Source organism: Solanum lycopersicum, chromosome 12 (assembly GCF_036512215.1).
Source record: "Solanum lycopersicum chromosome 12, SLM_r2.1".
In the NCBI taxonomy this organism is placed as follows: Eukaryota; Viridiplantae; Streptophyta; class Magnoliopsida; order Solanales; family Solanaceae; genus Solanum; species Solanum lycopersicum.
Genome location: NC_090811.1, coordinates 60,413,180 through 60,485,268, shown reverse-complemented (window position 1 = coordinate 60,485,268; position 72,089 = coordinate 60,413,180). Strand labels below are relative to the sequence as shown.

At 32.2% G+C, this 72,089-nt stretch overlaps 4 protein-coding genes across 4 annotated transcripts; 1 reads left to right on the top strand and 3 right to left on the bottom strand.

Annotated features, from left to right (window-relative positions):
• Positions 1 to 1,024: 1,024 nt before the first annotated feature.
• Positions 1,025 to 1,966, bottom strand: LOC104645115 (agamous-like MADS-box protein AGL80). Its single transcript, XM_019211402.2, has one exon. The coding sequence runs from the start codon at positions 1,964 to 1,966 to the stop codon at positions 1,025 to 1,027; it is 942 nt and encodes a 313-aa protein (XP_019066947.2).
• Positions 1,967 to 3,444: 1,478 nt separating this feature from the next.
• On the bottom strand, positions 3,445 to 4,122 carry LOC101251162 (agamous-like MADS-box protein AGL80). Its single transcript, XM_004252441.3, has one exon. The coding sequence runs from the start codon at positions 4,120 to 4,122 to the stop codon at positions 3,445 to 3,447; it is 678 nt and encodes a 225-aa protein (XP_004252489.3).
• Positions 4,123 to 57,352: 53,230 nt separating this feature from the next.
• Positions 57,353 to 58,629, top strand: LOC138340670 (uncharacterized). The gene has a single exon (XM_069292595.1). The coding sequence runs from the start codon at positions 57,453 to 57,455 to the stop codon at positions 58,434 to 58,436; it is 984 nt and encodes a 327-aa protein (XP_069148696.1). The 5' UTR covers positions 57,353 to 57,452; the 3' UTR covers positions 58,437 to 58,629.
• A 3,717-nt stretch (positions 58,630 to 62,346) lies between these two features.
• Positions 62,347 to 66,525, bottom strand: LOC101263496 (plastidic ATP/ADP-transporter). Its single transcript, XM_004252278.5, has 5 exons — positions 65,005 to 66,525; positions 64,200 to 64,454; positions 63,770 to 63,913; positions 63,313 to 63,660; positions 62,347 to 63,025 (listed from the first exon to the last, which is right to left on the bottom strand). The coding sequence occupies exons 1-5, from the start codon at positions 65,779 to 65,781 to the stop codon at positions 62,660 to 62,662; spliced, it is 1,890 nt and encodes a 629-aa protein (XP_004252326.1). The 5' UTR covers positions 65,782 to 66,525; the 3' UTR covers positions 62,347 to 62,659.
• Positions 66,526 to 72,089: the final 5,564 nt, after the last annotated feature.

Here is a 72,089-nt window from a genome sequence, read left to right as displayed (position 1 = left end):
CCAAGTTTGATGTTATGGTTTGAAAATATATGTAATTGATATATTTGGTCTTATCTTGATCAAGCTTTATGCGTCAAACTTTTACAGGAGAATAATTTAGTGTGGCTTAAATTTTCAGTAAGTAGAATCCACCAAATATGGTCATAGAGTAATGAAAATGCATTTGCTTACTCATTTATGTTATAAGTTTTTAAAAATTTGTATTTTAATTTTGATATTTGTACAAAGTGATATTTAAAACAATCATACATTTAAATGACTGAGAACTTTGCAATACTAATTTCAATAATATTTTAACGTGCAAAAAAATGACAAAGTTATTTATTATATCAAAAAGAAATTCAAACATTTATTAAATTTTAAATTGTGATTTGTAAAAAATTAGGGTTATTGTAACTATTCTATAACACATTATAAATTTCTCTATTTAGCAAAAATGCATATTTAATAGAAATATAACATTGCTTTTCAATATATTAAAATTTATTTTTTTCTTAAATTTGATTTTCTTTTCAGTACGATACTCATCGAGAAGTCACTCAACTTCTTATTAAAAAAATCTAAATTATTTTTAGGCAAATCATACTAACAATACAAATATTTTTAATAACCACATTATCAATAATAAAAGTAAGCAAGACAAACCAATATTCATATAAAAATTAATTGCATACATATTATAAGTGAATGTAATAACAAACTATGAAGGAATAAAACATAATAGAAAAACACTTAAAAATAAGAACAAAAAGTAAAGACATATGAGGAATCCTATGAGACTACTTATGCGTTTAAATATTAAAAGACACAGATTATCTATTGGACAACATAGACATACCAATCTCTACTAGCTAAAACAGACAGATATTTGGTCCAACTTCCTTAGAAGTTATTTTTTTTGGTTTGGATCTTGAACATCAATGTTTTTGAGATATGAATCATCAAAAAAAGAAATAATACTATTATTATCCTAGTCGATTGATTATGACGAAGCTGACCTTTGTGGAAATCCAACAGACTTGTTCTAATAGTTTGCAAAGTTGTTCATCGAAGAGTCTTGTGGTAATAACGAAGCAGCGGTTGAAGACTCCAATATTGGTGAATTCGTTGAAAAAGTCGTTATTGAAGGTAGTGGCGGATCCATTATAGGGGTCCTTCTAAGATCTATTTGTTGATGTGTACAAGAATGCATCTGCGAAACCAACGGAGGAAATAATTCTGCTGAAAATAACGAATAAGAAGAAATCCATGAGGGGTCCACAAAAGGAACCATTTGAGGAGGATTCACTGGATGAAATAATTGTTGGATCATTTCAGTAGAAGGAGATGAAGGAATTATTAGTGGAGCCCCTTTATCTTCTATTACTTGAGCCACTTCAGGGACCATTAGAGGAGATCTTGGACCTTCGCGGTCGGTTCCACTAGAAACAATCGATGGAGAAGCCAAAGGAACAGTCGATACTGGAGAATCACTAGAAATTGGTTGAGAGGCATACAAAGTAGAACCCTCTTCATCAACTTTAATTTTCAGTTTGCGAAACATTTCCAAGTTTCTTTTCATGGCATACATTAGATCATTACCATTTATGTCCTTGGAAATCTTTTTTCCTCTTGCCACTTCATGCATCATATTTGTCTTTTCTTTGAGATCGTTTTCTCTCTGTAACTTGTATAATTGGTCTTTCTTCTTATCTATAATTTTCTTAATAAACTCTTCTGTCATCATCATGTGTTTTAACTGAGCGGATGATGAAAGTTCCTTAAACTTATTATAAGTGTCTAGTGCAACTTGATAATTTGGATATACCACTGGTTCTGTGTGGTACTCACTATATCTGATGCTAGCTACTTTACAATCACAAAGAATACTAAGTTCTTGAGCCTTTTTATAGGCAACTTTTTGTCTCTTCTTATATGTGGCTCTCCTTTGAGTATCATTTTCAATCTTAACTTTTATTCTTGGCATTGCTAATGGGGAAGAAGAGAAGAAAAATTATGTTTGTTTGTATGTGTATCAAAAACTTTTGTTGTTTGTTTTCTCGCTTCGGATAGACTCCATTTTATACAGAAAATTCAGATTCTATGTATCTTTGAATATTTTGACTAAAAGAATTACTAGTTGTTTCTAATAATTATTTTTGACTAAAACTAAATGAGGATGTATTATATACAAAGTTTGATGTTATGGTTTGAAAATATATGTTAATTTATATATCTGTTCTTATCTTGACTAAGCTCTATGCGTCAAACTTTTACAAGAGGATAATTTAGTGTGGCTTAAATTTTCAGTAAGTAGAATCCACCAAATATGGTCATAGAGTAATGAAAATGCATTTGCTTACTCATTTATGTTATAAGTTATTAAAAATATGTATTTTAATTTTGATATTTGTACAAAGTTAAATACTAAAACAATCATACATTTAAATGACTGAGAACTTTTTAATACCAATTTCAATAATATTTTAGCGTGCAAAAAAATGATAAAGTTAATTGTTATATCAAAAAGAAATTCAAACATTTAATAAATTTTAAATTGTGATTTGTGTAAGATTAGAGTTATTGTAACTATTCTATAACATATTATAATTTTCTCTATTTAGCAAAAATGCATATTCAATATATTAAATTTTAATTTTTTCTTCAATTTGGTTTTCTTTTCAGTACGATACTCATCGAGAAGTCACTCAACTTCTTATTAAAAAAATTTATATTATTTTGAGGCAAATCATACTAACAATACAAATATTTTTAATAACCACATTATCAATAATAAAAGTAAGCAAGACAAACCAATATTCATATAAAAATTAATTGCATACATATTATAAGTGAATCTAATAACAAACTAAAAAGGAATAAAACATAATAGAAAAACACTTAAAAATAAGAACAAAAAGTAAAGACATATGAGGAATCATATGAGACTACTTATGCATTTAAATATTAAAAGACATAGATTATCCATTGGACAACATAGACATACCAATCTCTACTAGCTAAAACAGACAGATATTTGGTCCAACATCCTTAGAAGTTATTTTTTTGGTTTGGATCTTGAACATCAATGTTTTTGAGATAAGAATCATAAAAAAAAGACTTAATACAATTATTATCCCAATTGATTGATTATGACGAAGCTGACCTTTGTGGAAATCCAACAGACTTGTTCTGATAGTTTGCAGAGTTGTTCATCGAAGAGTCTTGTGGTAGTAACGAAGCAGCGGTTGAAGACTTCAATATTGGTGAATTCGTTGAAAAAGTCGTTATTGAAGGTATAGGAGGATCCATTATAGGGGTCCTTCTAAGATCCATTTGTTGATGTGTAGAAGAATGCATCTGCGGAACCAACGGAGGAAATAATTCTGCTGAAAATAACGAATAAGGAGAAATCCATGAGGAGTCCACAAAAGGAACCATTTGAGGAGGATTCACTGGATGAAATTATTGTTGGATCATTTCAGTAGAAGGAGATGAAGGAATTATTAGTGGAGCCCCTTTATCTTCTATTATTTGAGCCACTTCAGGGACCATTAGAGGAGATCTTTGACCCTCGCAGTCAGTTCCACTAGAAACTATCGATGGAGAAGCCAAAGGAACAGTCGCTACTGGAGAATCACTAGAAATTGGTTGAGAGGCATACAAAGTAGAACCCTCTTCATCAGCTTTAATTTTCAGTTTGCGAAACATTTCCAAATTTCTTTTTATGGCATACATTAGATCATTAAGATCATTACCATTTATGTCCTTGGAAATATTTTTTCCTCTTGCCACTTCATGCATCATATTTGTCTTTTCTTTGAGATCGTTTTCTCTTTGTAACTTGTATAATTGGTCTTTCTTCTTATCTATAATTTTCTTAATAAACTCTTCTGTCGTCATCATGTGTTTTGACTGAGCGGATGATGAAAGTGCCTTAAACTTATTATAAGTGTCTAGTGCAGCTTGATAATTTGGATATACCACAGGTTCTGTGTGGTACTCACTATATCTGACGCTAGCTACTTCACAATCACAAAGAATACTAAGTTCTTGAGCCTTTTTAAAGGCTACTTTTTGTCTCTTCTTATATGTGGCTCTCCTTTGTGTATCATTTTCAATCTTAACTTTTCTTCTTGGCATTGCTAATGGGGAAGAAGAGAAGAAAAATTATGTTTGTTTGAATGTGTATCAAAAACTTTTGTTGTTAGTTTTGTTTCTTAGGATAGACTCTATTTTATACAGAAAATTCAGATTCTATGATTCTTTGAATATTTTGACTAAAAGAATTGCTAGTTGTTTGTAATAATTATTTTTGACTAAAACTAAATAAGATGTATTACATACCAAGTTTGATGTTATGGTTTGAAAATACATGTAATTAATATATCTGGTCTTATCTTGACCAAACTTTATGCGTCAAACTTTTACAGGAGAATAATTTAGTGTGGCTTAAATTTTCAGTAAGTAGAATCCACCAAATATGGTCATAGAGTAATGAAAATGCATTTGCTTACTCATTTATGTTATAAGTTTTTAAAAATTTGTATTTTAATTTTGATATTTGTACAAAGTTAAATACTAAAACAATCATACATTTAAATGACTGAGAACTTTGCAATACCAATTTCATTAATATTTTAGCTTGCAAAAAAAGGATAAGGTTAATTGTTATATCAAAAAGAAATTCAAACATTTAATAAATTTTAAATTGTGATTTGTGTAAGATTAGAGTTATTGTAACTATTCTATAACACATTATAATTTTCTCTATTTAGCAAAATTGCATATTTAATAGAAATATAACATTGCTTTTCAATATATTAAAATTTAATTTTTTCTTAAATTTGGTTTTCTTTTCGATACAATACTCATCGAGAAGTCACTCAACTTCTTATTCAAAAAATCTAAATTATTTTGAGGCAAATCATACTAACAAAAAAAATATTTTAAATAACCACATTATCAATAATAATAGTAAGCAAGACAAACCAATATTCATATAAATATTAATTGCATAGATATTATAAGTGAATGTAATAACAAACTAAAAAGGAATAAAAATTAATAGAAAAACACTTAAAATAAGGACAAAAAGTAAAGATATATGAAAAATCCTATGAGACTACATATGCATTTAAATATTAAAAGACATAGATTATCCATTGGACAACATAGACATACCAATCTCTACTAGTTAAAATAGACAGATATTTGGTCCAACATCCTTAGAAGTTATTTTTTTTAATTGAATCTTGAACATCAATGTTGTTGAGATATGAATCATCAAAAAAAGACATAATACTATTATTATCCCAGTCGATTGATTATGACAAAGCTGACCTTTGTGGAAATCCAACAGACTTGTTTTGATAGTTTGCAGAGTTGTTCATCGAAGAGTCTTATGGTAGTAATGAAGCAGCGGTTGAAGACTCCAATATTGGTGAATTCGTTGAAAAAGTCGTTATTGAAGGTATTGGAGGATCCATTTTAGGGGTCCTTCTAAGATCCATTTGTTGATGTGTAGAAGAATGCATCTGCGGAACCAAATGAGGAAATAATTCTGCTGAAAATAACGAATAAGGAGAAATCCATGAGGAGTCCATAAAAGGAACCATTTGAGGAGGATTCACTGGATGAAATAATTTTTGGATCATTTCAGCAGAAGGAGATGAAAGAATTATTAGTGGAGCCCCTTTATCCTCTATTATTTGAGTCACTTCAGGGACCATTAGAGGAGATCTTGGACCCTCGCGGTCGATTCCAATAGAAACTATCGATGGAGAAGCCAAAGGAACAGTTGATACAGGAGAATCAGTAGAAATTGGTTGAGAGGCATACAAAGTAGAACCCTCTTCATCAGCTTTAATTTTCAGTTTGCGAAATATTTCCAAGTTTCTTTTCATGGCATACATTAGATCATTAAGATCATTACCATTTATGTCCTTGGAAATCTTTTTTCCTCTTACCACTTCATGCATCATATTTGTCTTTTCTTTGAGATCGTTTTCTCTGTGTAACTTGTCTAATTTGTCTTTCTTCTTATCTATAATTTTCTTAATAAACTCTTTGATAGAAAATAGCATACACAGCGGAAGTATTTCAGAATCATACATCTTTCATGAATATAAACAACAATCACAAATAGTCATCACATACAAAGTGTGCTGAAAATTAACTCAGGATTACCTCTTGCAGCGCGTGCAGATATATTGAAGTAATTCCAACTCCAGCTCTATAGTCTTCTACAGTGATCCCTATCAACAATTGAACTCTCTCAATACTTGGGTGGGCAAGTATTGTATAGAATACTGAATTAAATCTCTTTTTTAGGTTAGAATAATCCCTATTTATAGATATGTCTTCCTAGTCCAAAGAGAATTCTTTTTCTTTCAAGAAAAACAGGAAACACACGTTTCTTTTCTTTTTAGAGAAGAACACATTTTTTCTTCCCTTTTTTCTAGAAAATAAGATTCTTAGTTCTAGTTAAATTGGGCACTGGAGGGACCACAGAATTTATTACTGAGGCTTCCTATTATTAAAATAATTCTAAATAATTTATTTGAATTATTCTTACCATAAAAAATTACAAATCATTCCACTAAAAATCCGTAATTGAACTCCTCTATTTATTTCAAAATTTACCACTAAACACTTATTTGATTCCCCATGTTATGATTATAAATACTAATCAATAAATTAAATTACTGACGAATTTAATTCAATGATTAATTTCTTTTAGAGCAATACTTAACTTATTTCATGTGCCAGATTCATAAATCTACCGGCCGGGTTTACACATGAAAACTTATATGCTTCTCATAAAAGGTGTATCATCAATCTCTGTACTGAGACATGGATTCCATCAACTAACTAATTATTTCACCAATATATATTATTGTCATTTAATCTACCAGACATATTGACTTATCTCAGAATATCACCATTTAATAAATCAAAATGATAGTTAATATATACATATCATAATCGTCATATCAAGATTAAGAATATAAGTACATTTAATAGTTTAGAGAATATATTTTTATCAGTCAGTCTAAAACAACTATCTCTGCTTGGTCCCGTTTAATACATACCAAATGCACTAGCACGAGATGTTAGAACTATGTCATTCTCATAATCAAGATAAATTACATTTAATCTCGTGCGACAATATTTCTAATGGTTTTGTCCAAATTTCCATCTATGATTGTGAACTATAAATTTTAACTTATAAGAACCAATGATTTAATCTTCTGTGTATAAGCTTAAACTCTATATACCAAATCATCTACTATATAAGTTAAGGACACATATATGACAATTGATCTCTTTAATGTAACACTTTATTGAATTGAATAAATGAATAAATAATTGTTCAGTATTAATACTATATCAAACGCATGGTTAATAGTATATCCTAACAATCTTCCACTTAGACTCATAGCCATTCACCTACAACTCTAACACCCATTCCTTCAACATGTCTATAAAAAGACTTTTGCGGTAAAGCTTTTGTGAAAGGGTCTGCAAGGTTGTTCTCTGATGCAATATTCGCCACCATCACATCCCCTCTCTATAATATGTCTCAAATCAAATGGTATTTTCACTCAATGTGTTTTGCCTTCTTATGACTTCGTGGTTCTTTTGAATTTGCAACCGCTCCACTATTATCACAAAACATTGTAAGTGGCTTTTGTATTGCAGGAACAACCGCCAAGTCTTTAAGAAAGTTTCTGAGCCACACTGCCTCCTTAGCTGCTACATATTCGGCTTCCATGGTAGAATCAGAAACACAGGTTTGCTTGATGCTTCTCCAAACAATGGCTCCACCTCCCAAAGTAAACACATTTCCTGAGGTCGAATTTCTAGAGTCCATATCTGGCTGGAAATCTGAGTCTGTGTACATTATGGGAAACAACTCATCCGAATGATAGACTAGCATGTAATCCCTAGTCCTTTTCAGGTACTTGATTATATGCTTAAATGTTGTCCAATGTTCTCATCCAGGATTAGACTGATATCTGCTAACCATGCCTACGGCAAAACAAATATCAGGTCTAGTGCATAACATGGAATACATGAGACTTCCTACCGCTGATGCATAAGGAACTGTCTTCATGCTTTTTGTTTCCTCATCTATCTTAGGACATTGATCCTTAGATAAAGAAATTCCATGTCTAAAAGGAAGAAAACCTTTCTTGGAATTGTGCATGCTAAACCTGGTAAGAATTGTATCAATATAAAGAGCTTGAGATAAACCTAACATCCTTTTCTTGCGATCACGTAAAACGTTGATCCCAACTCCCAAGGATGTGAGCAACTTCTCCCAAATCCTTCATATCAAAGTTTGTGGACAACCATTTCTTAACTGAATTCATCAAGCCCACATTATTTCCTATGAGCAAGATATCATCTACATATAATACCAAAAACACCACTTTATCCCCATTCCACTTTTTGTACACACAAGACTCATCAAGACATTGCTCAAAACCAAAAGACTTGACTGCATTGTCGAAGCAAGTGTTCCATGCCCTAGAAGCTTGCTTTAATCCATAAATAGATCTTTTAAGCTTGCACAACATGTGTTCTTTTCCTTTTTCTATGAAACCATCTGGTTGTCGCATAAATATGCTTTCATCAAGACTTCCATTAAGGAAAGTTGTCTTGACATCCATTTGCCAAATTTCATAATCATAATGAGCAGAAATGGATAAGAGAACTTTAATAGACTTAAGCATGACTACTAACGAAAAATTTTCCTCATAGTCAATCCTTTCTTTCTGAGTAAACCCTTTTGCAATAAGTCTAGCTTTTTAAGTTTGCACTTGTCCATCTACTCCTCTCTTTTTCTTATATATCCACTTGCATCCAATGGGTTTGACTCCATCTACAGATGGTTCTACAGGATCCCAGACTTTGTTAGAGTACATAGACTCCATTTCTGATTTCTTAGCAACAATCCATTTTTGTGCATCTTTATCTTGTAGTGCTTCGTCGTAATTCACAGGTTCGGTATTCGACTCTTCAGGGATTCTTTCAAAAGACTCTCCCAAGAGTGCACACCGAAGTGGTTTTCTTATCACTCTCCCACTACGACGAGATACAACAGTTGCAGGGGCAAGTTCAGAGAGATTTGCATTATTATGATTTTGTGGTGGAACCACATCATTTTTGGGATCTTGAGTTTTCATGTTATCTTCAGTATCTTGAGGCGCAGAGATATCAGCAACTTCTTCCTCTAATACAATCTGCTCACTATTACTCCCACTACCTTGATGTAATGAATTTTCAAGATCTTGTACTTGCAGAATTTTATGTTTGTTAACATCTCTCCCACTATTATAATGCAATGGTATGTTAACTCTAACATGTGGGGTCTGAATTTGGTTTTCATTATTTTTGGTAGATTGATTTGTTTTCTTTTTGCTCAGTTCCTGTAAAACTAGTTTACTTCTAGGAATATGGTTTGTTAAAAAATCCGTTTCCAGAAACTTGGCATTGGTAGTCACAATGACCTTCTTTTCTTTAGGATTATAAAACATACCACCTTTCGTTCCTTTAGGGTATCCAATAAAAACACATACTTCTGTTTTAGGTTCCAATTTTTCTGCCTTCCCTTTTAATACATGTGTTGGACATCCCCAAACCCGAATATGTCTCAAACTAGGTTTGTGCCCATTCCACAGTTCAATGGGTGTCAAAGGAACAGATTTAGAAAGATCTAAATGTAATTTGTTGTTTCTATGGCATATCCCCAAAACGAATACGGCAAATCAGAGTAACTCATCATTGATCTAACCATTTCTAAAAGAGTTCTATTTCTTCTTTCTGCTACACCATTTTGTTGTGGCGTTCTAGGTGCAAACATTTGAGATGTAATTCCTTGTTCTCATAAGTAACTAATAAAATCATTAGAGAGGTATTCTCCACCACGATCAGATCGCAATGGCTTGATATATATTCCATGTCGTTTCTCTGTTTCAGCCTTAAACTCTTTGAATTTATCAAAGCATTCAGACATACGGTGGAACAAATATATATATCCATATTTTGAGTAGTCATCAATGAAGGTGACGAAGTACTCATACTCACCTTTTGCTTGAATGTTCATTGGACCACACAAATCAGAATGAATTAACTCTAGTTTATCATTGACTCTATTTCCTTTTGAGGGAAAGGTCTCTTAGTCATTTTTCCTTCTAAATAAGATTCACATGTTGGTAGTGACTCCACTTTTAATGAACCTAAAGGTCCATCTCGAACCAACCTTGAAATCCTATCTAGATTTATATGACATAGACGCAAGTGTCATAGATAAGTCTCATTAAAATCAGAAGAACGTTTTCTTTTACTTGAAAGGTTAACATTATTCAATTCTACGATTTGTTGCAGTTCTGGAGAGATATTAATAATAAAAAGACTATCAATCAATGTACCAGCAAAACAAGATGTTTATTATAACTAATAACACAACCGTTATCAGAAAAACTAACATCTTAACCATCTCTCAAAACTTTAGAAACTGAAATCAAATATCTTCTAACAGTAGGTGCATATAGAACGTCTTTTAAAATTAAAACTCTACCACTATCAAACGAAAAAATAATATTTCCTAATGCTAAAACTGGAATTGCAGAGCCATCTGCTTGAAAAACGCTAACTTCACCTCTAATCAGCTTGCGCGTTTCTTGAAACCCCTGCATAGTAGTGGAGATATGATCAGTGGCTCCTGAATCTACACACCATGAAGTGGTAGAAACATCCGCTAAAAATGTTTCAAAGACAAGTGAAAGTGAGTTACCTGGTTTGTTTTACTTCTTGGCTAAGAAATCTGGACAATGTGCCTTCCAATGACCTGACATCTTGCAATGAAAACACTTACCCTTAGACTTTTTCACTCCCCCAGTTGGAGGTGCAGTTGCCTTAGCTTTGTGAGCCTTTTTCTTCTTCTGTCCACCTTGCGGTTTAGAAGTAGAACCTTTCTCAACATTAAGTGTCATTGATGGTGCATGTTTTTTTGACGAGGGTCTCTGCCGCCTGCAGCTCATTCAACAATTAAGCTAATGATAAACTTATCTTATTCATATTATAATTTAGGCAAAATTGTTGAAAATTATGAGGCAGAGACTGCAATATCATCTCAACTTGGGATTCATTGTCAATTTTAGCCCCCAAAACCTCTAGTTCATTCAGAAGACCTATCATCTTCAGAACATGGTCTCTTACAGGGGTGCCTTCAACCATCTTAGTGTTCATGAGAGTTCTCATGGCAGTCTGCTTAGCTGATCGACCCTGGTCTGTTTGAGATTCTCCAGAATTTCAAAAGCAAACAACATAGCTTGATCTTGATGTTGCAAAACATTTGACATTGAAGCCATAATGTAACATCGCACCATCTCATCAGCTTTGCGCCATTTCTGATAAGCTAACTTTTCCTCATCACTAGACTGATCATTTGGTTTCAATGGACATTCCTCATTAAGCACAAACTTATATTCTTCAGCAGTTAACACAATGTCAATATTTCTCCTCGAGTCAACATAGTTAGAACCCTCTAGTTTGTTTTGACCCAAAATAGTACTAATGGGATTAAAAGGAGACATGTTGAATCTGAGATTGAAGAAATAGTTACAATAGACCAATAACATAGTCATATAACATTGAATATTTACATTCAAACTCATGGTATACATATACATTATGCATCTTAAATAGTCAATCGTTGGGATTGGAGAACTATTCATACAATATACATATATAATGACCGATTATTCATTGCATAAACTTATACAGACCTAACTCAGTTGGAGAGTCTACTGTTAGTTTAAGTCAAGTGAAAATCCTCTAGTTACATTGATCCAATTATATATTACTCAGTTTGGGAGAGTCAATACAAATTATCAAACTAGCGATTAAATACGTAGTGACTTTTATTAAATTCATCCGATGGGAAGGAAGGTCTAAGCCAACACATAAACTTAATACTTCACTACTATTTAATCATAGTGAATATTGAATAGAACATTTTATCACCTTTTTTATGTTCTCTTAAATTTTATACAAAAATTTTCCACAGAGAAAAATTTGCAACAAAAATTAAGTTCATAAAGCATATGGTCTCGTACTCATATTGTCAAACATATTACTCCAAAAATATTACACATTAACTTCGCAAAACATTTTCAATGATTCACAAATAATTGGTTCATATATAAACCCAAAAAGAAATTATTATTATTTTTACTCGTATCTATTTCCAATACAAAGATAAGTGAAAATTTTTGTTTCTTTTAATATGAAAAAACAACCAACATATATGCATGTGAAATTATAAGAAAACTACACCCAACATATATTTGAAAAACAACAAGTAGCCACCATAATGAGAAAATAAATTTCCAGCCGACATATTATGAGAAAAATTGTGATCAATCTCCCAAAAATGCCGGCTCAAAAAAAACCGACATGAACAACCATTAAATTTCTTCTTAAAATTAATTATTCATCATACAAAAGGAACAATGTGCAATATCTCATGAAAATACCATCCAATCTTAGTGATTGATTTTCATAGGTCATTTTTACCGTATGCATTCAACAAAACAAATCAATTCAAGTTTTTATCCGTTTTATTGTTTTCGTGATAAACAAAAATTTCTAACCACGAATCATACAGTCACTTGCACATATACACATATACATATTTTAGATTCGATAAAAAGATGCAAGTATGGCTCCTGATACCAATTGATAGAAAATAGCATACACAGCGGAAGCATTCAAGAATCATACATCTTGCATGAATATAAACAACAATCACAAATAGTCATCACATACAAAGTATGCTGAAAATTAACTCAGGATTACCTCTTGAAGCGTGTGCAGAGATCTTGAAGTAATTCCAACTCCAGCTCTATAGTCTTCTACAGTGATCCCAATCAACAATTGAACTCTCTCAATACTTGGGTGGGCAAGTATTGTATAGAATACTCAATTCAATCTCTTTTTTAGGTTAGAATTATCCCTATTTATAGAGATGTCTTCCTAGTCCAAAGAGAATTCTTTTTCTTTCAAGAAAAATAGGAAACACACGTTTCTTTTCTTTTTAGAGAAGAACACGTTTTTTCTTCCCTTTTTTCTAGAAAATAGGATTCTTAGTTCTAGTTAAATTGGGCACTGGAGAGACCACAAAATTTATTACTGAGGCTTCCTATTATGGAAATAATTCTATATAATTTATTTGAATTATTCTTACCATAAAAAATTACAAATCATTCCACTAAAAATTCGTAATTGAACTCCTCTATTTATTTCGAAATTCACCACTAAACACTTATTTGATTCCCCATGTTAAGATTACCAATACTAATCAATCAATTAAATTAGTAACGAATTTAATTCAATGATTAACTTCTTTTAGAGCAATACTTAACTTATTTCATGTGCCAGATTCATAAATCTACCGGTCGGGTTTACACATGAAAACTTATATGCTTCTCATAAAAGGTGTATCATCAATCTCTATACTGAGACATGGATTCCATCAACTAACTAATTATTTCACCAATATATATTATTGTCATCCAATCTACCAGGCATATTGACCTATCTCAGAATCTCACCTTTTAATAAATCAAAATGATAATTAATATATACAGATCATAATCGTTATATCAAGATTAAGAATATAAGTACATTTTATAGTTTAGAGAATATATTTTTATCAGTCAGTCTAAAACAACTATCTCTGCTTGGTCCCGTTTAATACATACCAAATGCACTAGCACGAGAAGTTAGAACTATGTCATTCTCATAATCAAGATAAATTACATTTAATCTCGTGCTACAATCTTTCTGATGGTTTTGTCCAAATTTCCATCTATGATTATGAACTATAAATTTTAACTTATAAGAACCAATGATTTAATCTTCTGTGTATAAGCTTAAACTCTATACACCAAATAATCTACTATATAAGTTAAGGACACATATATGACAATTGATCTATTTAATGTAACCCTTTATCGAATTGAATAAATGAATAAACAATTGTTCAATATTAATACTATATCAAAACGCATGGTTAATAGTATATCCTAACACTCTTCTGTCGTCATCATGTGTTTTGACTGCGCGGATGATGAAAGTGCCTTAAACTTATTATAAGTATCTAGTGCAGCTTGATAATTTGGATATACCACAGGTTCTGTGTGGTACTCACTATATCTGACGCTAGCTACTTCACAATCACAAAGAGTACTAAGTTCCCTACTTCACAATCACAAAGAGTACTAAGTTCTTGAGTCTTTTTAAAGGCTACTTTTTGTCTCTTCTTATATGTGTCTCTCCTTTGAGTATCATTGTCAATCTTAACTTTTCTTCTTGGCATTGCTAATGGGGAAGAAGAGAAGATAACTTATGTTTGTTTGGATGTGTATCAAAAACTTTTGTTGTTTGTTTTCTTGCTTAGGATAGACTCCATTTTATACGAACAATTTAGATTCTATGTATCTTTGAATATTTTGACTTAGAGAATTACTAGTTGTTTGTAAGAATTATTTTTGACTAAAACTAAATAAGGATGTATTACATACCAAGTTTGATGTTATAGTTTGAAAATATATGTAATTTATGTATCTGGTCTTATCTTGACCAAGCTTTATGCGTCAAACTTTTACAGGAGAATAATTTAGTGTGGCTTAAATTTTCAGTTAGTAGAATCCACCAAATATGGTCATAGAGTAATGAAAATGCATTTGCTTACTCATTTATGTTATAAGTTATTAAAAATATGTATTTTAATTTTGATATTTGTACAAAGTTAAATATTAAAAAAATCATAAATTTAAATGGCTGAGAACTTTTTAATACCAATTTCAGTAATATTTTAACGGGCAAAAAAAATGACAAAGTTAATTGTTATATCAAAACGAAATTCAAACATTTAATAAATTTTAAGTTGTGATTTGTGTAAAATTAGAGTTATTTTAATTATCATATAACACATCATAATTTTCTCTATTTAGGAAAAATGCACATTTAATAGAAATATAACATTGCTTTTCAATATATTAAAATTTAAATTTTTCTTAAATTTACTTTTTGGTTCGGTAGAATACTCATCGAGAAGTCACTCAACTTCTTATTAAAAAAATCTAAATTATTTTGAGGCAAATCAATATAAATTGATTGCACAAAAAACTAATCAAAATGATATGTTTAGGCCTAGTGGAAAGGATTTTTTTATTCATTTAAGGAATGTACTCAAAACAAGAATTGTTAGTTGCATATTGACTTAATAAATCTTTATCAAATAAATATAGATATTTTACTGTGATGAGACTTGTTCATTAAGGTAAGTTAAACTATAACAATCTAGAGATTCATATTTAACTTTCATCTGATTTTTTTATCTAATGCATATCTGTAAAGGTAAAAAAAAAAGATATAATATATTGATTTAGTTTTTATTATAGTTTTGGCACATCAAATTTAACGAAAAATGGACAAGTACCCTCGTCCCCCAAACTTATGTCTGAAATTTCAAAGGCAGACTTATATTATACTAAGGTCCTATTACCCCATGAACTTATTTTATAAAAAAATTCTACCCCTTTTCATCCTACGGGGCACTAGCTTGAAAAATAATATCACCACGTGCTAGGCTCAAGAGATAGTGTCACGTAGGTTGAAAAGGGGTAGAACAATTATTTATAAAATAATATCAGGGGTTTAGGACCTTAGTATTGTATAAGTGTGTCTCTGAGATTTCAGACATAGGTTGGAGGTTACTTGTGCATTATCCCCTGAATTTAATGTTAAAAGGTCACAATTTGAACTCACTTAGTGAATGTTGTTTTTCGAAATAACTTTTAGTGTCAATCATTTAAGTTTCCTCTGTCAAAAATTATTTTGACTTTTAGTTAACGCTATATTGTGTTCATCATCTCGTTTTTTGCTTTTCAACATAACTAGTTTTATAACTAGTTTTGGAAGCATGTCTTGCACGTTTGACCTCTATTACAATGTAATATTTATATAGGCTTAATTCATATATAGAAAAAAATTTAATATCAACTTAATTAACTTGAAAAATAACATGTCATCATATGGATACAAAATGAAAACAGTTTAATTAAGAAATATATTAATTAGAATAAGAGAAGAATAATCATAAAATAAAAGTTGCATAAGGATTTTAAGATGATAAAATACAAAAGGATAGTGGAATAAAATTTTATATCCAGTTTATTAAGGAAGAAATTGTGTACATCAAAAGCTGTGAGTGAATGCAAAAGTGATGGAGCCAAAAGATAATTTTAGCTGATTTTGTAGATGGATATGGTTTGCTGACGAAATGGAATAAAAAAAATTGTGATAAATGTACCTCCTATTTTTTTCTAAAAGATGAAGAATGAAAAATAAATGAGGATGAACATAAGAATTATTATAGAAATTATTGGAAAACATAAAATAAAAGAGGAAATCAAAGTCAAATGAATATAAAAGGGGAAACGTAGAAATACCTCCTAGACTATGATCCAAATCTCGAAGAGACAATTTAACTAAACTAAGGTCCTATTACCCCCTTGAACTCATGTTTTTAATAATTTTGTGCACCTTTTGGCTTACGTAACACCCAAATATCTCTAACGCGTCTCAATTGCATAGAGTCACGGAGTGTGCCACGTAGGCCAAAAGATACACAAAATTATATATAAAATGAGTCTATGATGGTAATAGGACCTTAGTTTAGTTAAAGTGTATCTGTGGGGTTTCGGTCATAGCATAGGAATACTTGTGCCTTATCCCATATAAAAGAATGATTTGCATATTCATCTACTATGGCTATACAACTCCCATTTTTCTATTGGTTTGTATTTCCTGTTTTGTATTTATCATGTTTATCATATATTATTATAAGTGGGAAGCTCCTAATTTTAAAGTTGAATTATCATTTTGTCCTTTTTTGATCCCTAAACTAAATTAAATATTAATATATAATTAATTTAATATTAAATAATCATATTTAAATACATGCATCTAGACAAATAGTTTAAATTCTAATTATTTACATACTAAGTAATAATTATATTTTATTATACTAAATACTAAAACTAAGAGAGTGTAAAGTCAAACTTCGAAAGACAAAAATATTTTATAGAAAATTGTTAGAAATTATTTCATAGGAAATTGTTAGGAATTACTTTTTTTTAAAAAATACAAGTTATCTATTCTTTCTCTATAATTAATGTGGTTAAATGATCAAATTTGTTATCCTCACTCTGTAGTTAGTATAATTAAATGTATTGAATTATTAGTAAAAACAATCACCTTTCTTCTACCCCATGTCTAAGATCATTTGACTTCTGAAAATTAACTTAAACAACTTTTCACCTTTTCATCTTATCCAATGAATCTTTAGTTATATGTATGTATCATGAAAAAATAATTTTTCTTTACCACTTGCCTCGTGTTGATGTGAATCATTAGGCAATTTTCAGGTAATTTTTTTTTTTGTTTTGAAATATTTATATTTGTTGATCCTCATTAGAATGATATTTTGAATCATAATTTTATCTTTACCATTTTATCTATTTAATTTTTTTATACTCTTTACCGGTCATACTTCTTTAATATAATCTTCTATGAAATTATGAATGTTATAAGTCTATTTTTATTAGTGCTGTAATTACTAATTTATGACATTTAGATTCGTTTTTAAATGTACTTTTATAATATTTATTTACTTTTATCTTTCCTTACTAATATAGTTTCTTTAAGTAGCTACATATTTGTGTACTTACTAATATGGAGTGTAATGAGAGATTATTAAGAATAAGTCATATAGATATATTCATATTATTAGATGCTATAATAATATAATTATTTTTCCATATTTCTTGCTTGATGGTCAATGTACTATTCGATCATTATGAATTTAAAATAATAAATAAAATATAAATTGGTAAAACTAATATTTCTAATTTCAACATAATATAATAATTCAACTTTATAATAATTGAAATGGACAAACGTGCAATGCACGTTTCAGAAATTAGTAGCTAAAAATCCACCAAGTAAACATAAAAATTGTTATTCATCATCTTCGGATGTTTCTCCATCATCTTTAGATGTTTCCTCCTCATCTATCTCACATTTCATGCTCGAATAAATTATATATTAGCTCTTCACCTCTACATCATAACATGAGATATTAAGTTCACGATTAGACGACAGACTAATAGATTTGTACATTACTCTAGAAATATAAGTATAATTACATCCTAATTCATATCAATGTTCATACTCTAAATATGAATTATATATATTGTTTTAATTTATTCCTTGAAATCTAACTTGTTATTTATAAAAGTATACAAAATTGTTACATTTTTTGAAAAATTAATTGTAAGTTTTCAATTAAATTTTAATATTATGCTAAATAGCAAAAATTATCATTAATAAAAATATTTTTAAACAAACCCACCTCCGGTTGTTACTTTTATTAAAATGAATTAGATATAATAAAAATATACCAACATTATGAGGTCGGTAACACATTAAATTTTTAGACAAATAAAAGTAATCATATTAAAAAAATAATATTGACATTGAGTGGTATATATATAAATATATATGTATGTATGTATACAAATCTCTCGATTATATAAATTTAATTTTATCGATCAATGAAAGTTTATCGTTATAAATTCTAATATATAAATCTCTTTAAATTGATCGTCGATATTTATTTAATTGATAATGTATTTCATATATAATTAATTAAAGTATTTCATACTCAAATGAAGTATCCTTTACATGTCATAATAATTAGGAGGTGATCATTGCACTTGACATCGTTCAAGATCAAAAGTATATAATAATACTATCTCCCATTTCATACTCGAATAGATTATATATTAGCTTTTCACCTCTACATCATCACATGAGATATTAAGTTCACGATTAGACGACGGATTAATAGATTTGTACATTACTCTAGAAATATAAGTATAATTATATTCTAATTCATATCAACGTAGTTTCATACTCTAAATATGGATTATATTTTTAAAAAAAAAATTTCACGAAGTCTAACTTTTTATTGATAAAGTATACAAAATTACTCACTTTTTGAACAATTAATTGTATGTTTGAAATGAAATTTTAGTATTATGGTAAATAATAAATATTATGATTATTAGAAATATTATAGGCAAATCAACCTCCGGATGTTGCTTTTATTAAAAAGTATTACATATAATAAAAAAAATACCGACTTCATGAGGTTGGTATTTCGATGAAATAAAAATACCGACTTCATGATGTGAGTATTTGAATGAAATAAAAATATCGAACTCATGATGTTGGTATTTGGATATGGATGAAATACATACCGACCTCATTAGGTCAGTATTTAGATGAAATATAAATACAAATCACAGGACGTCGGTATTTAGATGAAGTAAAAATATCGACTATAAGAGGTCGATATTTGGATGAAGAAAAAATACCGACTTCATGAGGTTGGTATTTGGATGAAATAAAAATACCGACTTCATGTTGTCAGTATTTAGATGAGATGAAAATACCGACCTCATGATGTTGGTATTTAGATATAGATGAAATAAATATACCGACCTCATTCGTTCGGTATTAAGATGAAAGATAAATACCGATCTCATGAAGTCGGTATTTAGATGAAGTAAAAATACCGACCACATGAGGTCGATATTTGGATAAAGAAAAAATAATGTCTTCATGCGGTCGGTATTTGGATGAAATATAAATACCGACCTCATGATGTTAGTATTTGGATGAAATAAAAATACCGACCTCATGATGTCGGTATTTGGATATTGATAAAATAAAGATATCGAAAATAAAATATATTTATTCATTTATTTAATTGAATACCGTCATCAAGAAGTTGGTTTTTATTGTAATTAATTTTTAATAGCGAAAAATACAGACCATTTGAGGTCGGAATTTTTTCTTTCGCGAAAAATACCAACTGTTTGAGATCAGAATTTTTTTCCCTCCTTATTTTGCATAAAAACCAACTAGTAATATATATATATATATATATCAAGGTTTGGAGGCGCGGGCCTATTATTAAGGTTTAGAGGGACAGGCCTAGTATCCACCGATTTTAGAAGGCTGTGATTTTTCCAAAGGTCATCATAGATATATTTCTCGGTTATAAATAAAAAAGATCTTGCAGAGACTTTGGAGAACTTCAGAAATATTAATGAGAAGTCTATCTTAAACTCTGTAACAGTCCTGGAACAATCTTCATCTTCCTTATCTCCAAGCGCAATGCATTGTTTGATCAACTTGAGTCCTTCCTAACTACTAAATCTCTAAAAGGTCTTCGTGCAAGTCAACTTGCATGTACGGGTGAAGTTAAGGATTATCAAACTTCAAAAAAGGACTTCAAGAACTTCAAAGATAACTTCTGGGATACAGTGGTTGGTGAATGTGTAAATAGACCACTTTTTTTACCTGGTTCTGTCGGAATCTTCCCCTATCTTGTCCTCTCATTATTTGATAGGGATTCTTTGACACTCTAAACCTTGAGGATCTCCATCAAAGAAATGGATTGGAGTAACACAAAACTCCTAGAAATACATACATTAAGAGGTATAAAATGCTTTGAGATTTTACATTTAGGTCTCTCGGAACCCGGTGAAGCTTCGCTTGTGGTCAGGTCATTGTTCTTCAATCTGTTACCTCAGTCACTGCTCGGAAGAGGTTGAACTTAAGGATTATCAAACTTCGTAGAAGGACTTCAAGAACTTCAACGATAGCCTCGTTTATTTCTGTGATACAGTGGTTGCTGAATGTGAAAATGGGCCACTTTTTGAACCTGATTCTGCCCTAATCTTCCCCTAGCTCGAAGCCCTCGAATTCAAATAAAAATCAAGATCAGGATAAAGTTCAAGTTTATTAGAGATTCAAGAACAAGCTTTAAAGCCCATGAATTTATATTTGAAAAGGAAAATTCAAAGGAATCATAGAGATTATAACACTCGCGTTTGAAATTATAAAATCAATTGTTGCTATAATTTTTTGTTCTTGATTATTGTTTTCTCGGCGCGAATTCTATATATATATATATATATATATATATATATATATATATATATATATATATATATATATATATATAAAATCAATTGTTGCTATAATTTTTCGTTCTTGATTATTGTTTTCTTGGCACGAATTATATACATATATATATATACACATACATATATATATATATGTATATATATTATAGGTTTTAAATTTAAGAAGACTAACTATTAAACCTTATTAAAAGTTTAATTGAGTTTACACAAAATAAGAAAAGGAAAAATGAAAAGTTATAACAGTTAAATATGTATTTGATCTTGTTTAATTGTCATTATTTTTTTGATATTAAAGTTAGTAAGATACTTCAATTAAAAAAAATAACATTTTCGTAATCCAACTTTGAACTTAAAATTTTTCCTCGATATGATGCTATGATAAGAAATTAAGAATTAAAAAAATGATAGAATGGGCAATGACCACATATATAATTTATTAGTGTGTTTGGTGTGTTGTATATCTTTTATTTCAAACATACATAGAGCAAAACTTTGAACATTTTTGTAAGATAACAAAGTTTAAGAACATTTTCACAACTAGAAAATTAAAGCTAGTAGTGAAACTAGAATCAGAAACAGATTTTAAAAAAATATACAAAATATTTTCTTATAGAAGAATTGTTGTTAATATGTGTCTAAAGAATCTTACTGATTCCAACAAACTCTGCAGAAACACGAAGTTACCAAGTTTAATGAACCAATGAAGAACAAAAGAATAGAAGAACTGAAATTAATTTACAAGTCTAAAATTTGTAAAACACGTACCAGAATCAGGAAAAATTTTAATAGGAAAAAGATCAAGTCCACTGAACTCACAGTGTCCCCTTAAGAAATTATTCCCCTCTAGTATCCGAGGTTTGATTTGGAATATGACCTCCCAGGGTAAAATGATCTCAATCACCAGAGTATAGATACCAAAAGCTCCAGTGTCAGTGAACCATTCAACGACAGTAAAGTACACTTAGAATACTAGATTTAGTAGTTGAAGAACAAGTCCATAAATTCTATATTAAAATGAGAGGAAATCTGTCAATTTATAGAAAACAAAGGGTAGTGCAAAAAGGTTCTTATTGTGCCTTACCGGAAAGGTCACAAACCTTTGGAAAAGTCACAATCTTTCAGAAAGGTTGTCACCTTTCATAAAAGTCACAACTTTCCATAAAAGTCACAACTTTTCATAAAAGTCGCAACATTTCATAAAAGTCACAACTCTTCATAAAAGTCACAACATTTCATAAAAGTCACAACTCTTCATAAAAGTCGCAACTCTTCATTTTCCATTCACACCTTTTTAAAATCCAACAATCCCCAGCATGAATGGGTAATGACTCGAAGACAAAGAAACGGACAAGTATGTGTACTTTACAAGCAAGAATTAATTGCATCTGGATAAGTAGGTTTCCCCTTGGACTTTCCGTAGTGAACATATGTCGGATATACTCGGTAAATCGGTAGATGCGATATCTTTGAACCGTCGAACTTTAATGTATACTTAGACAACCATATGTCACATGATTAACCCTTTACCGTTTATGGTTCTTACGGCTGTGTTCATTTTAGCCATGAACACCTCCTGGTTTCATGAGTGTATAGAGAGATGGACTTTTGATAATCATCTTCTTTTAAGCGGCTTACACTTCACATTCACATAGGTGATTCCTAACCGTGTTATCACGTAGATACATTATTTGATCAACTCTGCCAAACTTAGCAAATCATTAAAACCATTAAGCTTTATTAACTCATTAACAAGCCTTAATGTTGTATCCTTGTCCCTGAGCATTGTCTTGATAATGAGAATGGATTGAGTTTGTTGACAATGCCGAACGTCATTCACAACTTTATTTTTCTCCTTGAATCTAGCTCTTGGGATCTCCAGTTTACTAGATAGAGTTACCGCCATGATGACTTGTCCTAAGCCGTAAATTCATTCCCTTAGATGATCTTTTATCTTCCTCTCTAGTTAGGCCTTTTTGTAAGTGGATCCGACACATTATATAATCAATTCTGATAATTTCACTAGAGAGTAGTTTTCTAATGGTATCATGTCTATGTCGTATGTGACGAGACTTTCCGTTATACGTCATGCTCCATGCCCACCTATTGCATCTTTACTGTGAAAGTGTATGCATACTAATGACAATGGTTTGGGCCAAAATAGAATATCTATCAAGAAATTCCGGAGTCTTTCAACTTATTCACCGACCTTATCTAGAGCACCTAGCTCAAAGATCATTGTAGAGCTAGCAATAGATGTCTCTTTTGAAATATTTCTAAGAGACTGCTCCTCTACCAATAGTAAATACATATCCACTCGTGAATTTTACTTCATTCGTCCGATGATTCAATTTGCATCACTATATCATTCAATATTGTTGGATATTGTTATAATGCAGACATAGTTTTAAGTTTTATTTTAAATACTCCAAAACTCTATTTATTTTCATCTAATGAATTTATTTGGGATCACTTGTGAACTGACTCAGTTTAAAATAGCAAATGATAGATCTGATCATACTCACTATGTGATATACATCATGCTTCCCAAAACTCTAGCACAATCCTATCGTGAGTCACTCTTGTTTTCACTCTTTTGAAATGCAAAGCTCACATTTATTGGAGATTTGACAATATTGGCATCCAAATATTTGGACTAGTTAAGTACCTTTTCAATGCAATGATACCGTGAAAACGCTAAACATTATGGAGTTCTACGAATTTTTATATCTAAGATCGCATTAGCAACTCCAGTAATTTCCATTCCACTTGCTTTATAGCATACGTTTAGTAGCATTTTTATCATTAGTGTCTCTATTGATGATCAACATATCACCAATATACAAATAAACAATGAACTTATGATTTTAATGTGAACGCATTTATCACTTTCATAATTCTTCAATCCATTTGCCGACATGGTTTGATCAAATTATGTCATTGTTTGGGTGCTTCCATAATGTGACTTAACAAGTTCATACACTTTCTTTTATTTATCAGGAACCACAAACTCTCGGGTTGTTCCATGTGAATTTCTTCGTCCAATTCTACATTTAAGAAAGTTCTTTTCACATTCATTTGATGAATTTGGAGGTCATATACCACACTAATAATTTTTGCATCCGAATGGATGTAAATTCTAATTACTAATGAGTATATACATATTGACAAGATCAAAACCTTGATTTTTTTTTTCTAAAGCCTTTGACACGAAGTCTTGCTTTATATTTTTCAAGAGTTTCATCAACTGTTATTTTCCTTCTAAAGATTCACTTTGAACCCAAAGGTTTATTTTCTTGAAGAAGATCAATTAACTTCCAATATTGTTTATTGACGCCATCTTTACAAAGAATGAGTCTACAGAAGACACAGAAAATATTACAAAATCATATTCGAAGGAAGTAAATGTCCTTTAACATTTACTAAGCCTCTGAATCTCTTTATTAAGTACATTATCCTTTTCATTTCCTAGGCCTTTTAGATCCTTCTCTAGACTACTGAAGTCTAAATTTACAATCCACAATCACATGTCCTATTTTAATTCTTTTAGGAATAGGAACTTGGACTTTGACTAGATACCTACACTTTGAAAAATTTCAAGTTGAATTTCCTTCCTTTCCATTTCTCATATGGAAAAGATTGTATTCTGATCAAACAAAATTGCTTTCATTCTAAAAAGACAAAACTTTTTGTTGTTCCCTTTTGCAGTAAGGATAGTTCCTCCACACAAGTTTTGTGTAAACCCGAACTTATAAATAATGCATACATCATTTTTTAAACGTTCGGTTTTTCATTAGATTGAGGTGAATATGGCAGTAATTTGATGGATATTCCACTTTCCAAATATATCTCTGCACAATGAGATTTATACTCTCCATTCTTATCACTTCTTATATTCTTTCACACTGATTTTCAACTTCGATATTACATTGTCTAGACATTTCTATTGCTTCATCCTTACCATTCAGCAAATAGACATAGTCATTTATAATGCAATTCTCAATAAAAGTAACAAATACTTTTTCTCACCATGAGATGGTGTTAATTTCATATCACAAATGTCAGTGTAAATCAATTCTAAGGGATTAGAATTTCTTTCAACAGATTTATAAGAATGCTCAACATACTTAGATTTCACAAAAACTTGACATTTTTATTTATTGCACTCAAAGTTGATCAGTTTTCCTTATAAGGTTTTGTAATTGACATGCCCCAAGTGTTCATGTCACAAACATTGACTCAATCAAGTAAGAACAACTCTTCGCGAGGTAACTTTTTTCTCACTAATATTTTGTTCCTATTTCTTACAATTTTGTGTGGTACAAACATTGTTTAGATTGTCAAATGTCCTTTTCAGAAGGACATTTCGATAACTTTCAATATGATTGTTATATAACTACCCATGAACAAAGTTTCATCGGGTTCAATAAAGACAATATAGTCCAAATATAATTTTTACAAAAACATAATAAATGACTATTCACCAATATTCATGTCTATGCAAATACTTTTATTATAATAGACATATCTTTTCATGAAAAATCACAATATTTTAAGTGATATTTTTCTCCATAAAAGAACACAATTATTTTGAACAAGTATATATATAATTTGGAAGTTTCATACTAGTCACACTATATACTAGTAATAGAGAAACTCAACAACCACAATACCAAATATACTCCAAGAATTTTGTGGGTATAACATAATACAAAAGTATCATTAAATTTCATATCTTGTGCTCCAAAGTTAAATTAGACACCAAGTCTAATCATAAGCAAATAACCCACACATTTCAAATGTGATCTCAAAAGTATTTTTCAAATATTTGAAAATAGTTTTTCCACATATTTTAATGTTGGAAACATTATTCTCCGAAAAAATTATAGTGATGCAATTCTCTTTGGCAATGTTTACACAATGTCAAAGTTCATTCCATAGAAATACAAAATCACAAATTCTAATTCACTGGTATTTTTCCTCTATCATAAATAGACATGCCACTTAGTATTTTAAATACTAACAATAAGGACAAAAAAATTGTACAATTTATTTCTATATTACATTGAAGTTTATAGAAAATCAAAAGTACAACATTGACTTATTATGTGAAGTTTTCATATTCTTCAAACCAATTGCATAGTCCAATTTATCCAGAGTATAAAACCACAAAAGTTTTTAGTCTACAAAAATCAGACACACTAACATTTCTCATGGAGGACAAAACTACAAAAGTCTTTTTTTTCTCCAAACAGAATAACATATTCTTTATCACATAGAATTTTTTTTTCTTATCAAATAGTCTTCCAACTGTAACATTTTGACATACTATTTTATCAAACAAAAATATGCATCTCTCATTTTTGCAAACTAAATAATTTTAAAAGCAACAATATTTGCGAAATAAAATTCATTCCACAACATATGATTTGCAGATCTTTTTCCAAAGATACACATAATAAAAAAAATAAAAAATCAAAGATGATAACTCTTTGAAACTATTTTCCTCCTTAGATAATTTAATAAGAAGGTTACCTGGTAATCTTAAACTGAATAACTTAAAAAATTTCTGCTACATTCTCACTTCGACCTTGCTAAAAAAAGCAACAAATTATGGAGAAGTAATGCATTTATCATCTACTTCCATGATCAGATTCTCTCAATCAGTAGAATACAAAAAATACTAACAGTGAATTAATTTCCTTAAGATTGTTGTATATCTTTTATTTCAAACATACATAGAACAAAACTTTGAACATTTTTGTAAGACAACAAAGTTTAAGAACATTTTCACAACTAGAAAATTAAAGCTAGTAGCGAAACTAGAATCAGAAATAGATTTAAAAAATATACGAAATATTTTCTTAAAGAAGAATTGTTGTTAATATGTGTCTAAAGAATCTTACTGATTCCAACAAACTCTGCAGAAACACGAAGTTACCAAGTTTAATGAACCAGTGAAGAACAAAAGAATAGAAGAACTGAAATTAATTTACAAATCTAAAATTTGTAAAACACATACCAGAATCTGGAAAATTTTTAATAGGAAAAAGATCAAGTCCACTGAACTCACAGTGTCCCCTTAAGAAATTATTCCCCTATAGTGTCTAAGGTTTGATTTGGAATATGACCTCCCAAGGTAAAATGATCTCAATCACCGGAGTATAGATACCAAAAACTTCGGTGTCAGCGAACCACTCAATGACAGTAAAGTACACTCAGAATACTAGATTAAGTAGTTGAAGAAGAAGTCCATAAATTCTATATTAAAATGAGAGAAAATCCCTCAATTTATAGAAAACAAAGGGTAGTGCGAAAAAGTTATTATTGTGCCTTATCGGAAAGGTCACAAACCTTTGGAAAAGTCACAATCTTTCAGAAAAGTCGTCACCTTTCATAAAAGTCACAACTTTCCATAAAAGTCACAACTTTTCATAAAAGTCGCAACATTTCATAAAAGTCACAACTCTTCATAAAAGTCGCAACATTTCATAAAAGTCACAACTCTTCATAAAAGTCGCAACTCTTCATTTTCCATTCACACCTTTTTAAAATTCAACATGGTGTACCATCATTGTAGATTTTTTTTTACACCATCGGTTCATTTTAAAGATAATAGCATAATAATATAAAATATTATTAGGATATGTTAAGCATTAGAATTAGAACTTAAAACTATTAAGGATAATTTGAATCATAATTATTTTATAAATAAAGGAAAAATGCACAAGTACCTCCTCAACCTATGCACGAAATCTCAGAGACACACTTATACTATACTAAGGTCTTACTACCCCCTAAACTTATTTTATCTATAATTTTCTACCTCTTTTCAGTCTACGTGGCACTAGCTTGAAAAAAAAAGTCAACCAGCGTTGGGAGCACAAAATAGTGTCACATAGGCCGAAAAGGGGTATAAAATTATTAATAAAATAAGTTCAGGAGGATAATAGGACATTAGTATAGTATAAGTGGATCTCTGAGATTTCGGCCATAGGTTGAGGGGGTATTTGTGCATTATCCCTAAATAAAATTATCACCATATTTTAGAAGTATTTTCTTTTTAAGTGCACTCCTCTTATTTGTATTGGCAGCACTGTCATGGCAACAATAAAAAATGACATCATTACAATAATCTATTTCAAATTTTTATTCGTTAATAATATTGCAGTTCATCTCTGTCACAATCCAAGACTATTACTTAGACGTGACATGGTGCCTAGAGCTACATGTAACCCTAAGCTAACTACATGACATGTCCTAATACTATGACAACATATATAACCGAATAAAATCAGAACCGGCTAAAATCGTAAATAGCTATTATACCATAAAGAAGAGATCTAATACAAAGACAACACAGGTGAGAAGAAATAATTGTTTGAAAAACCTCTAAACATAGTGAGTTGCTAAGACAAGTCCATAGCTAACTCTATATTGTTAGAAAACTGAATGAAAGTACACAATAAAAGTTATAAAGGCATTTCGCTGGAACATGAGGACTCACCAATAACAATATAAGCTACGAGGATCTTGTACTAACCATGGCCTAAAGAATGTGCATCAGAATCTATATTAGGAAACAATATCATAAAAAAGTATGTTTTCATTACTCGAAATGTACTTAGTGTTAGAAAAATGCATAAATATGACATGAGAACTATCACGATCAAAAAATGGATGTGATCACATTCGGCTTATCAAACCAAGATAGTTAACCAAAAACTCAACTATTACGATAAAATAATTAAATAAAATAAAAATAGAAGTTTAACACTCAACTGTGAATGCATATGATAAGTTAATTTAACTAAATCCACGAAATATGGTTGTCACATTTATAAGCTTCTAATATATTATGAAAGATATGAAAGAAAAAAATAAATCTTAGATGATGTTGTCTCTAAAGTAGAACAAAATCTCAAATAGGAGTGTGAAGGTCCGTTGAGATAACAAACAACTACCTCCACAGATCTCCATCGGAAGCCTTAGACAAGAAGAGAAGAGAAAGTATCAAAGATCGGGGCTCATAACCTACACAAATGTTGAAGAAAGGGGTAATTATCAAACCACACAGTACTCATCAACCAAACTCCTAAATGCAAGTTAAGTATCTATATTCTATATTCTTAACTTGGGTTTAGGAGTTCACTTGTTGAGTACCATGAGGTTTTTTACGAACCCTTTGCATCCACATTTGCATAGGCTACGATCATGTATCTTTATAATACTCTCTTATATTTTTGTTTGAGGCTTCTTATGGATATTTATGAGATAGTTGTTTTTTATCTCATCGAAACCTCTCACTCCTATTTATGACTTTTTTTAAATTTTAGAGACAACAGTAGATGAGACTTATATTTTTATTTCAAATCTATCATAATACATTAGAGACTTCTATCCATGTTTAGTTAAATTGACTTACTATCCATTTTATAATTAAATATTTGTCACAATCCGAGCCTACACCCTAGACGTGAACGGTACTCAAGAACCATTGTTGGTTCTCAAGAGAACCCTCATCATGGATGTCTACAAGCGGATGACTTACTCAAGAATACAAAGATTAAAAATTAAATAAAATAATATATTTAACTTGCAATAAAATAGAAAACTTAAGTCTTTCAAGCATTTAACAAAATAAATAAATAGACTTCTGAAAGTCTATTGTCTATCTACGAAGCCACTAAATGAAAAAGAGGAAAGTTGGGACAACACCCACGACATCCTAACAATTGATATAACTGAAAGCAAAAGTGGAACCCTCTGGAAGTAAGGAGTCTCACAATAGATAACTCAAACTGCATGTGGTATCAACGAACACATGTTGATGATCCTGACCACATGTATCTACATCATGATATGATGCAGGCCAAATGACTTGGTACATGAAATGTACGATCATGTAAGGGAAAGTTTAAAGAATAAACATAATCTTGAACTGATGGAAAAGAAACATACTTACCTCTTCTCAACTCTAAGAAACATAGTTCAACCGAACTCAGAAAAAATAGAGATCAACTCAATGATAAGATATTCAACTCAGAGAATAGGACTAAACTCAAGAATTAGATATTCAACTCAGTGAAATAAGGCTCAACTCAATAATAGGACTTTGACTCTTGGTACTCAAACCATGGATACTTAACTCAGTATAAAGCAACAATAAGAGATGCAATATGAAAAGCTTTCAAAATGGTAGAAAGCAACTCAATGTATTAAGAATACAATATAATCAGTTTGTATGCAAAGATACAAAATAAACTTTTTTTGTATATAAAAATACAAAACAAACACTACGTATATAAGAATAAAAAAAATATGCGGGAGTTTCTCTAACCGACAACCATCATTATGAGCTATGTGGTGAAACAATGTCTAGGCTCACGCCGCCAGGGTCGCCATATACCTTGCCGAGGATATAGAACCTAACTACTAATCGAATTCACTAGTTTATCCTAAAAGCATTAAGGAATCATTTAAAAATTATAACTCTTTTCTACCTATGATGGCTACACAGTTTATGGAGACTTTTGAAATATCTGAACACAAACTCGTCCTCATATCGGTGCTCAATGTTACTCCAAAAATTTAACTAGCTTATATGTTTAAAAATATAACTCTTTCTGCGTTTTGAGATAATTGCTCAAGAGTCTTTCTCTTAAAAGGGATGGTATTAAAACTTCTCAAAACTCTTTTGGAAATCTTAGTTTCCTTTCATCTTAAATGTAAAAACACTCTTGGGAATACTTAGCTCCCATATATCATTTTTCAGAAAAGAAACTCAGCTCTATTCTTCCTCAACTCAGTGCTCAAGTCTTTTAAAACAAGTTTAAAACAATTTGTAAAAAGACTTCTTAAAATAGGGTTCATCATGAATTGTGCACGTGAACGACTCAATTCAAAATTTTCATTAACCATGCATGAAACTCAATACTTGAAACTCAATAACTTCAATGATACTACTAATTTCAAGAATACTCAACTCATAACGTTCATACAAAATTATGGGCATGAACAACGCAACTCAAGGACCGTCATGGATAACATATAATAGCCCCATTGTTAGGAATATAATCTCAAACATGTTAGGAACTCAATGTTATAGACGTAGAACTCGAAGATACTACTCCTCTTGAAGACACTCAATTTATGAGTTCATGCAGAATTTATTAGCATGAATGACTCGACTCAAGGGTCTACATAACAATATGGAACTCAAGGTTCTACATCTAGGGATCATAACACTCAATAAATTTCAAATTCCTTGATAAAATCCAACTAAAAATAAAGGATGGTTCGAGTCTTAGCTCAAAAATAATTTAGGATGCTACACTATCAGCCCCTTCGGATCATTCATCCTCGAATGATGAATGGATTGGGCATGGAATGGGGTTGCTCTCATTGTTCTTCCATACCAACTTGAATTTGTCGCATTACTTCTCGGAACCAACTCTAGGCTCTCATTTAACTATTTTTCGTAGTAAAACCTCATCCTCCTCATTTATAACCTTAGAGAAAATTATCACACCATCATTATAACAATAAGAACATTAACCATCTTCTTGTAACATCACTCCAATACTAAAAAGAGCCTCTGGAAAGACATCTCCTATACTCTTTTGAACACATTACTACCATGTTATCAAAACATGAATTGATTTCTCATCTTGTCATCTCTCCCTTAGGTTTAAAGATGACATTTGAAGGTTATGGACCTAGTCCATATTAACAACTCACTTATGCAATCTAGGCACACTTGAAACCACATCTGATTTCATACCATTGGTACACCTCTTAACGATCTTGTTACTTTAGTGACTTAGACATACTTCACTGCTTTATCTAAAGGTTAGGGTCTCTCACTTGCTCTACTCATATTTACTACCATTAATACTTGAATTCTTAACCTACTTTAAGTCAAGTCTACCAGATCACATCTCAAGACTAACATCATCACCTCATGTTGTTATTATTTTGATCATGACACTCATCTCAAATTCAAGCTTAATGTTAATCACGAAACCCAAAAATCAATATGATTGCTCGCCTACTGTATTATACCTTATTACTTGGCCAGTTCTAAAACCTTCTGAACATCATATATCCTCTCAAAAAATCATAATCCAAGCTTAGATCTATCACTTCATGAATACTATGCTCTCTTATTCAACACGTGAACTTAGTCTCCTCTAAGACGGTGGCACATCGACATCAACACTATTTTGGTTAAAAAATACTTTATCTCATCATGTCTAGTAACTATTCCTCTTTCTTCTATTAAAATATATCTACAACATTATTATTCCTTCTTCCACTCATAAAGGAACTCATCACATATAACTGACTGGGTGCATGAGTGTAACAACATAATCTGCCCCATCAGTATCTCTTTTTCTTTGATTACTGAACCTCTTCATACTTTTCTCTAACCTTGGGAACTTTCACTACAACTACTCAAGTTTTGTAACTTATGTTACTTTTTTGAATGAGAATACTACCCAAGCTCTAAATAAAACTTCCTCATAAGGATCTCATTTGAAACATGGCTTAGAGAAAATAGTACAGCTCGGTTTTAGCTTGAATGCACAATTCATATAAACGTGAGAGCATTCCTTTGAAACTAAACAATTAACTCACTAATGGACTAATCTCAAGCCCCTGTGGAGTCTCATGACTTCCTAAAGTTTTTTCTAAGAATAACTCATTCATCAAGAACTGACTTTGCTTTTCAACAACCTCTAGTATGTGGGTAAGTCGAACCCCTTATGAGAACGCACGAGTTATAATAAGTCTCTATGACATATCTCTATTGCACGATTTACGGAATAAAAGAAAAGAAGTTTTTCTTAAATGTCTATAGTCTCTCATTTATAGAAGTACGGCCCTCACGACCATAAATAAGATTCTACTAACATGTCATCATAGACACCCTAGGACACTTGAACTCTGTGCTCTAATACTAAGTTTTTCATGACCAGAGCCTACACCATATACGTGGTCGAAACTCGAGAACCACTATTGGTCCCCAAGTGAACCCTCATCTTGGCTGACTACAAGTAGAAGACTAATCCAAGCATACAAAGCTTAAAAACTGAATAAAATAATATTTAGCTCATCATAAATAGGTAACGCAGGTCTTTAAAACATTCACCAAAATAAATTAACAGACATCTAAAACTCTACTATCTATCTATGAAGCCTTTAAATGACATTGAGAAACTCAAGACAATACCCACCACATCCTAACAACTCATATAATTGAAAGTACAAGTGAAACCCTACGGAAGCTAGAAGGCTCACCATAGCTAACTCGAACTGCATATAGTATTTATGAAATGCATGTTGATTATCCTAAGTACATGTATATGCATCATCAAATGATGCAAGCCAAATGTTCTAGTACATGGAATGTACGAGCATGTAAGGGCATTTTAAAGCATAAACATAAGCTTGAACTGATGGAAAAGAAACATACTTACCTATTCTCAACTCAAAGAAACATGGTTCAACTCAAGTCGGATAAAATAGGGTTCAACTCGATGATAAGATAGTCAACTCAATGAAAAAAGAATCAAATAAATAATAAGATATCTAACTCTTAAATAAGGCTCAACTCAAAAATAAGACATTCGATTCTATATAATCAAACTCTGGATACTTAACTTAATATAAAGCAATAGTAGCAGATGCAATATATGGAAAGCTTTTGTAACAATAGAGAGAAACTAAATGAATTTAAGAATACAATATATGCAATATATGGAAAGCTTTTGTAACAATAGAGAGAAACTAAATGTATTTAAGAATACAATATACTCTTGTATGCAAGGATACAAAATAATCTTTGTTTGTATATTAAAATATAAAATAAACTATGTGTATATAAGAATAAGAAATATTTGTTTGGGAGTTTCTCTAACTGACAATCGTCACTATGAGCTATGTGATGATACAATGTCTAGCCTCACATTGTCATGCTCGTCAAATACCTTGTCGGTGGTATAGAACCTAACTACTTAGAGGATCCACTATTCTATTCCAAAATCAGTAATAAATCATCTAAAAAGTATGACCCTTTTTTCTAGCCATGTTGGCTACATAATTTATGGAGACTTTGAATTATCTGAACTCAAACTCTTTCCCATATAGGTATTCAATACTACTCAAAATTGTAACTATCTCATATGTTCAAAAACATAACTCTTTCGGTGTTTTGAAATTATTAATCAAAAGTCTTTCTCTTAAAAGAGAGGGTACTAAAACTGCTCAAAACTCTTTCGAAAATATCAGTTTCCTCTCATCTTAAATGTAAAAACATTTACATTTAAGAATACTTAGTTTCCATATATCATTTAAAATAAAATTAACTCAGCTCTACTCTTCTTCAACTCAATGCTCACCTCTTATAAAAAAAAGTTATAAAAAAACTGTAAAACGACTTCTTAAAATAGGGTTCATGCAAAATTAGGGACGTGAACGACTCAATTCAATGTTTTCATTAACGAGGTGTAGAACTCAATGCTTGGAACTCAACAACTTCGATGATACTACTCATTTGGAGAATACTCAACTCATAAGGTTCATGCGGAACTATGGGCCTGAACAACGCAACTCAAAGACCATCATAAAAAACAGGTAATAGCCTCATGGTTAGGAATATAATCTCAGAAGGGTTAGAAAATCAATGCTAAAAACCTAACTCGAAGATGCTACTCCTATCGAAGACACTCAATGTATGGAGTTCAAGCAGAATTTATGAGGATGAATGAATCAACTCAAGTGTTTACATAAAAATAAGAAACTCAAAGTGCTACATCTAGTGAACTGAACACTCAAAAAAATTGAATACCTTAGTAAAATCCTACTTATAACAAAGGATGCCTCGAATCTTAGCTAAAATAAATTTCTTGGGTGTTACAATATTGAAATCCTATTTTTATTTTGGTTTTGTATTTTATCATAACTGTTGGGTTTTAGGCTGAATTTTCTTGGTGAAAAAAGATGAGTGTCATCACGTCTATTTTTGGATCATGACAAATGGTATTAGAGCCCTAGAATGATCGGTATCACGTGTTTACAAGCAAATTCTAGTAGAGTCTCGAGGATTATGTGGAGACATTTGTCACTTATCTTTGATAAGCTATGGTGATTTTTGAAAGAAACTTCACTTTTTAAATCTCTATCGTGCATCCTTTGTCTGGTTTGATTCTTATCGCTTCATTCCATTCTCTCTCACTTATAATGATGACTCGTATGTGGTTTTTCATGTGAGAAGTCGGTGTGTCATGTATAGCTTGGATGTTAGATCTGGTACTAAGGTTGAATTGATAGATTTATGAAAAAAATGCATAGTCATATTTGGAATGTTCAACAATTCAAAAATGTTAAGTAAGGTGATGACTTGGCGATGCATTTAAAGGATATTTGAATGATGAGGTTGAAAAATAGTTTGATGAATTTCATAAGCATGTATTTTTTTCAAGTTAGTAACCCAGCAGTAGGAGTATTACTTATGTGGTATAGAGGATATATGTTGTGGTTCGACAATTGGAAGTGAAAAATATTAGAGGGACAGCTAGATAATGAATATTGTAACTTTGGAAACTACAGTTAGTAAAGTTGTCATAACATATCTAGGTTGCTTAGCGAATTATGTGAATGGTCTACGCTAATTGAGGTCAGAATTTTTATTATAGTAATGATGTTTACTTGGTTAAAGTTAGGGAGTGTGTTACTTTTGCTATCAACATGATCTACGAAAGAATTCATATCGCTTGGACTAGAGACAAAAAAGATTTGGTAATGTTTTGTAGTTATTCAATGGGTACAAATATATGAGTTATTTAGATATAATCTTCTCGATAAGTATGATGTGTTTTAGTGGTAGATCTAAAAGACTTTCATGGTGTGGTACTAGTGGTATATAGAAACAGATACGTCGATTGTCAAGTGTGAACACTAACTACTTAAAGATTTATCAATCGTATCACATACTCGTAAAATGAGATTCTATGTTATATTCACGTTTAAGAAATCAACTAGTTTGTTTCTGTGCACGTTTGAGTTAAGCATTTTTATAAGGAGTATTTTAGTGGTGGATCCTTAGCATGGTATTAATAGTGTGTTTAGGTTGTATAGTAAATCCCGATGATTCCAAATGAAGAGTGGTGATTTCCAAATAATCTCCAAGGGAGATCAATATCGAAATGATAAGCTTATGGATAAAGAAAGTACCAATATGTATACTTGTGTGAGGGTAATTGAGAATTTTATTAAGAAAGTGGATATATAATTGGATTAGTCCTTTGGATTTTTGGTATGTATAACTTGGTTTAAGGTGTTATGTATATGATAAGATTGACTTATAGATGATGGCAATGGTTACTGAAAATAACAGTATAATATTTTCTGACAGATTATGACCCGAATGAAACCATATAAAAAGGATTTTTGGTTAAATGAATTTGGTATGGTAAAAATGACTTGCGAATATCTAAAGTTGTGGTTTTCTAATATTTGATGAGTAGCGTATAACACCCCGTAGCCAAAACAAGACAAAAACTAGCTTTACAAAAAAAATCTGCAAGTGCAACCAACAGTGGCATGAACGGACCGTAGCCTGACCCATGGTCCGTCCTACACAACCGTCGATGGATCAGAAACTCCCAAAAATTTCAGCCCAGAAAAATTGGTTAAGTCTTGGACGACAGATGGATTTACGGTTCGTAGGTAAGACAACGGTCCGTAGTCCATGACTGTCGATCGAGACCCCCATTAACCCACTCTCTAACAAGAGCTATAGATGACCAGCACGGTCCTTAGGTGGACCTACGGTCTGTAAGTCTAACCGTAGGGGGAAAACTTGCAGACAGTTAAGGAGAAATGTAGTGGGATCAACTTCAAATAATCATAACTCTTAGCACAAAATGAATAAGGCGTCCCATGATCTACCCACATATAGATAATTGAATTAAATTTCCATAGCAATCTACCTTCTATAATCAGATCTCCGAGTATAAAGTTATGCTCATTTTAGTAAAGTCCTGTCAAACAGGCCCAATCGACGGACCCAATGACGGGGCGTCGGTCAGACGACGGACCCTCAGTCCTGGCCGTCATTTGGTTCGACAACAACTTTCCCAGGGGTCTTTTGGACCTTTTCCACTTCGTTTAAACCCTAAGTTATATCGTTTTGACCCTAAATCATCATATTATAGTCAGTTTAAGCCTACAAACATAACTAAAACATATCTAAGTCAAATCATTAAATCAAAACTTAGAAAACTAGATACAAGAAAGGAGAAAAAGCTCAAGAACCCTAGTTCGAGAAAGCAGCAAGCTCCAGTAGTTCCAACCCCAAAACATAAATATTTTTTCGTGGATTTCATCACCAGGTATGTGGATTTTATTAGTGGGTTCCTTTCACCCATTAGGTCCCTAGTTTTCAGTCAAAATCTTGATTTTCATATCATGATTAGATTTAGGGTTTCTAGAACTTTGATAGAACTTTATGAATTTATGAGTTGTATGTTCCAAATAAGATTATCATGTTATTATCCAATTTATTGCATGAATTTCAGAACCCTAGATTTTTATTTCTTTAGTTCTTGAATTACACATGCTAGGTCAGATATTTCAGACACTTCAGATATACATGCCTCAGTTATAAATGCATAAATACCAGATTAATTGTTGCATTATCAGTTTGTATTTTCAGTTTCGAGCTATTCAATATTTATACAAATTCAGACATAAATAGTTAATTTACAGAATTCATTAGAAGTAGCATAATACCGAGTTGGACTAGCCAAGTAGGTTGTAAGTCCCCTCTGGGGGCTATCAGTTTAGTAATCACGCCAGCATGTCATTATACCTCTGGAAGGGTATATTGGGTCCTCTCAATGGGGCGTATACATCGGACTCCACATTTAGCTCATGTGGTTTTATTATCGGTTATTAGTAGCTCCCACAGATCAGTCAGACTCTCTGCATTGACCATTTAGCTCCCACAGATCAGTCAGACTCTCTACATTGACCATTTATCAATATATTCAGTATTCAGTTTCAGAATGTTATAAATTGGTCATTGCATCCTGTTAGCTCTGATTCAGTTTATCATGTCAAATTATTATACTTGCTTTTATGTTTGTTCAGTTATGTTTTATTTCAGCTTCACTCTATCCTAAATACTCAGTACCTTTCAAGTATTGACGCATACGTGCGCTACATCTCCTCGTGAGTAGGTTCAGGTTCTCAGCATCCAGATCACGCATAGATCGATTTTCGATCTCAAGTTCAGTAAATTTAATGATGAATCCTCATTCTCCGAGGACAACAATCATGAATGTCATTCATTCTTTAATCATTTAGTTTCAATTTTTGCTAGATTTAGCTTGGGGCTTGTCCCAGTATTTCTAGTCCAGTTTAGAGGCTATTTTCAGACATAGTTAGTTTCAGCTTAGTAGTGAGTTAATATTTCTTTGTATTAAACTCATTGGTTTTTCATATATCTTAGTTTTAGCATATGGGTATTCCCCATCTTTTCATTATAATTTATGATTTAGCTTCCGCAACAGTTTATATTCTTTAGTATGCCCATGCACTTGCCAGCAGGGTTAGGTTGGGATCACTTGTGGTCCAAGGTTCCATGTCTGCGTCTCAGGGGTAGCTCGGGGCGTGACATAGAGCGATTATATGAACAATTATAGGATGTGTTGAGACACCACTTGAATCTGAATTAGAGTTATAAATGAAAAGAATTAATGGGATGTAGTGTAACCTTCGGAAGGAAGTGAAAGCAAGGATATTTACTCTAATTGTAAGAGCCAAAGAGGTATCTCTATAGGTTTAAGAATGTGGGTCTAAGATGTGCGGTTTCATTTGTTTTTCTCTAGGTATGGTAATAGTTTCTTGGGTTTATCATATGGGTTACAACTATACGATAAGATTTGAGAAAAGAATTTACGGACATTTGATTCGAGTGTGGTCATAAGATATTTGGTGGTTTCAATTTTGATAATGTGTACGATTGGTTTTCTAGCGAAGGATACGGTAAGGTCGGTGGAGATGTGATCAATGATAAGCTAAGATACGTGAATTCATAAAAATATTCAACATATGAACAAATGTTGATTGATAAAGGCATTGAGTTATATATTTGGATTCATAATTCAAGTTTTTTTCATTCTAAGTCTACATTAATGGTGATATATTTTACCAAGGTATGAATTGGTAAGGTATAAAAATTATTGATTGCATCGGGTATTGAGCATTTGGAAGGACTTATGCATGGTTTGGGTAATAAAGTTTGTTACTTTTGATTATTGAAGGACCTAATTAGGGAATCGTTTGACTTAAAATTTTTGGTTTAGAGTATAAGGTAATATATCATATATTGTTGGTTAATGGATAAGATTGGTAAGTGAGTCGGTGAAAAGAACCAAAATTTGGTGTATAGAAGAGTTCAAGATATCTGAAATTTGTGTCATGGGAAGAATTTAAGAAAGGTGAAGGAATAAGACCTCAAGACCCTTGGTTCATAATTAAAGGTTGTGTAGATTTTCACATTTGAGTTCAGATATGACTATACAATGTGACTTGGTTCGCATAGACTTACTAGAGGTTTATTAGCAAATTTTATGAAGATTAGGTTTCAGTTGAGTGACAAACACTAATGTACGGGAGATTTTGCATTTTTATGTTGGGTTGGATTATTTAAATTATGGCTTATTGCTTCCTGGGACTCCAATTTTTATGAGTTCTTAGTAGTAGTTTTTAAGGTGTTATAGTTCTTGTCCCGACAGTCATTTTTATACAGTAGATGCTTCATAGATAGACAGTTATGTTTTATGTAGAACTTATTATTTCATACTTATATATTCAGAGAGTTTGAGATTCACTTAGCTCCAGGAGGGCCTTAAGCATATTAGTGGCTTAAAGCAAAAAATCAAATGGGAACTTAAATTTGAACTGTTAATAACTTCTATATAATTAATTTCTTCTACTTTTTAATTGATAATATGATCATTCTTATTTTAAATTATTTTTCATGAGATATAGAACTCCAAATATGTAAAATTTCTTCTAATAATTTTTTCGTTCATGAAAAGCTTACTTTTTTACAAATAATATTCAATATTTGTTAAAAAAATAATACCTTATAACCAATTATTATTAAACATGAGGCCCCTTAAATTTGGGGGTCTAAGGCATGTGTTTTATTTTAACACTGTCGAGCCACCCCTGCTTAGCTCTTGTAATGTGTCTTTCAGTTTGATGCTTATGTAAGTTTGAGTTATTCTTTCTCTTATAGTCAGACATGATGAGGGTTCATTTGTGGACCAACAATGGTTTTCGATTGTCGGCCACATCCAGGGTATATGTTCGATTCATGGCACACTTGGTATCAAAGCACGGAGGATCAAGTTTCCTAGTGTCACGAATCAAAATGAGTTGTGAGTGGCACTCACACTTAACCTCATAGGTGGCAAAACCAACTAATTCAAAGCTTAACTTAAAATTCTACTTTTGAAATACAATCATAACACGGAAGCTAAAATCTTATTAATGTAAGAAACACAAAGTCACTATATTATTTACAAAACCTAAAAGTCATCACATTAACATAATGTAATCTCCAAGTACTAGGTCCTATAGTATCAAAGACACCAGAATAAGTAAATAAATAAATAAAATAATTTTTCTCTGAGAACTAAGGACATCATGTCATAACCGAGAGATGCAACACGAGCTAGAATCGATAGATCATCCTAGAACCTGATGTGATAGAGACTAGCTAGAGCTGAGGGCGACCCAAAGTTGTTGGTACGCTTGTTGCACTACATAAAAAACAAAGAAAATACGAGTAGGAGTTAACACGGTGCAACATGTATGCATAATCCAATAGTATAAAATCAATTATAGGACTTAGCAGGTGGCAAGAAATAAACAACATGAACAAGTGAGAACAATAATGAAGCAGTACGCAATCAATCAACAGTATCAAGGACACACATGATGACTCAGGCCTTCACACAACTCTCTTTTGGGAAATGAGTTCGTTGAGATTGAGTGTATTAAGTTACTTTAATATGCTTTCATTTAATGTTATTGTGCTAGAATGTGATACCTAATACATTAATATCATGTCGGCTCGTGGCACTCGATCCTTGTATCGTGTCAGCTCATGGATTCCAATCCAAATATCATGTTAGCTTGTGGCACCCAATCCAACTAATTGTGACGCTCATGGCACCCGATCCAACAATATAGTTAATTTATCATTTGTTACCATAACTTTTCACTTCATTAACAATATTTCATCAAGCCTAATTTATTTAAGGCATCATTTTGGTAAAACAAGTTCAAGATTATAGATTTCACGGTCTTGGGATTACAGACCAATTACAACAACATAAAACTCATCCAAACAACAACAATAAAGTACATGAAAAACTTTACAATATTACTCAATGACTATCAAGAGTCACGATATCACATAAAATAAACCATAACCACCTCAATCAAAGAACCAAAGTTGAGCAAGTTGATTCCCCTATGTTTTTCCTTTCCTTAATGCCTTCGAACGTTTTCAATCTAGCAACTATGCATAATCGTAAGTAAATAAGTTCATAGACACCGATATTACTATATTTCTAACCTAGACTAAGAATTTTCCCAAACCATACAATTTAGTGTCAGTATCCTATTCATGAATAGTAACCATGAATAGTAAGAGTCAAGTTACTGTGTAAATAGTAAGAGTCAAGTAACTGTGTAAATAGTAAAGGTCAATCGTCCTTTAACAAGGATGAAAGGTCATTATGTATGTCTATATAAGGGGCATTTGCCTTCATAAATAAAATATCCTTCTTCCAACAATCTTCTCTCTACTCTAAAATAACAAAAGCGCTTCCACCCCTCCATTGGTATCAGAGCTAGATAATTAAATAATTATGGAAAACAAATCAACTATGACAGATGATCTACAAAAACAGGTATACCATTTTATATTTATGAGTAGCTAAATTAATTTATTCCTGAAAATCTCTTGTTAATTATAATTGTTTATCATGTTTGAATAATGTTATAATAACCATCTTTAGAAAGTTTGCTACAGAAATATTCTTCAAATAAGTATGCCCAGACTATGCCATCCTAAGGTTGAAACCGGTAGGCAGAGAAGGCCGTTTAGGGGAGTAAACAAAGTTGAGGCGCTGTTAGGGTAACTAATCAAAGAAGAAAGCTGTAGTAGTGACCAGACGAGATGATTATTAAATTATTATTTTTGCATAATAAGCAAGTATAATTTATTAAGAGGTTGGAAGGAATAAAGTTTTAGTGAAAAATGAAAATAATAAAAATGGAAACATACCTATTAGACGATAATGTTGATTATAAGATATTACTACTCTATATACTAAAAAATTTGAATACTGATATAAAAAGAGAAATTTATAATAAATTATTAACATATGAGATAATAGAAATAACAACCCAAGGTTGGACTGAGTTAACCATACAAAGTATACAAGATGAGCTTTATTATGATATGTATGATTTATATGATGATTTAGATATTGAAGATTAAATATGACTGAATATTGGCTAAGGCGAGATGGTAGGAATTACAGGTTAAAAAAGATTAGATATCCAGATAAATTAAGTAAGCTTTTTAAAATATTATATAAAAAGTTATGATGAATAAAAATAAAAATACTAAAATAAAAAGAACTAAGATAGATAAAAAGGTAAGAAAAATATGGAAAAAATTAAGATCTTTATATATAGAATATGAACTATCACAACTAGTCAAAACAGATAATAATAGAAAAGATCAATTGATAAACATAATTTCAAAAATAGAATATAAATATGTCTGCTATTTGAAAAAACAGTATGAACAGAGAAATCTATAAACAACAATTAATAGAACAAATAATGGAAATAATGGTTGAAAAAGAACAAGAATTACAACATAGAAAAAGAAGATTAGAAGAAAACATATTAGCAGGAGTATGTAATAAATCACTACTAGCACAAAGAAAAGATATATCCATGTTAAAATTAGAATTAGATTGTCTTGAATATGAGTTACAGCATAATATAATGCATAGATTATAATGAATAAAGAAGAATTTGCAGTAGACGAAAAAACATACGAAAATCAAGACGGAATGATAATAAAAATAATATTTTCAAATCTAGGAAGAAGATATAAAAAAAATAGGAAATAATTTATACTTAATGTTAGAAAAAGAAACGGCAAAATTAGAAGATAGTTTAACAGCTATGGTAAGAATAACAAAAGAAAATGAAGAAATAGATAAATCAAGAGAAATTGAAAAAATAAAAACACAAGCAAAACAAGAAGTACAAAATTTAGAAGAAATAAAAAATACAAGAATAAGTGAATTAGAAAAAGAATTAGCTAGGTTAAAATTATTATATGAAAATAAACAAAAACAAAAAGATAAAGAGCTAGAATTAACAAATGAAATAAAACAAATAGAACAGAAACTAAATGAAGATCTAAAAGATCTAAATGAAGACATTGAAGTAAATGAAATAGACGGAAATGAAAATGACCAACAATCGGAAATAAGTGATATAAGTGAAACATATACAGAAATTCTAGAACAGATAAATAAACCAAAAAAATTAGAAATAAACACAGGAGATATGAATAGACCTAGTACGTCAAGAGTAAAAACTCCAGATAATAGTCCCAGAAATAGCCCTAGAAGTAGTCCTAGGTGGACACCACCAACTTATTATACAGAAAGTTATCAACAATCAGATAGAAATAATGCAATATGGAACAGTAGATTAAATAAGAATTGGATACCGAAACCAATAAGTGAACAATATAATTTCTTAGAATTAGATTGCGTCACAGACATAAATAAAGCAATATTACTATGGACAGGAAATATATCCAAACAGTTAATAGATAATAAAATAGAAACAACAAAAACACCAAGATATATAGAAAGAACATTCGTAGGAACGGCAAAATTATGGATAGAAAATCTACCCCCAGAAAGTTTAGAAGTACTTAGAAATGATAAGAAAATGGATGGATCCCCATCAGCAACAAATATAGATATACTAGATAAATATGAATCAGCAATAAGAAATGAATTTGGAGGCATGACTACAGATATAAGAGAACAAAATAGAGAAAAAATAATAAATAGACAACTTATGACAAAATTAGCTATATGTAAAATGTGTTACTTAGAAGAATATACTTGCGCATTTAAAGAATATTATTACAAAGTTAAATACAATTTAGACGAAGCAAAAGAAATAAGAAAACAATATTATACAAAATTACCAGAACCATTTAGTACAAACGTAATAAAGGATTGGGATAATGAACGAATGGTAGATACTTTAGGATCTAGAATAAAATTTTTAAATCAATGGTTCATACAACTATGTGAAAACCAAAAAGAAAAATTAAAAATGGAAAAAGTATTAAATAAAAATTTATCATGTTGTAAAAATAAAATGGCACCACAATTTGGATGCACAACTAAAAAACAAAAATCTAAAAGATATAAAAATTATAGAAAAAACAAAACTATATATAAATATTGTAATGACCCGGAAGGTCATTTTTGGAAATTTTAAATATTAGAGTAACTTGAGTTAATTAATCGATAGTTTATGGGCTAAAGTGATAATTTATTTAAGACCCTATACCATTTAGACTATATTTAATTAAATATGTGGGTAAAACCTATTACTTTTAGTACTTAAATAATTCAAAAAGAAAATTAAAAAAAAAAAGGCGAAGGGTTCTCTGCGGCTTACGAACTGCTAGGTAAGTTTCTTCTCCTGTAAATTTTCTTGATTTCTGCACATAGATGTGTGCATGTTAGTATATAATAAATTATATATATATGTGGGTATAAAAGAATGGAAGCAGATTGAATGTAATAAATAAATAAAAATAAATGTTCAACGTGGCTACTGGAAAAAAAAGGAAGAAGTTTGAAACTAACTTTAATGCATATGTATGTTGGAGGGTAATGATTGGCCATGTTGTATATCTTTTAATTATTAATTATATATAGTATTACTCTCATTATAAGATACGTTTTCCCTCCTTTGTTCGTCTGCCACTGGTTTCGTAACCAGTGGCCTCATATTTTAATAAACATAATTTAGTTAATGCATTAAAAATTCAAGTTGGATATATTAAGATACATATTAAGCATTAGATGTATGGTATTATGTGAATACCATTGGAATTATGCTATTGAAAATAATTTGGGACTTAACCTTAGACTTGGAACTTGAAAAATATAATAGTTGAAATGTTAGTTGGCATCAAGAATTACGAACTTGATTATAAATTTGGGGTGAATTTTTAGGTCAAGATTAAACACACAAAAGTGTGAGTATTGTTAGTTCTGAAACCTTATTGTGAATATATATACTTGCATAGATTGCATCGATTTGGAAGCTCAACGGAAAGGGAAGGCTCAAGTCCCAGAGTGATTATTAGAGTGATTGAGGCAAGTGGATTTCTAAACCCTTGTTAAGCGTATGAAATTCGTGTATTTTCTTGTGTGATGTTGAGAATGATTTGGAGACTTGTTGCTTATTTGTTGGTGTTGTATTCCTTGTTGTAAATTGAGCTTTGGTATCAAAATGGTTATCTCCTCATTTTTCATTTGAGCATGTAATTTGCATTGTACTTGAAACATGGTTGTGGTAAGAGGATGTACCATTTCGAGGGTCGTATCGCGCGCCGCGATGGATATCATATTTCGAGGGACGTATCGCGCGCCGCGAAGGTTACTATTATCGAGGGTCGTGTCGTGCGCCGCGACAGATGCATGGACAGATATGTCCCCCATGGGTCCCGGGCTGAGAGACAGCGGGTGTGTATCGTTAGGGAAGACATGCATCACTATACTTGACATTGCATCTCATGGCATTACACATTTTATTATTGATGAACTTGAACATGTGTTTTGTTGATCTTGTGAGTGTTTCCCTGTGAGGCTGGTGACTGTTGAATATTGAGTTGTTATTGAGAATGTGTAAACTGATAGAGTGTGGTTATTGAGTTGTGTGTTTGGTAAACTGTAAACTATTAGACTGTGGCGTGGAGGTTTAGATATGGTGTAAGAAGTGCCCGTATTTTGTTCACTTAACTTGTGTTTAGAGGTTTGCTTGTTGGGTACCGCGTGGTTTGGTACTCACCCCTTGCTTCTACAAATTTTTGTAGGTCACGAGCCCGGATTTTTGTGATACTTTTGATTCTCTTCGTTTCCGAGGCATCTTGTGGAGGATTGTGAGGTAGCTGCTTGTCATCTCAGCGAACTTTCCTACTCCAGTTTATGACTTTGTTTTTACTTGAAAGACAACTTCATGTTAGACTTCTATTTTGTTTCAATTCTAATGTTTACATTAGAGGCTTGTGCACGTGACAACCTGGTTTTGGGGATTGAATTAATATGACTTGGTTTCATACTAGAAATTGTTGTTGGTTTGTCATTTACTTCCGCACTTTGTTAGATATTGGGTTTTAGGCTGACTTGTCTTGGTGGGATAAGACGAGTGCCATCACACCCATTTTTGGGTCGTGACAAAATGGTATCAGAGCGCCAGGTTCATAGGTCTCACGTGTATACAAGCCGAGTCTACGTAAAGTCTCAAGGATCAGTACGGAGACGTCTGTACTTATCTTTGAGAGGCTACAAGAATTACTAGGAAAACTTCTTTTTGTTCATTCTTTCTCATCGTGCGTAGTCACCTTCTTTAGTACTGAGTTGTTGTATACTCTTTTGACAGATGATGAGAACTAGAACTAATATTACTGGTGGTAGAGGGGAGGCACTTCCCGAGGCAGTTGTTGAGGCCCCAGCTAGAGGTAGGGGTAGATCTCGAGCTAGAGGTCGTGCTAGTAGTGCGACAGTAGCCAGAGGTCGTGGACGTGGAGCAGCACCAGTGAGAGGTCGTGCTAGAGAGGTCTCTACCGAACCTCAGATTGATGACAGAGAGGACCAGGTTCCTCCAGATCCCGTAGTCACACCTTTGCTTCAGGATACGCTATTGAGGGTGTTAAGTGTGTTAGAGGGCTTTTCTCAGGGTGGTGGTGCAACTACCACACCACATGACTCTCGTACTAGAGAGGGGGCTCAGACCCAAGAGCAGCAACAAGCTCCGGTTGTTCAGGATGCGGTGGGGCAACTACCAGTAGATCCCGCGGTTCAGAATGATATTGCACCAGCAGTTGGGGGTCAAGTTGCATCGATGGTTGTTCTGACAGAGGATGATCAGCATAGGTATGAGAGATTTCGAAAGATGGACCCACCTCAGTTTCAGGGTGGGAAGAGCGAGGACGCTCATGAGTTTCTAACTACCTGCCGAGAGTTACTAGAGGTGGTTGGATTAGCTGAGTCACATGGGGTTAGATATGCTACACTCCAGCTTCGTGGACCAGCGAGAGACTGGTGGAGGACTTATTCGGGATGTTTGCCAGTTGGATCTCCTCCAGTGACTTGGGAGCAGTTTGCTAGCGCATTCCAAGATCGTTTTATCTCATGGAGCGTGAGAGGGGAGAGTCGCTTGAGGTTTGAGAGTCTGAGACAGGATGGTTTATCGGTTACAGAGTATGAGGCGCATTTTTGCCAGTTGTCTAGGCATGCGTTGGCCATTATTCCAAATGAGACAGAGAGGATCCGCAGATTCGTGAGGGGATTGACTTTCTCTATCAGGTCAGCTGTGTTTCGGACATCTAGGGAGGGGACTTCTTTCCAGTTCATTGTGAGCGCCGCCAAAGAGGCGGAATTGATGGAGAGAGAGGAGTTTGGGGACCCTAAAAGAGCCCGTATATCAGGACAGTTTCATGGTGCCTCATCTGGAGGTAGGGGATCACAGAGAGTGAGTGGTTCTTTTCAGCAGCGGGGACCTATTCATGCATCTATGCCGACATTTGAGGGTGGCCAGACATCTAGGGGTTCTTATAGCTCGGGTCAGAGCTCGTACGATTCACAGCAGCGACCTACAGGGCGAGGAAATTATAGTGGATTTTCAGGGTCCACACAACAGTTCCCAGGTCAGAGATTTTGTTTTACTTGTGGAGATCCCGATCATCTAATGCGGCAGTGTACTTCTCAAAGGGGTCGTGGTGGCCCTCGACCTAATTCTTCATTCCAGACTAGACCACCAGCTCCACAGGGTAGAGGTCGTGGCAGAGTTCAGTCAGGTAGAGGTGACAAAGTTTCTAGTAGTGGTGTTGCAGCTCAGCAGAGTGGGGGTAGAGGTACCACCCAGGCTGGAGGTGGACGAGGAGCCCACTGCTATGCTTTCCCCGGGAGACCTGAGGCGGAGACCTCTGATGCAGTTATTACAGGTATCATCCCAGTATGCCATCAACCTGCGTCTGTGTTGTTTGATCCAGGTTCTACATTCTCTTATGTGTCTACGTATTTTGCTGCTAAATTTGATATGATATGTGATAGCATGACTGTACCTATTCGTGTTTCTACACCCGTGGGTAAGCCCTTAGTGGTGGATCGAGTGTATCGATCCTGTCTTGTTTCTTTGGCTGGATATGACACTTGGGTAGACTTAATCATTTTGGGGATGGTGGACTTTGATGTTATCTTGGGTATGGATTGGCTTTCTCCTTATCATGCTGTCCTTGATTGTAATGCTAAGACTGTGACTTTAGCAATGCCTGGTGTTCTGAGGGTTGAGTGGAAGAGTGTTAGTGGTTCTTATCCTAGAAAGGTCATCTCTTTTATCCGTGCTCAGAGATTGGTGGAGAGGGGGAGTTTGTCTTACTTAGCTTTTATTCGGGATACTAGTGTTGAACCACCTTCCATGGACTCTGTTCCCGTGGTTCAGGAGTTTCTCGATGTATTTCCTTCTGATCTTCCAGGTGTTCCTCCCGACAGGGATATCGATTTTGCTATTGATTTGGAGCCAGGCACTAAGCCTATTTCTATACCTCCATATCGTATGGCCCCAGCAGAGTTGAAAGAATTGAAGGATCAGTTGCAAGATTTATTGAGTAAGGGTTTTATTCGCCCTAGTGTATCACCTTGGGGTGCCCCTGTATTGTTTGTGAAGAAGAAGGATGGGACTATGAGAATGTGTATTGATTACAGACAGTTGAACAAGGTAACAGTTAAGAATAAGTATCCTCTTCCGCGTATTGATGACTTATTTGATCAGTTACAGGGAGCATCATTGTTCTCTAAGATTGATTTGAGGTCTGGGTATCATCAGTTGAAGATTAGGGCGTCAGATATCCCTAAGACAGCTTTTCGGACCCGGTATGGGCATTATGAGTTTCTAGTGATGTCTTTCGGATTGACTAATGCTCCTGCAGCATTCATGGAGTTGATGAATGGGGTGTTTCGACCATACCTTGATTCTTTTGTGATTGTTTTCATCGATGACATATTGGTTTACTCTAAGACTGAGGAGGACCATGTCCGACACCTGAGGATTGTACTTCAGAGGTTGAGAGAAGAGAAGTTGTATGCCAAGTTCTCAAAGTGTGAGTTCTGGCTTACTTCTGTGACATTCTTGGGGCACGTGGTGTCCAAGGAGGGTATTAGAGTAGATCCGGCCAAAATTGAGGCAGTTAGAGGCTGGACGCGACTTACTTCACCTACTGAGATTAGGAGTTTTGTGGGATTGGCAGGCTATTATCGACGATTTGTTCAGAGTTTCTCTACTATTGCAGCCCCATTGACTAGATTGACTCGACAGGATGTGGGTTTCCAGTGGTCTGATGAGTGTGAGGAGAGCTTTCAAAAGCTCAAGACTTTGTTGACTTCTGCTCCTGTGTTGACTCTACCTGAGGAAGGTGTAGACTTTACTGTGTATTGTGATGCTTCAGGAGTTGGTTTGGGTGGTGTGTTGATGCAGAAGGGGAAAGTGATTGCTTATGCTTCTAGGCAGTTGAAATCCCATGAGAAGAACTACCCTACTCATGATCTAGAGTTGGCGGCCGTGGTATTTGTACTTAAGTTATGGCGTCATTATTTGTATGGAGTGCATTGTGAGATCTTCACTGATCATCGGAGTCTTCAGTATATCTTTAGCCAGAGGGATTTGAACTTGAGGCAACGAAGATGGCTTGAGTTGCTGAAGGACTATGATGTGACCATTCTGTATCATCCAGGGAAGGCCAATGTTGTGGCCGATGCTCTGAGTAGGAAGACTCCTAGCATGGGGAGTCTTGCAGCGCTTAGTATTGAGGAGAGACCATTGGCTAGAGATGTGCAGATATTAGCTAACAGTCTTGTCCGATTACAGATCTCAGAGGAGAGTGATGGGATGATTGCTTTTATTGAGGCTCGATCTTCTTTAGTCGAGCAGATTCGTGCACACCAGTTTGATGATGAAAAATTATGTCTCATTCGAGACAAAGTATTGAGAGGGGAAGCTAAGGAGGCTGTCCTTGATTCTGATGGTGTCTTGAGGATCGGAGGCAGGATTTGTGTGCCCAAGACAGGCGATTTGATTAGATTGATCCTTGAGGAGGCCCATTGTTCTCGATATTCTATCCATCCGGGAGCGGCGAAAATGTATCATGATCTAAGTCAGCATTACTGGTGGTGTGGGATGAAGAGAGATATTACAGACTTTGTTTTGAGGTGTTTGACTTGCCAGCAGGTCAAGTGTGAGCACCAGCGGCCTGGTGGTGTATCTCAAAGGATGCCTATTCCTACTTGGAAGTGGGAGCGGATTACTATGGACTTTGTTGTGGGTTTGCCTACCACAGTGGGTGGTTATGACTCTATTTGGGTTGTTGTTGATAGGCTGACCAAGTCTGCCCACTTCATCCCGGTTCGGGTAAAGTATACAGCAGAAAAGTTAGCCGAACTATATATCAGTCAGATTGTGCAACTACATGGAGTTCCTGTTTCTATCATATCAGATCGAGGTTCACTATTTACTTCTCACTTCTGGAAGGCATTACAACATGGTCTGGGTACTCAGTTAGATATGAGTACGGCATTTCACCCTCAGACAGATGGTCAATCTGAGCGGACCATTCAGGTATTGGAAGATATGCTTCGAGCGTGTGTGATCGATTTTGGTGCAAGATGGGATCGACATTTACCCTTAGCGGAGTTCGCCTATAATAACAGTTATCACTCTAGTATCCAAATGGCCCCATTTGAGGCATTGTATGGAAGACGGTGTAGGTCTCCGATAGGGTGGTTTGATTCGGCGGAGATGGACTCTTTGGATACAGACTTGCTTAGAGATGCTATGGAGCAAGTCCGTATGATTCAGTATAGACTGTTGACAGCCCAAAGTCGACAGAAGAGTTATGCAGACCGGAGAGTTAGGGCTTTAGTGTTTATGGAGGGTGATCATGTTTGGCTCCGAGTATCACCCATGAAGGGTGTGATGAGGTTTGGAAAGAAGGGCAAGCTTAGCCCTAGGTTCATTGGACCTTTTGAGATTTTGAGCCGAGTGGGAGAGGTGGCTTATAAGTTGGCCTTGCCACCTAGTTTGTCGGCAGTTCATCCTGTTTTCCATGTCTCTATGCTTCGGAAGTATATTCCGGATGAATCTCATGTGCTTTCACTTGACTCCGTGGAGTTGGGTCCAGACTTGACATTTGAGGAGGAGCCTATAGCTATTTTGGATAGGCAGGTTCGAAAGCTTAGGACCAAGGAGATTGCTTCAGTGAAGGTCCAATGGAAGCACCGATCAGTGGGAGAGGCAACTTGGGAGACTGAGTCTGACATGCGTGCCAGATATCCTCAACTTTTTGAAGCATCAGGTACTTTCTTTTACTTTATGTTCGAGGACGAACATGACTTTTAGTGGTGGATAATGTAATGACCCGGAAGGTCATTTTTGGAAATTTTAAATATTAGAGTAACTTGAGTTAATTAATCGATAGTTTATGGGCTAAAGTGATAATTTATTTAAGACCCTATACCATTTAGACTATATTTAATTAAATATGTGGGTAAAACCTATTACTTTTAGTACTTAAATGATTCAAAAAGAAAATTAAAAAAAAAAGGCGAAGGGTTCTCTGCGGCTTACGAACTGCTAGGTAAGTTTCTTCTCCTGTAAATTTTCTTGATTTCTGCACATAGATGTGTGCATGTTAGTATATAATAAATTATATATATATGTTGGTATAAAAGAATGGAAGCAGATTGAATGTAATAAATAAATAAAAAAAAATGTTCAACGTGGCTACTGGAAAAAAAAAGAAGAAGTTTGAAACTAACTTTAATGCATATGTATGTTGGAGGGTAATGATTGGCCATGTTGTATATCTTTTAATTATTAATTATATATAGTATTACTCTCATTATAAGATACGTTTTCCCTCCTTTGTTCGTCTGCCACTGGTTTCGTAACCAGTGGCCTCATATTTTAATAAACATAATTTAGTTAATGCATTAAAAATTCAAGTTGGATATATTAAGATACATATTAAGCATTAGATGTATGGTATTATGTGAATACCATTGGAATTATGCTATTGAAAATAATTTGGGACTTAACCTTAGACTTGGAACTTGAAAAATATAATAGTTAAAATGTTAGTTGGCATCAAGAATTACGAACTTGATTATAAATTTGGGGTGAATTTTTAGGTCAAGATTAAACACACAAAAGTGTGAGTATTGTTAGTTCTGAAACCTTATTGTGAATATATATACTTGCATAGATTGCATCGATTTGGAAGCTCAACGGAAAGGGAAGGCTCAAGTCCCAGAGTGATTATTAGAGTGATTGAGGCAAGTGGATTTCTAAACCCTTGTTAAGCGTATGAAATTCGTGTATTTTCTTGTGTGATGTTGAGAATGATTTGGAGACTTGTTGCTTATTTGTTGGTGTTGTATTCCTTGTTGTAAATTGAGCTTTGGTATCAAAATGGTTATCTCCTCATTTTTCATTTGAGCATGTAATTTGCATTGTACTTGAAACATGGTTGTGGTAAGAGGATGTACCATTTCGAGGGTCGTATCGCGCGCCGCGATGGATATCATATTTCGAGGGACGTATCACGCGCCGCGAAGGTTACTATTATAGAGGGTCGTGTCGTGCGCCGCGACAGATGCATGGACAGATATGTCCCCCATGGGTCCCGGGCTGAGAGACAGCGGGTGTGTATCGTTAGGGAAGACATGCATCACTATACTTGACATTGCATCTCATGGCATTACACATTTTATTATTGATGAACTTGAACATGTGTTTTGTTGATCTTGTGAGTGTTTCCCTGTGAGGCTGGTGACTGTTGAATATTGAGTTGTTATTGAGAATGTGTAAACTGATAGAGTGTGGTTATTGAGTTGTGTGTTTGGTAAACTGTAAACTATTAGACTGTGGCGTGGAGGTTTAGATATGGTGTAAGAAGTGCCCGTATTTTGTTCACTTAACTTGTGTTTAGAGGTTTTCTTGTTGGGTACCGCGTGGTTTGGTACTCACCCCTTGCTTCTACAAATTTTTGTAGGTCACGAGCCCGGATTTTTGTGATACTTTTCATTCTCTTCGTTTCCGAGGCATCTTGTGGAGGATTGTGAGGTAGCTGCTTGTCATCTCAGCGAACTTTCCTACTCCAGTTTATGACTTTGTTTTTACTTGAAAGACAACTTCATGTTAGACTTCTATTTTGTTTCAATTCTAATGTTTACATTAGAGGCTTGTGCACGTGACAACCTGGTTTTGGGGATTGAATTAATATGACTTGGTTTCATACTAGAAATTGTTGTTGGTTTGTCATTTACTTCCGCACTTTGTTAGATATTGGGTTTTAGGCTGACTTGTCTTGGTGGGATAAGACGAGTGCCATCACACCCATTTTTGGGTCGTGACAAATATAAACAACCAAGACGAAGGTATTATGTAAAAAATCATAAAATAAAAAGACCATACAGACCAAAAAGAAAAATATCCCAATGTACTTGTTATTATTGTGGAAAGATAAGACACATAGCTAAAGATTGTAAATTACCCAAAAATCCAAAAAGAAAACAAGTAGCAGAAATAATTATAGACAATGAAAAATATATGCAAATAGAGTACATAGATTATGAATTAAGTGAAAATGATAGTATATATGAAGTATCAGACATAGAAACTGAGAATGAAGAAGAAAATATTAACATAGATAATAACGAAACAGATGAAGAAATATAATGTCTGAAAATGAAATAAAAATAATATCTAAGGAAGAATATCAAGATGAAGAATCATCAGAACAGAAAATTATATTTGATAATACGATATTTGAACAAATAAAAGGAAAAGAATTAGATTTAAGTGTTGAAAAAGTACTAGAAATACCTATTTTAAGAAATTGGTTTAAAAGACAAAAAGAAGAATACTATGTAGTTAGTCAAAAAGAACATATCATAGATTGTAAATACACAAGAGGAAAAGCATATATACCTATAATAAATAAAAGAATGATAAACAAAGAAACACAAGATATAAAAGCTAAAACACCAATAAAATATGTACATTTAGGAGGAACAGAAATATTAATAAAAGCCTGCTTTAGAGAAGGAATAGATACACCTATAGAAATATATTTAGCAGATGATAGAATTGTACACCCTATAGAAAAAAGCATAATTAGAGCAGTAAAAGGAAACTTAATATATCAAAAATTTAAGTTTATAATAAGTGCTAATTATACAGTATCATTAACAGATAAAAATATAGATAGATCATTAGTTCTATATTGGAAAATGTCTGGAATAGAACTAGCACCAGGGAGCAAATTATTTACAGCAAGATGTAAAAATTTATATATATTAACAACAAAGCATAAAATAACAGCAAGAAATAAAATTAATAAAATAAAAATAGAAAATCCTTTTGAAAAAATAATTACTGTAGTAGACAATAATGACTATAGCTATAAAGAAATTGATATAGAAGAAGATTTAGAGATAGTAAAAGAAAGATTAAGCACTTCAAGCGTACCAAATACATTGACAAGAGCTACCTCATCAAGGATGAGTACATCTAAAAGAAAATATGAAATTCCACAAAGCTTATTAGATAAAGAAGAAATAACACCATATCATTATTTCATAACAGGAATAATAGACCAAAGAAAATATAAAATATTAATAAATACAGGACAAGAAGAAAATTATATAACAAGAGAGTTAGTATTAGAAGAAGAAATTATAAGAACAGGACATACATGCCCTGGACTACCTAGTGAGATAGTGAACACGAATGAAGAAACAACAGAAAAAGAAATAATTATAGGAGGAATACCCTTAGTAATACAATTCAAAATATACCAAAGAGATCATAATATTACATTAGGAATAAAATGGTTAGAAAAAGTTAAACCATACAACATAGAAAATGAACAATTAACAATAACTTGTCAAAATAAGAAAATAATTATAAAAAGAACAAAATGATTAATGAAAATATTTATACTTACAAAAATTATAATAGAAGGATATCACAACAGATATTATACCCCTATGATAGATACAGGAGCAGAAGCGAATATATGTAAATATAATTGCTTACCAGAAGATAAATGGGAAAAATTAAAAACACCTATGGTAGTAACGGGATTTAACAATGAAGGAAGTATGATTAAATATAAAGCAAAAAATATAAAAATACAAATATGGGATAAGATACTAACAATAGAAGAAATGTATAATTTTGAATTTACTACAAAAGATATGTTATTAGGAATGCCATTTCTAGATAGATTTTATCCACATATAATAACAAAAACACATTGGTGGCTTACTACACCATGCGGAAATAAGATAGGAGCAAAAAGAGTAAATAATAAACAACGAAAACCTATGGAATGGATAAAAGGAAGTGAAAAAATAAACCAAGAAATGGAAAATATAAATAATAAACAAATAACACAATTAGAAATTATTATATTTGCTATAGACAAAGTTAAATTAATTAATGAACAACTAGAACAATTATATAGTGAAGACCCATTACGAGGATGGGAAAAACATAAGACAAAAGTAAAAATGGAGTTAATAGATGAAAATAGCATAATAACACAGAAACCATTAAAATATAACTTTGATGATTTAAAAGAATTTAAAATACATATAGATGAATTATTAGCAAATAATTACATACAAAAAAGCAATAGTAAACATACAAGTCCAGCATTTATAGTTATAAAACATAGTGAACAAAAAAGAGGTAAAAGTAGAATGGTCATAGATTATCGTAATCTAAATGTTAAAACCAAAACATACAATTATCCAATACCAAACAAAATACTAAAAATAAGACAAATACAAGGATATAATTATTTCAGTAAATTTGACTGTAAATCAGGATTTTACCACCTAAAACTAGAAGAAGAATCTAAACAATTAACAGCATTCACAGTACCGCAAGGTTTCTATGAATGGAATGTTTTACCTTTTGGATATAAAAATGCACCAGGTAGATTCCAACATTTTATGGATAACTGTTTTAACCAACTAGAAAACTGTATCGTATATATAGATGACATATTGTTATATTCTAGAACACAAGATGAACATATAAGATTATTGGAAAAATTTATACATATAGTAAAAAATACAGGTATAAGTTTGAGTAAAAGAAAAGCAGAAATTATGAAATCACAGATAGAATTTCTAGGAATACAAATAGATAAAAATGGAATAAAGATGCAAACACATATAGTACAAAAAATAATTACTATTGATGAAAATATAGATACAAAAAAGAAATTACAATCCTTTCTAGGATTAGTAAATCAGGTAAGAGAATATATACCAAAATTAGCAGAACATCTAAAACCATTACATAAAAAACTTAAAAAAGATGTAGAATATCATTTTGATGATAAAGATAAAAAACATATAAGAAATATTAAGAATTTATGTAAAAAATTACCAAAACTATATTTTCCTGATGAAAATAAAACATTTACTTATATTGTCGAAACAGATTCAAGTGATCATAGTTATGGAGGAGTTTTAAAATACAAATATGAAAAAGAAAAAATAGAACACCATTGTAGGTATTATTCAGGATCTTATACAGAAGCACAAATAAAATGGGAAATAAATAGAAAAGAATTATTCGCATTATATAAATGTTTATTAGCATTTGAACCATATATTGTTTACAATAAATTTATTGTAAGAACAGATAATACACAAGTAAAATGGTGGATAACGAAAAAATTAGATGATTCAGTTACAACAAAAGAAATAAGGAGACTAGTATTAAACATACTAAATTTTACATTTACAATTGAGGTAATAAAAACTGACAAAAATATGATTGCAGACTATTTATCAAGACAGAGTTACACAGCCAGAACAAGATAATGTTATGGAAAACATACTCAAAACCCTAACTACACTTTGTACAAAAGTGGACAGTATGGGCTTGAGAATTCAAAAGCTAGAAGAAAAGGAAGAATCTACAAGTCAGCAGCATGACTATAAAAATGCGGAGCTACGTCGTTCGGCAGACGAAAAACAGCCAGAGCTAAAAGGAGACGTTGGGAAACTCCTTAAAACCCATGACATTACTGATGCTGCAGGTACAAGCAAAAAAGCTATGGAGAAACCTACACCAAAAAACATAAACCTAAATAGCATATTTACCAAACCATTTACTCCAAAGATACAGATAGTAGATGCTTCAACACCACAAACATCTACCTATGCAACTAGCCTGCATAAAGAGAAGAAAACATACAACCATATATCCCGAACATATATTGAAAACCTATACAAAATACAAAACTTTTTAAATCAAAAACCCAAATCTACCACAACATTAGAAAAAACCCAAGACTACCTAACCCAAAAACTACAAGGCTATAACAAGTTAATTGCACAACCAAAAACTAATCCAAACCTAGTTAAAACTTGTTATAACTATGGATTATTAAATACAGTCTATACATATACAGGTGAAGAGATAAGTGGAATCCCAGAGGTCCACAAAGCATTTTTAATATATAAAAAGATAACAAAAGGAAACTTATTTTTCATAAGATTCTACACAGCACCAGCAGAGATACTCTATGATGAAATAAAGCCAATGATCCAGATAGTCAAAATTGGGCTAACACGAGAAATGATAATCCCAGAAGATATAGGCCAACAGCCAGAGATAACAAGAGTTGAGATACCCAGTTTCTATGCCAATAAAAGGATAATTGGATTATCAACTATTATACAAGAGCTAGCAAATAACTATCTACAAGGCAACGCCATATGGAGCTACTATTCGAGAGACCACTTAATGATATATGTCAATTCGAAAGAAATAAGACAAGCAGATATGGAAGAAGTCCAAAAATGAATTTTGACTCTGTTAAAACCAGAAGCTACGCCAACAACTAGAGCAATAAAGCAAGGATTCATATCCGAAGAACTAATGACGAGATATTGCAAGCTAGTCGGACACAATTACCCAGACCATATATGTTCCAAGTGCAACCAAGGTGATGACATAATTCCAGAAGTACAACTGGAGTAAGCTGAGAAAAAGAAAATAGGGAAAAGATAGACATAAAATATATAAATTAGTCATAATTATTGTCGGCCACATGTAAAAAGTAAAGGCCATTAAATAAAGAAGAAAAAAGTATGTCGGCCATTTGGCCAAAGTCTATTTTGTTTTTTGTAAAAAAGTTGTAAAGTAAATAGTGTCAGTATCCTATTCATGAATAGTAACCATGAATAGTAAGAGTCAAGTTACTGTGTAAATAGTAAGAGTCAAGTAACTGTGTAAATAGTAAAGGCCAATCGTCCTTTAACAGGGATGAAAGGTCATTATGTATGTCTATACAAGGGGCATTTGCCTTCATAAATAAAATATCCTTCTTTCAACAATCTTCTCTCTACTCTAAAATAACAAAACCGCTTCCACCCCTCCACGATAAATTTCATTTTGGATATCACTATTGAAATTATATCATTTAGTATTTCAACCTAATATTTTCCCCAATTCATAACATGTTTTACACAATCAGCTACCACCTAAGCTAAGTGTGAGAGGAGTAATCCATAAAGTGTCTCGAAGTCCGAGAAGCACCCACGAACCTCCCTCACAACACTACGTTTTCCTTCTGTCAAGCTTCAAAATTCTTTCAAGCCTCAAAGTTCAGGCGAAACTTGACCTCCTTGGAGTTGTCTCTATATGGAATCACAACTGTTTTTAAGTTGATTGGACTAAAATAAAACAGATCTTCTGGATTCCGCAGACTAGGAATGGATACACTGGTAGTAGGATTTATCAACCACCTAGTAGTCTTGGAGGAATACTGCACCTTAACTTGGACCAAGCAATCCATAAACTTTTGGCTATGAATTTCCCTGCAGCCTACTGTATGCATCACCCCCCTGGATGCATCGTAAAGTCCCTCGAGGGAGACCTTTGCAACATGACTAAAGTACTTCTCAGTAACAGTTGGTTGTGCTGAGACATTTAAAAGTATATTTTGATCATCATCAGCAAGGAAAGATGGAACTTTACCCTCTTTTTGGCCAGTATGCCCTTAGAAATGGCCAATGACGTCTGAACAAATGACCTAATGAGAGCACCTCGAGTGAAAAAAATGTTTTGGAGATAGTCTTGTTCCGTATTGCATGGGGAAGAGCCTTAACCTGGAAAGAAAGCTCATTGGATAAAGAAGAAAGAGTGTTAAGTTTCTATCGTCTTCAATGCCTGGAAATCTGTGGATTATATTTGTAATCAGCATCCCCAAATTGTAACTGTTGTCTTTCTGCATAAAGGCCCTTAACATCTCAGTTCTTGTAAACCTGTAGGATAAGTAGGATTTACTGTAAACATGGTACATGTTCCAGATGTCGAGAGGATGGAGTTCCTTTTTTAAACTGTAAAGGAACATAAGCCTCTTTAATGCTAGAGATGATTCCAGAAAGAACATTTCGCTGAGTGATTGAAAATGTGCCTGGTAAGTACAAGCATATCCGTGAATCACATCCATCAGCGTCATTCTCTAGGCCAATACAACCAACCATGCAGAGGTTACCAGTGGAAGAATTCCATGTTCCTTACGCAGAAATCGTCATTCTAGAAAGACCGGTTCTTGATCCTGAATAGAAGTGATCTTCTGAAGGAGAGAGCACTCTGAAGAAAGCAGAAACTTTTGCAGTCTTAGCGGAATTGGTTTCTGGTAAGCAATGCAGATTTGTAAGTAAGAGCTTAAACTTCTTGGACATAGCATTCTTGCCTTCAGTCATCTCCCAGTCATGCACAAATGGTCCTAGATTTTTGCAATGCTTCATGTCATGGCACTCTGAAGCCACATCAATGTCAAATGTTTCAGAAACAAATTCTTGAAGAACTTTGCAAAACTGTGACGCTTTGTGGACTCGAATTCTGTTATCAGGAAATTCATGTCATGAATATGGATTGCAAGCTCTAGATACAAGTTGCTCAGATACAAAATGATATTTCCAGTCATAGCTCAGTTGTGATGAAATTTGGACCTTATCGAAATATTTAGGATCTGACTTCTTATTTAGACTTCTTAACTCACCAAGAATTGCTCTACTAGTCGAAGTGAAGATCTCAGGGTATCGAAGAATAAGCATTATCCTATCATCCTTCACGGATGAATACTGAAAACTTTTCTTGCAATTGTATTTTGAGGACCATTCATAAGGGTCTAGGGAACTTTTGGAAAAAGGCGACACTGAAGTCCCTAATAAACACATCAGGCGGTCTCCTCCATTGGCTTCCTCAACATAGAGTCCTTCAAAGATGATGGTCAAATCAGAGTAGCCCGGGCTTGTCTGGAACCAAGGAGACCATCTTTGTGGTATGTCAGAAAGAGTCCTGTTCCGCGTAATTGCCATGGATAAGATGCCACAGATACCCAATATCATCTGCTTTCCGGTCAAAATCCATGCCCATTAACCAGAAAGAAGCTAGTTTCAGAGTGGAACCAATACCAGAGAAGTTCTTTGGCATATCACTCTCATCAAATAGCATCAACGGTGCACTGCCAGCCTCTTGTACCCAGTCTGCATTGCACTCTCTTTCAACTTCTGCGAGGCGTTTAAATTTGCAAATGTTTTTTACCTCCTCATGCTCCTCTGAAGGTTCAAAATCTGAAAACGATAAAGCAGAAAATAGCAAAACCATTAAGACAGCCACAACTCAGAGGAAGCGGAATGAAAGAAGAATCGTCATGTTGAAGAAGGAAATCTTTTTCTTCAGGTGGAAAACAAAAGGATCAGAGAAACCATCAATCATTTCTAATAGCCATTCCAATAACTAGTGCTTTGTCTGCAACCAAATAAACTTTAGACTTGGAATCTGTCTTCATAATTACATTTATTTATGTAATTATCCTTTGATAATGACATATGAGAACCATGTGTAAAACCAAGTAAACAATTATTACGAAGTTCCACAGCCTGGAGAGTACAGAAAGACGATACCTAAAGCCAAATGAATCAACATCAAGAGAGCAGGCTGTTTTTCAATGGTCTTTTGACTCAAGGTTAACAATTCAGAATTCTGGGTGCTAATAAGTAGTATTTTCCAATCAACTTGCCTAGATTTTAACAGAAAATCGTAGCAGAATATCACACAAATACACTGCATTGGACCTTGTTAATGACAAAGCGGCACATACAAACACCACAATTCACACAAGATTCTTGCTTTATATTCACACTTGATGTCATTGCCAATTCTGTACCAGGAAGCAACACAAGCAACCCCAAGTATTCCATTAGAAGGGGATTCAGCATCCTCACAAAAAAGTTAGAGAAAAACAAACCACTCCTCCCACCAAACTTTTCGACAAGTTCAGAAATCTCTGACCATTCAAATGGATGCTTTTGTTTGTGCAAAGCGAAACTTCATGAGAATGTATAGTTTTATTCTCAGAATCAAACAATTTTTCTAACCTGAACTATTTTTACCTTTTTTCTTAATATTCTGAATTATCAACTATTACTATATTATGGAAACACTCTCTCTACCTGTAGTGGTATGGTCTGTGTACACTCTACCCTCCCAAACCTGACTTTGTGGGATTTCACCGGATATGTTGTTGAATTAACTTGATTTTCAGATTTGAATGAAGATGCAAGAGTCGGAGAATATTTTTACTCAAAATCATCAGAACCAAAAAAAAAAAAACAGTTCAGTGATCTCATGCACAACCTCCTTGATAAAAGTGTCATGAAACATTCTTGAGTCAGATAGAAGCATCATCAAGATAACAAAGTTAATGGAGAAACAACACATGCTTACACTGCCAAAAGAAAGTTGTTCAACGAGAATTCAGAGCGCTACAAAACTGAGAAAAAATGTGACTACCAGGAAATAAATTAAATATGGGATGGCAGGATGGCTAATTTGGTGGCATGCCTCTCTTGTATCTAAATTTATTTCTCTCTTAGTAAAAACGAATTCCTATAACCAACAAAGATTTGACAGCATCAATTCATAGTCGGACTGCAACCAAGATTACTACCACCTGATGCATCTTCTGTTCGCTTTTTATTCCTCCTCTTCTGCAAGTGATCTTAATAATGATATTACAGGCTCCTTGGGGAGGAGGGTTCTGATGAAGCGTTGGTTGAGTCACCTTCAGCGGGATTCAGTGATGACCCACTCGAGAGAGGACTATTTCCAGTTTCATTTTGAGACACGACAGGGATCTTCAACGATGCTCTCTCCATTTCCTTCTCAAGATCTTCTTCGTGGCGTAATTGAGTGAACTGTTGATCCAAAGACTTGGCTGCTGCCAACCATGCAAGAACAATTACTAAGAGCACACCTCCAAGGTAGGGTGTCGAGCTGGCAAGTGAACCAAAAGTCAAAATCATGAACTGCTGTATCAAAGCTCCTCCAGACTTTCCCAGTGGATTGCAGACAACATCGATTGCTGCCTTCCCTTTAACCTGATACAGGAAATTACTCCATATTGAGAAAACAGTCGGTTTGTTAAGTGATACTATGCTTTTCTAGTCATACATAACTAAACAGATATCGTTATGTCAGTGACATCCATCACCAAGAATGTACATGCAGCGCTAACATAAAGGCTTCAGCTACACATGTTTGAAATTTCATTTCTTACGTGAAAGCATGATTGCACTGATGCGAATATAATTAGCACTCCGAAGAGTGCTTTTTAGAGCACTGATACCATGAAGTTAAAAAGTATATACGGAGTATATCATCATACCTTGGTGTCTTCATCCAAAGGAATGTAGGCCATTTCTTTGCAGGGGTCAAACAAACTATACTTTGCACTCTTACTGAAAATGTTCTGCATTGCACCCACATAGACAGCTGCTAGAAGAGGAGTCATTCCAAACTTTGCAAGAGTAGGTGCTAGAGGGGCACCAAACAAAAGCAGGGAGAAGAAACCAACTCCGGTAAGGAGCAGGACTGTAGGTGTTATCTTGGCTGCTGCTCCCCATCCATACTTGTCAAAAATCCATTGACTTAACAACATCATTGTGAAAGTTGCTATTCCAGTAGCAGTTGAGAAGTCACCCATGAATGACGAGTATTCATTGGGGCTTGGGAACTGCACAATTAGTGATACAGAGAGTTTGTATGAGATAGCATATTAAAATGAGAAACAAATCTGAATTCCAAACTCTTATTGAAAACAATATCATTCAGTAATAATTCACCTGAGCTTTGAGCTTTGACTTCCATGTAACTTCAACAAGGTTGATACTAATGCCATATGCTACAACCAATGTGGCAAGATCCCTGATATATTTTGAAGAGACCAAGAACTTCAAGCTCTCCATTGTGGTCATGTTAGGTTTTACCTGACAAAAGAAACCAGTCAGATGATGCAGATATGTAAATATGGTTCTTGAATTTAAACACTCGGTATAAAATCTGAAGAGCACAATTGATAAATAAATTTGAAAAGATTTCACCAGAAACAAATCTTTGTTTGAGTAAAAGAGATAGGAAGGGACAAAAAGGTGCGCATCTGTTTCTCAGAAACAAATTGATGACAGACCGTGCTTTATAAGAAAACTGAAAGATAAGTAGTTTATTCTACCATCAACTAGTTACTTTGGAAGTACCAATGGTTTAGCAAATTACCTTCTTCTTCTTGCTACGAGTTGGGAGAGGAACATTTCTATTCACCCACCAGTAAAAGAAACAGATTGCCCCACCCATCATCACAACAATGCTCATCATTCCTTTCAGGGAGATAGCCCAACCATCAACTCCAGGACCTAAAGAGCTTCTCAAGCTAGAAAAGTACTTCACTGTGCGACCAGAGAAAATAAGAGCAACATTCGCTCCAAGTCCAAACAAAGGATAGAATTTCTTAGCCTCATCGACAGTCGTAATCTGCAAAAAATAATCCAAAACAATCACTGGTATGTTCAATAACAGTTTCCCCCGGCCAAAGCTCAAGGGTAGTGATTATAGACATAATAGATATGTTGATGATCATAATATTACAAATTTGTATGACCAACTGCAACTAATGAAAACAGCAGACCAAGACATAAATCAATTATAAAATGATGCCGCCAATATTTCAAGACTCAGTGAGCACAACTACACCACAAACAGAACTCTTAGCTAGGCCATCCACAATTAGAGCTTTATATTAGACTCCTAAATTTCACCCTTATGCTATACCCCTTGCCTTCTCTCCTACGAAAGAACACCAAGAAGGAAGAGTCTGGTAGCACATGTATATCAGACTGTTCCTGCTATAAAGAGATCATTTTTACCTCTCAAAATTGCAGCAGCAACCATCCAGAAACAAAGCGGTAATATGCAAATACTAGATAATATGAGAATCTAATTAAATAGATTATCCACAGACTATACATCCTTAAAATAGTAAAAAAAAAAAAAACACAAAATATATGCATGGACGCAAATTTACCTGATTAGCAAATCCCCAAAAGAGTACTGAAACCACCACACTTCCCCAAAGCTCAGCCATGACATAAAACAAGCAGAAACTCCAGATCCTCAGAATAGCAATTGGTCCAAGAAATCTTGGACCAAGGGTATTCAGAAGCTTATCAGCAAAAGCTGTAGGGTGAAAGTAATTGCTAAGAGGATACAAAACAAACCCAAACGCCCCAAAGAATGCAATAAAAGGAAGTATAACAGTATAAAAAAGAGCCTCCTTTGACAACACATTAGCCAACTTTGTGTACAAAAGCATGAATCCAATAGCCATAGGCAAATTCACCCAAGTTTTCAAGAAAGGGATAATCTCAGCACTAGACCCTTTAGCTGTTACAACCAACACATCCTTAGTATCCCTAAGGATTGTATAATTAAACAGAATACAAAAGAACATAGCCCCAAGTGGTATAATTTTCTTAAGGGTCACAACTTCAATCCCCATAAACTTAGGTTGCTCCTTTTCAACAAAAAGTGGCTGTCCATCAGCTGCACCACCAGCAGCCGCAGCTTTGCATATTGAAAAACACCTCTTCTTTTGACCAAACAACTGAGGCTTTGTGTCAAAGCCTTGAACTTTTTGAAACCCATTTGAAGATAAAGAAACCCCATTAAAAGGATTAGGCTTTAAACTACTTAAAGAATTGAATCTGTTCCTTAAACCCCCTTGAGGCAATGGGTAAAAAGCCTTGATTTTTGGTTTAGAAGGCAAAGAAAGAAGCCCTCTTGTTTGTAAAACACCTTCCATTTAGACCTCTCTCTGTATCTCTCTCTCACTCTCTCTCTGTAAAGCTCAAGAAAACTCAAAAAGATTGAAACTTTATCAGATAAACATAAGAGAAAGAGATGAGAGGGATAAGGTATGGGGAAGAAGATTGATATTTGTGAGAGAGGTAACCAAAAAAAAATCTATTCTTTTCTATATATATGAAAAAATCAAGAACCAAAAACCCTGAAAAGGGTCAGAAAAGGACAAACAAAGCTTAATCTGTTTAGCTAATCACTTATAAAGCCATTGTTTAAGAAAACTAATCTAAAAAATTAAGAAAAAGTGAAAATCTTTGTGTCAGATTTGCAGTAAGAGGAATGATAAATACTTGCATTTGAGTAAGAGTAGTTGTGTTCAACTAAATAATTGGGAATACCCTAATTCAACACAAGAAAATAGTGTTAAATTATAAGTATATGATTATGATAATATTAATATTAAGCCGCCCTAAAATAAAGGGATTAGGAGTAAAGAAAAACGGATCCTAGAAGTATACTACTATATTTACGAGAGATCTCATCATATGAATAAATCTTCAAAGGTTTTTTTTTCTTTAATTTCACATAAAATTTAAAAGAGAAAAATATATGATTTCAAGTGTATAATAAGTTTCGTGTTGTACAATAAGATATAGATTAAAAATATAGATATTTATCGTTTAGAGGGTTTTTTCATTGAAAAAAATATTTTATAGAAATATTTGCCATAATTCATGCTTTTATTGTTAAAATGTTATAGGAGTTAGTGATATATTATTAACCTCATATATAACGTAGCTTTATTGTTTAGACGATTTTTTTAATCTTAAATCAATATATTATTTTAAAAATATATATATTAACACGATACTTATATGAAAATAGTGTACAATTGTCTAGTTTTTATATCATTTTAAATTCACGAAGATAAATGTTGATTGAGCTTTTAATTTTTTATTAAAAGATTTTATAGCATAATAAATTATCATTTGCTAATTCCACAAATTATTATTTTATTATATTTATAATATTTATTGTTAAGGAATCCTAAATTATAAGGTAAAAAATTATATTTAAAAAATTTAAGGAATCCTAACATCTATACCAAGAGGAAAATATATTTTACACCAATGTATAAAGGATAAAAGCAAAATAAAATCAAGTTATGAAAAATTAGGAATTTGCCATCATAACTAGGCCTAAAATTTGGCATAAAAAGCCCACATTTTATAGCTCAATACATGTATTTGGGGAATTTTGTGACGACAATATAATCTCATAAATATAATAAATAAAGAAAAAATTTAAAATATTAAAGAAAAGGATTCACATTTTAACATAAAAAAATAAGTTTTTTAAAATTCATACGAAATTATTATCATTTAGATAGTTGACATTTATTTTAAACCAATTGCCATTTTTTAATTATTTTTTTCTTTCATATTTTAAACCTACATTAATGAATATCAAATTTTTTGAATTAGTTTTTATTTAAACTAAAAATAAACTAAATATTTTCTATTTTAAAAATAAATAATTTATTTTATTTTGTATTTAAATTAATTTTTAATCAAATCATAATTGTGTCCACCTACCCCTACCCACTTCCACTTTAAAGTGAATATCTTTGACCAAATAGTTAATTGTGGAAGAGCCCTAACAGTGAGCCACATTTTTGGACTATAAGTATTAAGGAAAATGTCTTTTTTCATAAAAAAAAGTTTTATTATTTATTACTTTCTTTGATTATCACATATATAAGGTGCATTATATTATAATCTTTTTTAATATTATGAATTAAACATCTATTAAGAAATAAGTATATATTAAATAACATACAAGATTTATTTATTTTTATATCAAAAAATAGTGTAAATAATCTCTGAATTAACTTATCTTGCACCCAAACCACCCCTAAATAAAATCATTTTTTGTCCAAAGAAACTAATTTAAGTTGGTGAGACACATCACTTTCGACCACTATATATTCTTATGAAGTGAAGGAAAAGAAAAAGAGAAAAGGTCATGTGAGCAAACAATGTATTATAAAAAAAGGAAAAATGACATAAATACAATTTAAAATATCATTTTCATTTTTAAAAAAATACAACAATTGTCTCTCAATACATCTCTATTTCCTCTCTGATACATCTATGTCCCTTCGAATACATTCACATCTCATCTACGATACATTATATCATTAAATAATATATCACATGCAATTTATCAAACAGTCAAAGAATATATTCGAAAACAATAAAAAAAATAAAATTTTGATAATTACAGAAACTTTTAGGATAAAATATAATTGACTCTTTAAATATATGAGATTTCTATACTTTATGCCAAAAATAAATAAACTTTAAAGTCATAGTTAATTATCAAAATGTCCCTAAGTAGATATTTAATTAAATATCAAAGTGCCCTTCTTGAGTAGATATTTTATCTATAGTGACTTGTTCATTTGGACACTAGTTTTGACGTATGAATAAGGCGGACATACTATAGGGTTAACATGGAACACGAAGCAACTCTTTCTGCCTTTAAATGAAGATAAAATTATTTTTGTTTTTTAAAACTTGTGTGAACTTTTCTATTTTTTCAAAAAAAAAAAAATTATTTTCCTTTAATATCATGAGATATTTTATGAATCTAGTAGAGCGTGATATTTTTGTAGATAACATGTTGAAAGCTAATAAGGTTGGATTATTCATTTTGAATATAAATGGATTAAAATTTTAGACAATGTGAGAGTTGAGACAAAAAAAAAAGTAAATTATGTATATTTATTATTATTTTCTCACATTTATATATATATATATATATATATATATATATATGGGGGATTTGATCCAAAAGGTTGAGTTACCATTAATTGTTAGTATTTGTTGTAAAACACGAATTGAAGAAGTTGAATATGAGAAAATAAGGAAGAATCAAAGATTGAGTATGAGAGAAAGAATCTTAGAGAATTATTTATATTTTATTTTCTGTCCTTGATGTGTACAATAAACTATCATTTATATACGTAATAAAATATACTCTCCTTTTAAAAAAGAATGTATCTATTTCTTTTTTGACAAAAAATTAGCTTTAACATTTCACGTGGCATGTTTAAGACCACAAAATTAAAGATCATTTTGGTATATTTGATATAACTTTAAATTAGAACCACAAAATTAAAAAATCTTCTTTCTTTTCTTAAACTCTATTTCAAGTCAAACTAGGTCATCCTATTTGAAATGGAGAGAATAGTTACCAACTAATTAACTAAATTATTGAACATTAACAAGTTAATCATTGTTATAACTAATCTAACAAACATAGATTGATATTTTTTTTGTGATAGGGATGAACAAGCTAAGGAAGAACAACATTATTGAAAGAACGGGACTTTTGACATGCTAAACTGTCTATGTAGACTGTCTTGTGAACTCCAACGGCAAAGATAATGTTTCAAGGGTGTGATTCAAAACATAAATAACAAGGATAATTTTAATTTTAAAAATAAATTAAAAAATATATATGAATTATTTCAAATAGTTCAAAATGCTCTAAATTTTCTAACAATCACGATAAAATTGTAACAGGATATTATGATTCAAATTAATTAAGGTATAAACAAGCCACTTTATATCATAATGTTCCACTGGCTTTACAGAATAAGGCTGTTTTCTTTCTGCACAAAAATATAATCATTTTTTAAATTCTTTTTCTAATTAAAGATTTATTAGCTCTGATCTTGAACAAATGAATAATAATATTGACAAAAGATTACCTTTTTAAATGAAAATGATTCTATTATTTGAAGAGTATTGAAAATAAAAAACACTAGTCTATTATATTTCATTATTACCTATTTTGAGAAAATGTTTAAATATGTTATCAGTTTTTGAGAAAGTTTCATTTACGTCATTCGTTAAAAGTTTGGCTTATTTATGTCATTTCTTTTTAAAAAAAGTTTCATTTATGTCGTTATTTATTAATTCAACGTCTCAAATGATATAGATAAACCAAACTTTTATAGATAACATATATATGTCTTTTCTCAAAATTTAAAAGCATATTTGAATTTTTTTCTCTTCAAAATGAATAATTTAATTAATAAGGTGGTAGAATCATAATTGACCATGTGTAAAAAATGATTTGCACTATTTTCAGTTAATAAATAAATAATTTTTCAAACGGATATAATATAAATAAATTTAAATTCTAACGAATAATATAAATAAGTATTTTTTTAAAAAATGTTAAATACCAAAAGAAGAAACCTCCAATGGTGAGAACCATTTGCATTTCCAATCCGTGTATCTTGCATGCTTCATGATTTGGTAAAATTGATTGGTGATTTGAAGTGGTGGATCTTTTGTTTGGTAAGATTGATTGGTGATAAGTGGGGTGTTAAAATCACCTTATAAAATCACAATATGTCTAATTTGATTTAGGTTTGAATGGGTTAATAATTCGTTTAATTTATTAGTTGGACTTATATTGATTTGTTTAATTTATATCATTTTAAAATTGGATCGATAGACAGTTTAGATTGAGCCATGAGAAATTCATTTAAATATTTTTAAAAGATTTTTTTATTTGACGTATTTTTTTTATAGTTATATACAATAAAATTTTACTGAATTAATATAAATGGAATTATGAAATATTATTATTTTAAAGAGGTATTATTTAATCGATAAATTAATATTGAATAATTAAAAGAGTGTCATGAGGTTCATGCTCAAAAGTCTAGAGTTTATCGAAGAAATTGTAGATAACATTTGAAAAAATAATGTTGATGATGAACATATGAAGTTGAAGATAATACAATACATTTGAGACCAATTATGCATAAGGAAACGCTTATCACATCTCGAACTTTTTGCAATTTTATAGTGTGTGCAGTTCGAAAAGACAATATCAAAACTTTAGGATGCAATAAGAAAAAAATTAGAGATAAGTTTCAACTAGATTTAAATTTTAATAAAAAATAATAAAAATAATATATTCATTTTTCACTAAATTGTATTAGATATATTTTAAATTTTAAAAGAATTATTGATTTATAATATTAATGATACCATATATTTATATAGGGGTCTTTCTAAAATATATTATCTTATCATCTTATTGAAATGAGTGATTTCTTCATTAGCTCAATTCTAAACTAGAAAAAAAAAATATCTTAGAGAGATTATTAATTTACTTAGTTTTACTATACAAAGGGAAGTTTTATTAGGTATTCAAACAAATTAGTAAAAGTTGATCTGATTAGAGTATAATCCAACCTTTAGCTCATTTAGCTCAAATAACATATAATCGAGACAATAATTTACCTATTTATTTGTGTAATCTATTTTCATGTTCTTAAATTCAAACTTATCCCACATATTTAACATGCTTAGTAATAACCACACATGAATAAAAGAAATAGACATGCTTATTACTTATTCCATCTCAAATTTATATAGTAGGTTGAACTTATTTCAAAATATTTTATGTTTTAAAATATACTAATTAAGCAAAACGTTTAAGATAGATTAGTATGATTAGAATTATTGAATATCTTTCTTAAAAGGGTCCATATATAAACGGTATGTAATAAGTTACTATATTTTGATAGGTTAGTATGATTAGAATTATTGAATGACCTTTTTAGAAGATCCATATATAAACGGTATGTAATAAATTACTATGTTTTGAATAATCCATTGATTTGTCTCAATTTTGTTTACTAGCATGATTGTGTGTAAGAGTTCCCAATTTAAACTAGACATAAGAATAATGCATATTATCAAGTTGACGGTTCTTGTGGCTCACTATATTTCGAGGGTTCTACATATTTTTGTTAGTTTATAGACAATTACTTTTTGATTTTTTTATTAGTGTTTGATATTCATATTAAAATTTAATTAAATTTAAATTCGTATTCAAAAGCTTTATAATGGGACTCTGGGAGTAATGTGCTCTTTAATAAAGACGACTCTGTATAGGAGGACTCAAACCAAAACCTCTGATTAAGAATGAAAAAATATTTACGACTTTACCACAACCCTTTTTGATATTTTAACTTGATATTTGATACTCACTTAAAGACGATTTTAGAATATAATCGTACCAAAGATAAGCTAGCCAAGATTGACGGGATTTTTTCACTATAGTAGGATAAGTAATTGTTTGTTATTGAATTTCTAACACATACTATTAGCATCCACTCTAAATCTGATCTATACTCATACAAGAGCTTAATTAATTACTGCCACATCATATATATATATATATAGTTTAATTAATTACTGTCACATCATATAGGAG

Coding starts and splice junctions, on each gene's coding strand:
- LOC104645115 (XM_019211402.2), bottom strand. CDS start 1,966: ATGCCAAGAATAAAAGTTAAGATTGAAAATGATACTCAAAGGAGAGCC.
- LOC138340670 (XM_069292595.1), top strand. CDS start 57,453: ATGGAAAACATACTCAAAACCCTAACTACACTTTGTACAAAAGTGGAC.
- LOC101251162 (XM_004252441.3), bottom strand. CDS start 4,122: ATGCCAAGAAGAAAAGTTAAGATTGAAAATGATACACAAAGGAGAGCC.
- LOC101263496 (XM_004252278.5), bottom strand. CDS start 65,781: ATGGAAGGTGTTTTACAAACAAGAGGGCTTCTTTCTTTGCCTTCTAAA. Junction 64,455..65,004: donor TTTGGGGATTTGCTAATCAG/GTAAATTTGCGT, acceptor TATTTTTTGCAG/ATTACGACTGTCGATGAGGC. Junction 63,914..64,199: donor CTCGTAGCAAGAAGAAGAAG/GTAATTTGCTAA, acceptor TTCTTTTGTCAG/GTAAAACCTAACATGACCAC.